The 72,089-nt window shown below is 31.5% G+C and overlaps 1 protein-coding gene across 1 annotated transcript; it reads right to left on the reverse strand.

Annotated features, from left to right (window-relative positions):
* Positions 1-26,503: 26,503 nt before the first annotated feature.
* Positions 26,504-52,161, reverse strand: LOC127738144 (receptor-type tyrosine-protein phosphatase epsilon-like). Its single transcript, XM_052249287.1, has 18 exons — positions 52,110-52,161; positions 51,361-51,429; positions 50,030-50,268; positions 49,395-49,482; positions 48,178-48,245; positions 47,767-47,803; positions 46,375-46,472; positions 40,104-40,241; positions 37,753-37,898; positions 37,283-37,418; positions 35,969-36,118; positions 34,882-34,981; positions 31,811-31,884; positions 31,266-31,391; positions 29,418-29,528; positions 28,542-28,690; positions 27,252-27,387; positions 26,504-26,509 (listed from the first exon to the last, which is right to left on the reverse strand). Exons 1-18 carry the CDS (start codon positions 52,159-52,161, stop codon positions 26,504-26,506), a joined length of 1,923 nt encoding a protein of 640 aa, XP_052105247.1.
* Between the last annotated feature and the right edge of the window lie 19,928 nt (positions 52,162-72,089).

Consider the following 72,089-nt stretch of genomic DNA (forward strand, 5'->3'; position numbering starts at 1 on the left):
TAAACTTCTTACGTTATATTCAGAATATATTAGTACATTTTGCAGTACAATTAACAAATAGGAACAGTCACCCCTTCCTTTATAGACATCGACACATAAAATTTATATGTGTACCAGTGAATTGATTTGGAAAGGTAAAGTTTGCGTATGCATGTGTATAAAAAACCATCTAAAAAGTCTAATGATGAACGATAATAATATAATTTATAAGGTACTAGTTGAGGATTTTACAATGACTTTGACTTTTCCCTTGATCACATCGAAAATTTCGTCATCTTTATGATGCTGATTATTATTTTAATTTTTTGCAAAATCTTAACAGAACACCAAATGTCCCCAGCATAGAAAACACCGCTTACTTTTTCAAGAACCAGAGTTCTCACCGGAATTAGACTTGATGATAAGACAACGTTTTTGGTCCCTTTAATTCGAAAATAAAAAGGCATTATAAATCTACAAATAGCATCGTTCTGATATTCATAAGATATTAGTCTGTTAGACGTTAGTACTTATTTTTTTAGAATTTTGTTTTACATATTGGCAATGGAGCTTAAATTGTCTCATGTCCAGTGCAAAACAGCAAAAAAAAAAAAAATAATTTTGAGATCTTGTCATTAATAGTTAGATATGAGCAACAGTTTTACCCCCAAAACAGATATTTTTTTGTGGAAAATGCATTTTTAAAAATATGTCAATGTGTGTGAATTAACTTTTTTGTGTAAAGCTCTGGCTAAAAATATACAATTTTGACCAAAGACTATAAATGAAATGGTCTTTTTAGGTCAAGTACCTCAATTTCGACATCTTGATGACGTCATAATGACATCACATGTGACCTTTCTGTAAAAATGTTTTCAAATTAAATCAACTGATTCATTTACAAATACAATTAACCTGATTTAAAAGGCTTAAATACGTTTTAAATTTTGTAATGTCAGGCGTCAAAAATGGCTCTTGTCATATCTCATCTTTTGTTGGGTTTATTATGATTTATTTAGTATCTGAAAACTGTTTTTTGATGGAGAGGAGGATAGGAAAGTTTGTGAGCTTATATCTTTTTATTTTACATTTATCTACCCTATTTCGAATCATGTTTGTCTACCGATCCTGTTTACTTCCTGAACATTTTTTTGGCAAATGCCAGGAACTCTTTATTAATTTTGCCATTTGATTAGGGACTTTCCTTTTTGAATTTTCCTCGGAATTCAGTATTTTTGTGATTTTACTTTTTAATGTATAAAAATAAGTCCTTTTCAAAGTCTTGTATTGTTTTATTTTTTACGTTTGTTTTTATTTATATTTCAATATCGTTATTCGTGTTATTCGTTTATTAATTATTCGTTGTTAGATTGGTCTTTAATTGAACATTTGATTTAAACTTCCTTGTAAGCAACAATCCTGGGAAAACCTGATAAGAAACATGAGCTTTGTGAAATCTTACAAATTCAAAGATATATACTTGGTGCATGATAACGTACACAATCTTCATTTCTGTGTCCGATATTGTTGGGGATGTCTGCATACTTACATAGATGTCGAAGAATTTTGAATAATTGTCGGAAATTAATACACAATATGTTTTAAAAGGAATCAATACAGTTCATTTGAAAAAGTTCAAAGAGACACTAAATGATGATGTAATCAGTTAAAGGTAAAGTACTATACCAAAAGAGAGGGATAAAAAAGAAAACCGAATGGACTAAAAGCTATAAACCATTGTATTTTAAAGAGAATCACTTGAAAATGGTTTTTAATAGTTTACGATTTTCCTTTCTTCCTTTAAACAAATTATCAAACAAAATAGAAAACAGGGATTCGAAATTAGAATATCTAAACTACAATCTTTAGATCCAAATTCTAAATTTTATTAGTCAGAAAACACAGTACGGGAGAAAATAACTTACGTCGATGAAATGTCTTATATGAATTTGCAATACATGATATGACACCAAAAAGGTAAAAAGGAACGAAGAGGCTTTGTTAACTGTATCAGCTTGCAATTGTCCTTTTGAATTCAAGGATATATTTAAAGATTTATCTTATTTGTCCTTCTACCTACACCCCCACATAACAAAAATAATGATTCTAAAACTCCAGGTCATTGAAGCTTAAAATACTTCATTTCCTAAAATCTTTTACTTCAAATTCGCAATTGCGACTTAATCTTATCATTAATTATTTCAGATAAGTGCTTTTAAATCACTCACCAACTATGCCAATTTCACAAATTTCCATTCCCAAAAATGCACTATTAAAAGCAGGCACATACGTCAAGTATCTGAAAACAGCATGAACGCCAATCGCCGTTGGTAATGATTCTCCTTGATAGAGAACAATGGCTTTATCCGGAAATACGCTTGAGTTCGATGCATATATAGTATGAACGCCTTCTATTGTAGAATTCACTGAAATAAATAATATGACATGTTGAAGTATTGACCTTTCTCAACAGAGGCAAACTCTGTATAAAGAGCACTCCAATTGTGCTTTTGAATAATAAAAAGTACCGGTAACGTGTTGCAGTATTATTAATAACTATTCAATTTTATCCTCTTTTAAAAAATATTATGTTATATAGATACAATGGATAAGCGTTGATTCTTGAAAAAGAAACCATGAGCCCGGAGGTTTTTTGTCGGAGTCGGAAATTTTTTTTCTCGCAAATCGTGAATAATTTTATTTAGTTTTTCAACGCTATCAATCAAATTATTTTTTCCTTGAAGGATTTTTTTATTCAAAATTTTTTTCGCAATTGGAATTTCCTAAAATGTGTTTTTTAATATCTTGAAACAACTTGTAGTGAACACTATTAGTAATTTCTTATGTTCATGCTATTTAAAAAATAATCAATTTCTATTGTAATGAATAACAATGGACTTTGTTTTCGGGATGTAGAAGCAGGGGTTTCCGGAAACCCCGCTCGACACACCCTGTGGTCAAAATCCATTGTTATTCGTAACAATAGATCTATTCAATTTACACTTGTTTCAGAAATAGAAACTATGAAGTGTAACAATAGAACTGGGGTGTAATAGTAAGGGATTCTCCTATTATTTGTGTCAACAAAGAGTTTCTATAAATGAGTTACAACTGCCCCGAAACACATTTATCAGATTTAAAGCATTTTTCACACAGTGATTGAAACTGACTAAAAGTTGAATTGGGAAACAAACAAAAAACTCAAAATTAGTTGAAGTTTACTGGTGCAGTAAAATTGGTACCGTGAATGTTATTATGAAAATATTAATAACTTCAAATTACTAAAAAAATAAACAATATCAAAGCAATGCAAAAAAAAAGGAAACAAAAAGCTGTAAGATAAAAATAACCTAAGTCTTTCGCTTTCCAAAACTTTGATTACTGGATCAGCGGTTGGAAAGAATAGTTATTTCCAATATTCCGATAAAATAAAAAAAAAAACAGGAATTTAATTTAAGTTTTGAGCATATTAAAAACTTTTAAAGGCATTTTTTTGAACGTTTCCCTGACATAATGAAATAGTATTTGATGTAAAAAAGCCGGACCAAAATATTGGCTGTGAAATCAAATTGAGTTGTAACTCAAATGTATTAATTGATTTAAACTGTAAATAAAAAAAGAATAATTCCTCACTAAAATATAACATGATTTACATTCATACTCACAATCAGGAAACATATACACTTCCTACCTATTCTTTGTACTGTTGTGTCACGTAATATCTATAACGCATTTTTTTTTAAATATTTCCCAAATGATAAGAAAGTCCTTACATCACTAAAACTCATCCATAAATGACATGCCGAAAAAGGAAGTCATGCATCAATTATTAACATTGCACTGACAATGAAACTAATTCTTGAATACAACCAATCAAGAGATCATTTGAGCCTTGAGCAATTTACAATATTCTAAGTTTGTAAGAGAATGATAATCCCTTACTTCATGATAAGTACTCGCTAACGCTCATACTTAATCATGAAGAAAGGGATTATCATTCTCTTACATATACTAAAAAGCCTTTTCTTAATTAGAAGGTATTGTCAGTGAGTTTAAATAACCATGTTATCGTGTCCAACGATGCATTAATAAATCTAAGATCACAATTAATTGGTAAAAAGAATACGAATATAACACAACACGTCTGCCTTTAAAGATCTTTATATTATCAGACATCTGAATATTATCTGTTTTCACAAAATAAGACATATTCGAACTTATTTTTAATAAAATTGCGAATGGAAATGGGGAATGTGTCCAAGAGACAACAACCCGAATAAAGAGCACCAAACATTTCTACCAAGAAGCCTAATTCTAGGCACATTATGATTTTCTCGAAAAGGAATTTGCGAATAAACATTTGTAAAATTATGTAGTAAAACAGATGAAATCATACTAAATTTCATAAAACAAAAATGGACAAATAGAATGTAAACATTTTTGTTTCAAATATGTGAAATAGCCAATAATAATTCAAAAATAAACGGTAAAACTCGCTATTATTACAAAAATATCTACAATAACATACAAAACAAGAAAAAAAAACCCAGGAAAACTAAAGAATAGGGACAACAAAGATAATACAGGGATTCGAACCAAAACCGACAAGTCCCAACCTCTAACCCATTGATCTTAACCATCCTAACCTCGCGGCTAGCAACTTATACTATACGATTGCCTATTATGTATATATAAAGATAGAAGTCCAGTGTGTCCGTTGTACCGATGTGTATCCTATGTTCATTTGTATATATAAAATAGACATCTAAATTACAACCCATTGGTAGCCGAGAGGATTCGTGGATGTGTTGATGTCAGTCACACATAACAGATTTCGAGTAAGGGTTCGATTCCCAGTGAAGGCATATAGAAATTACAAAAATCAAAGGTAAGTTTTTAAATTAATTTCATAAGTGAACAGAAATCAGTAAATTATCCAATTCAAACTTAATGAAATTAGGCACACAAAGGAAACAATTGAATATAATTTGGTGAGTCCATTTCAGCGACAGATCTAGGAAGCGTTGATTCTAGAAAAAGAATCCACGGTAAATGAACAGGCTGACGTCACGACAATGGTTTAACATCTAATATATTACAGAAGAAGAAGAAAATGGGCAATACTTTTCTTAAATATTTCAGTTGTCTCCATTTTTAATGGGATTATATTTCTCAACCTTTTTTTCCCTGTTTTATTTCCTGGATATGTCATAATGTCTCCTTTCATTTGACCATTATTCTGTTTATGTTGTCTCAGTTTTGCATCAAGAACTGGAGGAAGAGTTGAAAATTTGGTGATGACCTAACGTAATCTGATTCAGTACTGGCATGGAAACACGGATATTGTTTTTATTAATAATCGCTGCGATAAAACTTTTGAATTCAATTAAGTAATGTATCTGTCTTATGCATAGTTCAAATTCCTTGTCTGTCTGATGCAAAGGTCTCAAATTCCTTGTTTAAGTTTGGCTTTACTGAAGGTATTTAGATTTATTTAATGAAATCTTAATCGCTGCAATTTCGTTTTTTTGAAATATTTTTTTCTCGAGCATCTATGAAGATACATTGATTGTCAAAATGTGCACGTGGTGCATTAAAATTGGTACCGTTAATGCTATTCATAACAACATTTCTTTCAGTCAAATTTAGATAGTATACTGTATTCGTTTCTTTGTTTAGAAAATGAACAAACTCCCTGTCATGGACAATATTAAGGGCTTATTCACGACAAGGCTACATAGATCATATTTGAACCTTCTTCTTAATGATAATGCACAAGTAGGAGTGTTGGTACTAATTTCAACGACGAAAATAAAACAATATATAAGATGTTTACTTCTAAAACAAATAAACATCTTACGAGGTGTTGGTGCAATAACTTTTTTAATACTATCGCTTACTCGAAATGCTATTTAAATTATAAGCAAGATCAAAATCATCAACAGGCGGAAAACAGACAACACAATATAAGAAGAAACATTGCGTAGAAACCTACTTCAAGCATAACTAAATATATTCGATATAGAACGGTCAACAAAAAATCACGTTGAAGTCCATAAAAGTTCAAAAAGATAATAAAAGACTTTAAGATCTCATGGTTGAATAGCTTTCTTGTAAGTTGCCACCCTCTCATATAAATTCTAATTGAAAACAGGTATGCCAACGTGAAATATGTATATGCCATATGTAGGTGATGTTCGATTGTGTTATATCGAAATTATTGTTTTCAACGTGTAATTTTAGTCAACAATTTTGCAGTAAAGTTGAGTTCCAAACAAACGATTTCTAAGTGCAATTCAATGTATGAAGCAGACCTAAATATATCTTATAGCTTTAATGAGTTTCATACGGGTAAAAGGTCCAAAGTGAATAATCAAATACTATTTCCTTTATCAAGGATTTTACGTCAATAATTTAATCTACATACAAAATGCTAACGACTTTGTTTAGGGTTTTTTTTTCTGTCTAACAACCGAATACTTTTCATAAAGTAGAATGTTGTTTGCTCTAGAATTGAAGAGATAAATTATTCATTAACATTGATAAATCTTCAAGTACCAATTTGAAATTAGATGTCTAATAATTTCATATAAGACTTACATCTTTCACAAGTTTGTGTTCACTACCGATTCATCAAATTATGATTTTATAGAAGCGTCTAATTATTATTTTTTAATAATAAATTGGCTGTAGACTGACATACCTTTTTCTGTAATATATATATATCTATATCTGAGGACATGTACACTTACATACTGTCGTCTGTATAATTCTTTGTATCTAAAAAGCTGTCAACATAGTTACCTTTGCCTGCAATATATGTTTCTATCGGAGAGCGATACATACGTTTGCCTGAATAATACATTTCTATCTAACAGACTGTTAACTAGCATACATTTGTCTGCATGATACATTTCTAGCTAAGAGCCTGCCAACTAGCTTCCTTTGTCTGCAAGAGATATTTATGACTTAGAGCCTGCTAACTATCATACCTTTGACTGTCAGATAAATTTCTGTCACAATTCTTATTTCCTTCATGTCAACTTGAAACCGGACGTTAGTTCCCTGTGTTTTGGAACACGATGTTTTATCGCCATCATTTGCCAGATTAGCAGGTTGACTACCACTAGGATTTTGTGAGACTGAAGCGTCAGTTGCTATGTTATCTGTAATAGAGATACCATAATTTTAGTTTTTTTCCTCATTTTTACCTATATAGAAGACATAACGATGTGTGCATAGCAGAGGAGGTTCTAGCATCATATTTTTGCCGTATAAAATAGAATTAGCCATATCTATTTGATTTCCAAAATTAAGTTTAACATGTTTAAACAAGATCACTTATTAACATGTGATTGCTTGTTTTTTTAAGGAACAATTATTATCAAAATATCAACAGCGTTTGAAATTTTATCTAATTTAGACCACAACATTATAATGATTCAATTCATGTGTGTGTGTATCTTGTATGCTTTATTCAGTGAACTATGAAATCTATTTAAAAACAGATTTACGAACGAGCTTTTCAGAGTACATAATGTACATTCCATCAATACATGTATTAACGAGAACGGTGATTTCAATTTTCAAAATAATTACTAGTATTTAATACTTACACATGTTACAAAAACGTCCAGTTCGTCTTTCCTTGCAACCATTGGTGCAAACTGCAGGGTTTTTATCGCAAATATCGTTCAAACAGTGTTCAGCGTTACATCCCCATACACAAAAACCGTTTCCAGGGTAGCATTGTTGACCTATGCAATTTTCTGTGCAAGCATGTTCGCAGTTTCTTCCCCAAAATTTTTTCTGACAACCTGGCAAATATAAACGTTGAGAACGAGAGCTATTACGTGAAGGAAGTAGTGACTTGAAATCGTTTTAAGGTATACAAAACAGAAAAAAAGTCCTCTATTACGGTGTACCAAAAATAGTATGTTAACAAATTGCATTATCATTCTTCAAATATGCATGATCAAATTAATTTTTCTGTTGTTTCTTTTTCTAACTGTAGTTTTTTTCCATGTGTCGTTTTCGATTGAATTAAATTCCAAACAAACTTACAACTTACTTTTTACAAACGCATATTACAGATTGAGACGAAGTGAGGCGTGTGATTGATCATACTTGATATATTGGAAAATATTTCCAATCGACAAAATGTTTTCTACATTTATATAACATAAGTCATGAACACTTATAATATAAAACCGTCTTCATGACATTTGATTTTTAATATCGCTGTCTAAAATGTTGAAAACCAACGTCTTATAATGAACAAGTCGATTTGTATTGACATTTGTCATGTACAGAGTAACGAAGGTCTACTCAGTAATTGATTTATTCACGAGCAAAATGGTTTTTAATTTCAAACAAAGAATGTATGAAAAAAATGAAAACAACACGTTAAATAAGTTCATTCGTCCGAAGCGCTTTTCTGGCTTTACCTTCATCAGGAACGCTCAAAGCAAAATATTTGAAAGCAAAGATTGTATAAGAACTGAAACAGTCGAAGAGCTAAGTGACACATACAAGATACCTAAAATAATAGACAAATCTATCACAGGTCAACTTTGCCTGAGGGAGTTGAAACCTTCGTTTCTTTATAATTTCAAAATTTATAAACGGACAATTTCAGAAAAGTTTGTTATAAATCATGTTAGTACCATAGTACTGACTACTAAGCTAATGATACCCTCGGGGACTGATAGTCCACCAGCAGAGGTATCGACCCAGTGATGTAAAAAATCGAAAACAACACGCTTAATAATTTCATGCGTCCGAAGCGCTTTTCTGGATCTACCTTTATCAGGAACGCTCAATGCCAAACATTTGAAATCCGAAGGATGTATAAGTACCGAAACAGTTGAAAGCTATATAACAAAAATACCTAAAACAAATAGCCAAATTCATCTAAGGTCAACTTTGCCTGAGGGAGTTGAAACGTTAGTTTCTTTATAATTTCAAAATTTATAAACGGACAATTTTAGAAAAGTTTGTTATAAATCATGTCAGTAAAAAATGAAAACAACACGTTAAATAATTTCATGCGTACGAAGCGCTTTTCTGGATTTTCCTTCATCAGGAACGTTCAAAGCCGAATATTTCAAAGCAGAGAATGTATAAGAACCGAAACAGTTAAAGAGCTAAATGACACATTAAAAATACCTAAAAATAGCCATCTAAGGTTAACTTTGCCTGAGGGAGTTGAAACCTTAGTTTCTTTATAATTAAAAAATTTATAAACAGACAAGTTTAGAAACATGAGAAAGGTTTGTTATAAATCATGTCATGTCATGAAAGAGAGGCGAAAGATAAAAGGGACATTCAATCTCATAAGTCGAAAATAAGCTGACATCGCTATGGCTAAAAAGAAAAATCCAAACAGACAAACAACAGTTAACAAAACACAGAAAACTAAAGACTGACCAACACGAACCTAACCAAAAACTGGGGGTGATCTTAGGTGCTCCGGAAGAGTAAGCAGACCCTGCTCCACATGTGGCACCCGTCATGCTACGCAAGGAAGTAAAACCAAGAGATAAGTCTAATTTTGTAGGTAACAATCGGGGAAAAGGAGACGGGATTGTAGTTACGACAATTGAAACATATCCGTCGTCATCGATGAAACTGATAACGGCCAAACAACTCGTGATGGTGTCCGTAAAATTAACGAAGAGATGATTTCAACTTCACCACTTGGAACTCTTGGTTTGATAGCTTCGTTGTGAATTGCAACCCGCTATCAAGAAAATCATGATAGGAAGTACAAGTTGATGGAAAACGTCTCTCGTCAAGTTTGATGTAACTGCGCGGTAAGTAAACATATTATCTTTTACAACAGACAATCACAGCTGATCGGCATCAAGGTTTATCATGTTTGCCATGTTCTTGCAACTATACAGCATGACCAGTTTAATAACCCTACATAAAGCCGACGAGGAAAGGCATTACTCGACTGACTAAAGCTATATTTATATAAAGCCTAGTTGACCGAATGGTTAAGAGCACTGAACATATTGCAAGTGGTGGTGCCATGATGTCACAGAAGGTAGTGAACTATAAGCTCCAGATGGTATCATCAGCTCAGTAGTCAGTGCTTCATTACTTACATGATTTATAATATTCCTTAGTTTCTGAAATTGTCTGTTGATAAATTTAGAAATCATCATAAGACTAAGGTTCAAATTCTCTTAGGCAAAGATGACTAAAGATGGGTTTAGGTGTTATTTTTAAGTTCCTGTTTGTCATATAGCTATTCCCGTGTTTCGCTAATGATAAAGCTTTTACATTTTTGGCTCTGAGTAGTTTTCTGATGAAAGTAAATCCAGAAAAGCGCTTCGAACGCATAAAATTTATAAAGTGTTAATTTGATTGTAGCATATATAATTATAGATGAGAGCTGTAAATATAGTAATTTTCAAAAACTAGTTTGATGAAAAGTTCATCTTTTTACGAATCAAATGATTCATGGCCAAAAACTCTAAAGAAATATTGTTTTTAATTCAATAGATTATGACTGAAAAATCATATAAAGTGATAATTTACTCGGATCTAACGGCACTCGTGTATCGTAAGTTATAATCAACGGTTACCAGTACCAGAAGCTTTGTGTTAATTTAAAAACTACCATAGACAGTAATACACAACTTACCATTAATGGCAACGTAACATAATTCAATAACATTTCCAAAGTCTCCATTTCCCACTTTATCATCATAATATATAATGTACTGTCCAATTTGATTGCAAGGAATGGTCTCCGTGACCTCCGGAAATCCTTCTTTAGAATCTTTGAAACAGAGATAGTCAGACGGGGGAATTTTTGAGGTATTAGAAATATACAATTTAAACCCATCCATCCGCTGGTTAACTGCAATATAATTTGAAATTCTGAAAATATCGATTTAACGTTAAATATTAAATATTTGAAAAAAATGATGCATGAATTTAACTAAAAATATATTTCAGTGGCGCAGTATGTAGTAAACGTGTCCAAATACATTTTTATCATATTTTCCTATATTTAATATTTCCTGTTTTCTCTTACCAGTTTAACGAAAATGAAAACGAAAAAAAAAACAACATTTTCCATGGATTTGATGCAAGAGCCAATTTGCCTGATTCTATTTCCTTCTTGTGCCAGTTTTGATACTATGCCACAATTTCACAGCATGAGGAGCATTACCATCATTGCCTTTCCTCTATTTGTCTTTGTTATTGTGCAGAATGTTTCTTTGTTTGCATGAGTAAAGTTTTATCCTGTCAAGTACTACATAAAAAATTTCACATCACATTTCATTGCATAAAAGATAATAACCATCATCGGAAGTAAACCAATTAAATTGTTGATTTGGTGGTATTACACCATGACACCCTGACATGTTCACCTCATTTAAATTGGTCAAATTGTTTGTAATCATCGAAAACATGAATCTGTTAACCAAAAAAAAACAAAAAAAATACTATATACCATGTTTACTACGTTTATTACATAAAAGTATGTTAATGTTGGTCAAGAATGCCATTCAATGCAAATTTTCTAAAATGAAGGTAGAAAAGTACTTTTACAGCCCATTATCATACCGTTTGACATCTAAAACGCATAAGAGACTATGTTCATCTGAATAAAGAATTAGTCCATATAACTAAAATCAAGACAGTAAGAACGACTTTTATGTATTTCGACATCTAAACTTTATGATCAATTTAAGGACAAAAATGAATGCTGATACTTTTTTAAAAGCAGCAATTAAGAATGAAATAATTTCGAAAACCTTGGTCAATGTACATACGTACACTTTTCTCTGTAGTATATTTTTATATCTGTGATGAATGCAGGCCCAAAAGAAATATTAAACATCCACCAAGCTGGGCTTTTATAAGGATCTGTATGTGTACATTTGTCATAACCCCATTCGTTTGATATAGGTGGTAATATGGCATTGCGTGGTCCACCTTCACCAGACTGGGAGCTTTGTGTTGCTCTACCAAATGGTGTGAGGTTTTCTGAAATAGAAATATTCTGCATTACTTGAAATAAGTTTTTGAAATTGCTTTTAAAAGCACTGAATGCAGCGAAATGAAACAATTGTCATAATTCTGACCAAATTAGCTCAATATATATACATTTACAAGTTGCTCATTAAATCGTATACAAGACTAGAACTTGATATGCATATGAACCGTGCTTTGTAACAGAGTGGCACAGTGAGTAGGATTTTGAACGTAATAGTCCGAACGAAGACATATTATATACCAGTCACAAAAATAATGAAACCGGACCAATAGGCTTAATAATTTCTCATAAATCTCGCATGATTCTCGATAATGATTTTAACAGCTAATAATGAAAGAAAAGCACTTGGTATGGCTTGAACTTCGAGTATATTGAGAGCAGGAACATCGACATTGGTAGAATATTCTGTTGGCATGATCATGCATTACATCGTATGCCTTTTTGTTGTTCTTAGTAGAAGGTTGCTGCTAACAAGTTAGCTATTTAACCAATGGCTCCAAGAGATAAAGTTTAACAGACATCATCACGCGTCGGTTGATTGTTATGACTTAACTGTGCCACGAATGACTACGGATATGTTTCAATTGCCGGAAACACAATTTTGTCCTCTTTTGGTTGTGACATCACCACATTATATGCTTATCATCGGATTTGTTCTTGCTTAAACAACACCCCGGGTTCCACATGTGGAGCATAAACAGCTTACATTTCCGGATCACCTGAGTTTTGGCGGGGTTCATGTTGCTCAGTATTTAGTTTCTTTGTAATATTGTGTGGATTTGTACGTTTGTGTTCGTCTTGCTCTGTTGGTTTTTGCCATGGCTTTTCCAGTTTTTCGTCGACTTATGAGTTTTGAATTTCCTTTGATAACTTCCGCCACTTATTTTCGTATCAAACGATCCACAAATGCGTTGTTAATTTTAAAGTGTTTTGTTTTAATTTGGAGAAATGTTTGTGAAGAAAATGAATATGGATTTTTCTTTACCAATAAAAAAAAATCGGTAGAAGAGAAACAGTTTGGTTCTGTGTGGTATTTGTATTTTAATTTTGAGAAAAGAAATATCCAGATTTTCCTTGACAATCATCATCAAAGACACCAGGATTATACTTGGTACGCCAGACATGCGTTTCGTCTACAAATGACTCATCAGTGGCCTTCCAATAAAAAGTAAATGAATAAAAAGGCCAAAGTAAAGTACGCAGTTAATAATGAACATTGAGGACGCTTCTCGTTTTTAACTTTTACTAGACTTACATTAAAAAACAGGTATGTATGTGAACTACGTGATTACAGGAACGACTTATTAAATATCGCGTAAATATCACGTTAAGATACGTTACGGTATCACTTACAATATAAAATTATAGAGTTTTTTTTAAAAACCTTTTCCTGAACTAATTTTAAATAATAATTTTTTTTCATTTTTTCCTTTCACTGAATAAAATAATAAAAGGATATGACTGGAAATTCAAAAGATAAGTTTGTCCTGTGACATGATATTGAGCCTATCCGAGTGAACTTTGATCATAATATTCCTCTTACAAAGAATAACTTTTTCAGGGATGTACATGTAAGTCTTATTGTTATAGTTTTAACGCGTGTAATAGATCTCATACATTTCTGCAATTTTCTGAAGAAGTGAAACGTGACATTTCAAACACAGTTTTACGCAAACGACTGTTTCTATGTATAGTTATCTCGTGTAACGGTTGGACATGTGATTTTTCATATTATCCCCATATAATCTAAGTGTTGTCTTTTAATCTATGTAAAGTTTTCCTATACATATTAAGTATTTTGTTTGTATATCATATTGATTTATCAAAATACTCGATTCGAAATTATGTAATATCTTTTTTTTCTAATCCATGTCTACAAACGACACTGTGATAACGAATCCATATTGTTTGGCAGTTTGAAAGTGTACGTATGTATTCACTGCATTATATGATATGCCATGAATGAAGAACAATTACGAACTGATTTTACTATAAATATATTTTTGGAGAAAAATGAACTGATTTCTTTTTTTTTCTCTCTTTTCTCTCTTGGTATACCATATGGAAGCTGTATGTTACAAGCATCGGTGTCACAGTGATGCATTTAAGCTGTAAATCCCAAATTTAAACCTTTTCCACATTTTACACTTTTCAATCGGATGGCGCACTTGAGTCGGAAATTGAACGAATAAAAAATCATCTTCATGTTTCCTGAGAACTGACCATAGAGAAAGCATGTTGATTGGAATTTATTTATACGCATGGAATAAAACGGTAAAAATTGGCAAAATGTATAAAACTTTTTGATGCATTCAAGAAACGGTTGTTGAAAGACTAAAAGAAAAGAGAATGTTTTTATATCATGGTCGAAAAACGTCTTGACAACACCTGTTTTTGTATAACATCAGAAAAGTAAAACTACAGGTTTTATTTAGCATATTGGTTTTTGTTTGACTTGGTAATTACAGTATTTCACTGTAACCAAGGTTATAGTAAGTTTTATATTCAATATCTTCTGCAATGTCCAGAATGTTTACCCATGATGCTCAACAAATAATGTTTTAATGACAAACATATTAAAGTTCGAATTCATAATAAACGTTCATAATTATTAATGTAACAGTGATAAGGAAAGTTGTTTATATGCACTTAATTGGTTTAAAACATTTTTATTAACCAACTTACTAAAATATGTATAGAAATGCCCATGCTTTATAAAAGGAAAATTTCGACAACTGGTCATTATGAACGGAGAAATTGCTACAGCCATGCATTACGAAATCTCAGTCATGCATTACGAAATCACACCCGTGCATTACGAAATCACAGCCATGCATTATGAACAGATGAAACGGGACATCGATTAAATCAAAATGTCGTTTATTTCTTCAAATAAGTGACAACTTTTTTCAAATTAATAATTTCTTAATATCATAAAAAAAAAGTTTAAATGATGTTCAGTATTTTGTAACGACTTGAAACGGAAATATTACACAGCCTTTTTCGAGTACGACTTTCGACTATTATCACTGTTTCATTTCCGTTAATCAATTATCAGAACGCAGACTACTTAGAGTAAGTCCCTTGTAACACGCCCTTGGTATTAATAATGGCCTCGGACAGTTGAAATGGCCCTCGGCGCTGCCTCGGGGCCATTACAACCATCCTTGGCCATTATCAATATCTCGGGCATGTTACAGGGCCAATATGAAAAAGTCCATATATTAATAGTATTTTACGTCTATATGACTTCAATATGCTTTAGAGACACTCTTCATAATATTCTCAGGAATATCATGGTAGGAGAAGGAGTTCACCAAATTGTAAGGCAAGGAGAAAGAGATAAAAGACCATATAAAGAATAAGGTAATGAATAGCTCTTTTTTTCTTAAACAAAAATCATTTCCTTGGAAAGGATATCGGACTTTTTTTCTTCTTGCTTGCACGTTTTGCCACTGGTTTTTTGTATGATTAATGCATTGCACAGATGATAGCTAATGGTCTATTCTTAACAGTGGAGTTATATCATGTATAAAGAATTATCGGACAAATGAATTATAACATAAATTCAACACGACTCATATATACCAGAACACCAACTTACTCTGTGCGGTAACTGACAACACAACAATTGTCTGGATAAGTATATCGGATAACATATTACAACACCCAGAAACCTTAGTACAGTCAGAACTTGTAATCTGCCAAAATATGAAAACAAAACATGATAAATAAATATATGCGTCAATATATTATTTGAGGATAAAATTGGCAAGAAACTAGAATAAAATGCGTTCTATTGCATGGTTGTCAAGAACAGCAGATGGATGCCTTTGATCTGTCATTGTATTGGGTCCGTGAGCAACCGGTAGCTATATAGAATTCGAAGTTAAAAAGGAGAAATTCGATAAGGCCCAAAAATGGCCGATTTCTAACATAGTTTTAGTCATTATAACAATGTCTCATTGTTATAACGACAAGGTAGGACAGACATAAGTCATATCAAAAAATTAAAAATCAACGTATCAACTGTCTTTTAATACATGCGCTTTATCTGTCTCTGTCTTTAATATACTTGAAATACAGAAGATTTTGGCCCCTCTCACTTAAAATCGGTGATTATCTCCGGGCAATCCGGCTTCCTCCACCAATAGAAACTGACCGCTAACAGTGCTGACAGTGGCGTTAAACATCAATCAATAAAACAATATGACAGTTGTAATTATAATCTTACGAGACAACGAAAAGAATAACTAATCGTAGAAACAGTATTTTACAACATATTCAATGCAAACATTACATGTTGATACATCTACATGGAACGTATTTCATTTTAGAATAATGAACCTAAAGTTTGTGGCAATGGGGTGAATCAAACGACATCAAATTCTTTTTAACCTTTGTCGTCTTGTTTTTTGTTTGGAATGCAAATTTCTTCTTATGGAGTCTTTTAAGAATTAAAAAATCTGTTTTGATTTCATCTTATCATTCAAATATTAGAAATTTAGAGATTATATGTATACTGATTTGGTAAACGTGTTGCTCAATCATTACCTTTCTATAAAGGACTAGTATTTTGTTAAGATTGTTTTTTCTCGTTTTTTTTTGGGGTGTTTTTTTTATGGAATTGTCGGTTTTCTGCGACATATGACTTTTCATGTCCATTAGTGTCATATGTCAATTAAAAGTTCTGTCGGTAAACATGATAACGGATATGTTAGATAAGACCACAATGGGACCCCTTTTTCTAGTTTGAATTTCAAAGTCAGCAATAATCACAGTGTACCGTAGTCAAAACAAAGACTTTGCTTGATTAGGGACTTTCCTTTTTGAATTTTCCTCGGAGTTCAGTATTTTTGTGACTTTACTTTTTGCATCAAAATTAAATTCAATTTCAATTTTCAATCAAATGTAGGAAATTTCAATTCGTTTAAACACCTATCTGACTGGAGTATTTGGTTTTTATAACCCTATGCTCTTAGTTTCCTAATCATAAATGTGGTTCAAATCAAAAATATTTTTTTGCTTTCCCACCGTTCCTAGTTTTGGCCTACTCGGGGTTGAAGTGACAACGTTAAAGAAGAATATTTCGATAAACTTCGTTATATTTCAATTTTTCACATGTGTATGCATCACTTTGAAACACTTCCGACCTTGAAAGAATGGAACTGATATTGGTCCAAAAAAGGACATGTATCAAACCTTGTCCTTCCCAGTATATACACTATGTACATGTACTGAAACTAATGTTGTAACTCGGCATCCCTATGACAAAGTGGAATTATGACGTTTTCAGTTGTTCCTATAGTTCCTTTTGAGTCTTACAATTTTTTTTGGGGTGTTCTAAACTATTCGTCTCGATCGTATTTCATTAGGAATATCTCATTAAAACGTGTCAGGCACAACAAAATCTGTATTTTGTTTCGTGGCCAACACAAATAGCAATATACATTTGTAGCTTCCTGTTTTAAGTTGGAAGAGACTTCAATGAGTTTCAAATCAATTGATTTTCGACGAGAATGTTAAAATAAAATGGGCAATTAATGAACGAGACAACCAAAATACTTCGTGTAGCCATACAGATAAAGAAGCAGGGAGAAACAGGATTCAAAAGCCTTCTATTTATTCGATATGTATAAAAACTACTAGTTTCAACAAACGAAACTCAAGCAATGATTATGTTACATTAAAGAAATTTAAAATGGCACACGAAATGCTACATTAATTTAAATCAAAATTTAAAACATTACTTCAGAATGCCGCTGTATCAATTTGATATTAATAAAAACATACCTTTTATTAGAATAGTGTTGTCTCATGATCGATAATCCATACGACTAAACGTTTTTATTAGAATTCAAGGGGGGTACTCAAGGGTTTTAAAAGAATTACTTTTGAGATATGTTTTAAGCTTCACAAAACTTTCCTTACATCTGTAGTGCTTTCTGTTTTCTTCATTCATCAGCTGATGGAATCAGTAAATGAGATTAGCTTGTTCAAATGATCCGGTTGTTATTCTATTTTAGTATCGGAACAAGTAGACTTTCTGAACTACCTATGACGGAAGCTATGTATGTAAATATATTGTAAGAGTATTGAATTTGAAAGGTTGTCTTTGATAAATTATGAAAGATACCTTTACCCAAATATCAACCATAATCATTCATAATTTGTTGGATTTAAGTACAATTTCCGTTCATTGCAAAATGCCAAAATGTTTATATAATATTTAATAAAATATTCAAATAATTAAATGATTTTAGAAACCTAAAACGTACACTTTTAAAACGCAAATGTGAAAATCATTTATATCTGATAATGAGCGAAATAAAAATAACCATATCGTTGATTCGTCTTTTCAAATTTATTCTCTGTTTAAAGTGTAAAAAGAAATCAATTCGAAACCAATAATCTCTCCACCCATGTCACGCATGCTGCATGTAAGCTCCACGCAGGCTTGTTCTTATGTTGTGCTGTTACACCACTCTACCAGGTTAGGGGGAGGGTTGAGCGCTGACATACATTCTTTATGTGCCTGTCCCAAGTCAGGAGCCTGTAGTTAAGTGGTTTTTAGTTCTTTCGTGTATGTCACGATATTTGTTTTTTGTTAATTGTTTTGTTAAAAATTTAAAACATTACTTCAGAATGCCGCTGTATCAATTTGATATTAATAAAAACATACCTTTCATTAGAATAGTGCTGTCTCATGATCGATAATCCATACGACTAAACGTTTTGAAAAGAATTCAAGGGGGTACTCAAGGGTTTTAAAAGAATTACTTTTGAGATATGTTTTAAGCTTCACAAAACTTTCCTTACATCTGTAGTGCTTTCTGTTTTCTTCATTCATCAGCTGAAGGAATCAGTAAACGAGATTAGCGTGTTCCAATGATCTGGTTGTTATTCTATTTTAGTATCGGAACAAGTAGACTTTCTGAACTACCTATGACGGAAGCTATGTATGTAAATATATTGTAAGAGTATTGAATTTGAAAGGTTGTCTTTGATAAATTATGAAAGATACCTTTACCCAAATATCAACCATAATCATTCATAATTTGTTGGATTTAAGTACAATTTCCGTTCATTGCAAAATGCCAAAATGTTTATATAATATTTAATAAAATATTCAAATAATTAAATGATTTTAGAAACCTAAAACGTACACTTTTAAAACGCAAATGTGAAAATCATTTATATCTGATAATGAGCGAAATAAAAATAACCATATCGTTGATTCGTCTTTTCAAATTTATTCCCTGTTTAAAGTGTAAAAAGAAATCAATTCGTAACCAATAATCTCTCCACCCATGTCACGCATGCTGCATGTAAGCTCCACGCAGGCTTGTTCTTATGTTGTGCTGTTACACCACTCTACCAGGTTAGGGGGAGGGTTGAGCGCTGACATACATTCTTTATGTGCCTGTCCCAAGTCAGGAGCCTGTAGTTAAGTGGTTTTTCGTTCTTTCGTGTATGTCATGATATTTGTTTTTCGTTAATTGTTTTGTTATAAATTTGAATTGTTTCATATTTTTCATGTCGGGGCCTTTTATACCCGACTATAAGGTATGGTTTTTTTTCTCATTGTTGAAGGCCGTATTGTTGCCTAAAATTGCTTACATCCAATTCATTTGAACTTTGGTTGATAGTTGTCTCATTGGCAATCATACTAAATCTCCCTATCTTAATATTGATATGAATTTTATATTTTTATATTTATAGAATTCCGTATGAAAGGAGTGAACTTGACTCTAATGGTTATGTTGCTGTCTCAAATAAACATGATATACATAGAATTCGTATTGTGTGATTTAGATTTGTAACATTTTTGTCATGCTATATTATATATATTCAAATATATAATTGGTTTTGAAAACCTAAAAAAAACGCTTTTATTACACAATAGTGAAAAAAATCATTAATACCTCAAAATGACAGAAAGAAACAAACATTACCTATTGATTTATCAGATCTCTCCATTTTTTCGTTTCTTAACCATGCGTATTGAAAACTTAAAGTCTTTTAATCTCAGATCCATGACCTTTGACCTTGAAATTGAGATCAAAGGTCAATTTGACGTTCTTGATTTGACCTTTGCTATATATCCATACTGGTACATGATAAAGCCATAAGGTCTTTTGCATTAGCTTGGACGACATTTCAACTTTAAAGGGGTCACCAAAAGTCACCTTGTAATAAGGACGGTACCATCTTTGCATAAATTTTACGTAAGAAACCATATATTTTTTGAACCCGAGTTAAAAAAAACTATCATTCGAAGCCGGAAGTGAAATTGTGTTCTCCGTAATAGCAAATTATCTGCTTTATTTCAAGCAAAGTATATATAGAAATTTATTTTTTAAATCAGTGAAAATGACGTAGAAGTTAATTATCAACTATATGTCATCGTAAGGCCTTCAACAATGAGCAAAACTCATACCGCATAGTAAGCTATAAAAGACCCCAAAATGAGAAATGTAAAACAATTCAAACGTGAAAACTTACGGAATGATTAATGGTTAAAACAATAAACGAAAAACAAATATGATATACGGCAACAAAAGACAACACTGAATTACAGGTAGTATTTTTAAATCTTAATTACCAACATATAAGATGTAGAGGTCTTCAATTGTTCTCAAAACAATGGGGTTTTAATCTTGTTGTCTTCCGCCACTTTTGTTTTTGAAATGTCGCTTTTGTTTCGCAACAAGTCGATAAGATATTTTGTATGTGATATTGAGCAGTTATTAGGCCTTTGACACTCACCCTTTTTAGCTCACCTTTCTAAAGGAAATGTGAGCTTTTGCCGTCACTTGGCGTCCGTCGTCGTTCGTCCGGTGTAAACTATTTCAAACATCTTCTCCTCTGAAACTACTGAACCAATTCCAACCAAACTTAAGCTGAAAAATCCTTAGGGTATCTTGAATAAAGTGTTTTATTTTCTGTTTCGTAAAAAAACATGGCCGCCATGGCTAAAAATAGAACATAGGGGTGAAATTCAGTTTTTGGCTTATATCTAAAAAACCAAAGCAGTTAGAGCAAATCTGACAAGGGGTTAAATTGATCATTAGGTCAAGTTCTACAGCCCTGAAATTTTCAGATGAATCTAACAACCCATTGTTTGGTTGCTGCCACTAAATTGGTAATTTTAAGGAAATTTTGCAGTTTTTGGTTATTATCTTGAATATTATTATAGATAAAGATAAACTGTAAACAGCAAAAATGTTCAGCAAAGTAAGATCTACAAATAAATCTATTATGACCAAAATTGTCAATTGACCCCTCAAGGAGTTATTGCCCTTAAAGGACAATTTTACACAATTTGCTTATCATGTTTTCTAACTTTAAAAAATCTTCTCCTCTGAAACTACTGAACCAAATTAAAACAAACTTAAGCTGAATGATTCTTAGGTTATCTAGAATAAAGTTTTGTTTTCTGTTTCCTCAGAAAGCCTCTCGTTTTTAAAACTTTTTCTATTCGGAATTTGTCATCCCTGTATAATGTTTTATTGCTATCGCTTCTTATGAGAAACTGTAAAAGATATCGCTCAAATGTTCATTGCTTCCCATTATATCAGTCCCAGAGGGTATCATCAGCTCAGAAGTCGGTACTTCGGTACTGACATGATTTATAACAAACATTTCTAAAGTTGTCCGTTTATAAATTAAGGTTTCAACTCAATCAGGCAAAGTTGACCTTAAATGGATTTAACTAATTTTTAGGTCCTTTTTGATCATATAGCTCTTCTACTGTTTCGGTTCTTATAAATCCTTGACTTTCAAATATCCGGTTTGAGTTTTCCTGATGAAGGGTAAATCCAGATAAGCGCTTTAGATGCAATTTATAACGTGTTGTTTTCATTTTTGTAATATTGTAATATTATACAATATGTTATTCCCTAAAAACGAATAAAATCAAAGGTACATAGAGAAGACTACATGTATGTCCAGATAGCAGCAAGGTCGTCCAAATATGCACATATGAATGAATGAAAAAATATGAATAAATCAAGAGGGGCCAATCATAGACTACATGCTGAAACCCCGGGTATGGTTTACATGCTATTTATTTATGATGGCAAAACATACCACTTAAGCTATCTTAATCTTTGAGCCAGATCTTTTTTTTTGTTGGCGTATTCGTATGCGTATGAAATAAACTTGGAAGTATGTTAAGCGGCCGATATTAGAATATTAAAAAGTAGAACACTAGAAAGTAATTACTTTGAACAAGTTTTGAGGAACTACATATTATATAGTAAGCTTTATAAGGTCTCGACATGAACAAAATGTAAACAATTGAAACGTACGAAAAAACCGACGGTCTGATTTACGAACAAAACAATAAGCAAAAACATATATGACGGACAGCAAAAAACGGCAACCACTGATTAAAAGTCTCCTGATTTTGGATAGGATCATTGAGAACTTGGCAGGGTTAAACATATTTGTGCTCTCTGAGATAACAATTATTTTTTTCAATTTCTTTGCATAAATAGTATTCGAATGCATAAATAGTATTCGAAATTATTCTCAAAATGATTGGTATTGAGATATATGGTACAGCAAAGTGCCTTTATTTGCCTTGCCTTTGTAAACACGAGTACACAATGTTGTTCTATACTACTTTTGAATCTTTATAGGTATATATTTTGATTTTGTTTTGAAAATCCAGGGAAGGACCTTGGAAGCTTTGTTTGTTTGTTTTTGAAATCATGATAATTTGTGATTGTCTAATCATAATAGATGAAGATATACAGAAATTTAAAAAAATTACTTATTTGCACGTATACTTTATTTTGCCCCCTGTAAGACTTTTCTAACAGACTTTTTGGTGTTTATTGACACGGTTCTGTAGTTTTTTTTGTATTTATATAAGAGAAGATAATAGTTTTACATATTCGCGATGATTTGAATCGCTCTCAAACATTATTTAGTTCACAGTAATAATGATTCATTGCTTGTGTTCCATGATTAAAACTAATATACAGACCTTCAAAAGTAAAAAGTACTGTCTTCTACACACCCGTCACCCTTCTCATCTTCTACTGAGGCATATGTTTTGACTGCAAGTATTTTATCTTCGAAAATATTCATGACTGTTTATTTATTTTACGTGTACAATAAAAACAAATCCGTTGGTAAAGAGTATTCCAAATACAGTCACTGTCTCATACCAATTAAGAAGATGAAAGTAAACAATGCAAAAAGGGGAGGGGTTGGAGGCTACAATACTTTTATGGAAGTTGTGAGCAGTTGAGAAATCCAGTTCCCTTAGAACAGTACCAACATAAATAAATACCAAATCATTTGTTTTAGACATAAACACACAACATATTATTGTCATACACATATGTACATTCACGGTCCTAAAATATGTCGATACCTTAATGTAAACATTGCACAAGGTCATGTTTTTCTCTTACTGTTGATGACGTCTCTACACTAAATCCATTGGATGTTGGATGTAAACTGATTGATACTGTAGTATTCGATACATGATTTATATATTTGTTGTTATTAGCTTTGAACTAGCGTTCAGTGCACTGTAACTGCGAGTACTCTCAGATCTGTACTATGTATTTTGTGTGCTTTTTATCGATCTGATGAATTAAGCCCTTTGCAACTGATTTTTATACTTTGTTCCAATGTTGTACTGTTACACCGCTGTCCCAGGGTAAGGGGAGGGTTTGCCGTCAGTAAACATGTTTAACCCCGCCTAATTCTGTATGTGCATGTATCAAGTCAGGATCCTGTGGTTGTAGTTTGTTTCTGTACATCATATTTGTTTTCTCTTTTTTTTTGTACATAAACCAGGCCGTTAGTTTTCTCGTTTGCATTGTATTACTTTTGTCATTTCGGGCCTATTGCAGCTACTATGCGGTATTAGTTTTGGTCATTGTTGAAGGTCATAAGATGAACTATAGTTGTTAGCTTCTACGTCGTTTGGTCTCTGGTGGAGAGTTGTCTCATTGGCAACCATACAACATCTTCTTATTTTTATATTTTAGCTATTATGAGTACGCTATTGCACGGAGATATAGATTTGAATATCTGACGCATTTACAACTGTAAATTTAATGGCATATGTGAAAAATTCGACATCTGATTAGTTGAATATACTCATATTGATTCATCAATAACCTTGTCATAGATTTTGAAACATTTGAAATAAAAAAAAAACAGGATGTATGTGAATAATGTTATCAGTTTATCTGTTTTATATTTCATGTCCGAAGTGTATCAAGTAATTTCTAATTTTGGTCTCGAGGTTTAAGTGTATGCGTTTTCTGAAATCGTGTACAATTCATAAACCTACCATTCATAGTAAATATTTCCAGCTCAGAAAAAATTTAATATTTATTTCAAATAAACAAGATTATATTTCGAAATGTCGAAGGTAATATAACCCACCAGATTTAAAAATCATATAAACAAAGAGTCTGATAGTAATATGCTACAAATTTACACATCAAATTGGGTGCATAAGGTTATTTTTACCAAGCTGTTTAAGACATGTTTACAAAAATGATATCAACCTATGACTTATAATCATAACGTACAAATTAATAAGTTAGATCTTTTTTAGCTAAAGGATGAGCCAATATTTTTTTTAAGACAGTAATGATTACTTCCAGAATCTATCAAAATCTGTTTGAATTTATTTTCGTATATTCTAAGTGTATATTTATAATTTTTTTTTTAATTCTGAAAATTTTATATATAATCATTTTTAAATGTAGAGAAATATATTATGGACAAATATCAGAACTTATTATATATAATTGATCCTTATGCAGCCATTATATCTGTATCTACAACAAATTATAGATTTAATTTAAGTGAATACCAAATCGTAAACTTTAAATTTCTAGGCAAAAAGCAGAAACTAAAACGAAAATACAAAGCTTTTAAAGATTGAAATAGCCGATTATCCTTCTAACATAATCATTACATTTACGAGATACACATGAGTACTAAAAATAAATTCTACTCATATAATAAAAATATGGAAAAGAATACAACTGCACCATGAGGGCAAACACATATAAACATGTAACATTGATGTCATAAATAATTACATTGCATGTATGTTTCATTACGATACTTTATTTTGATTGGCTAACAGCAATCTCGCGTCATTCTGAAATTAACCTTCATTTCAAAATGAAATGTAACATTCATGATGACACGAGCTTCCACAATAAAGTGCACAGGTAAATAAAAGAAAAAACTTGATGGAAATCGTGCTTCCATGATCTTACCAAAAACATGTAATTATAAGTTTTGCATGCTATTTTAATAGGGTTGTAAAAGCGTTAACCGTGCGCACATTTTCATACAAAATGTACTTCGGTCAACGCTTTTACAACCCAATAAATTTACAAAAAGAAGCATTCAATTCTTAAATAAAATATGATATAAATAGGAAGATACTTTTTCATTCATTTTCGTTGTTCATAGCTGTGTTGGATGAAAAGTAACACAATTGTTTTTATCTTCAAATAATTTATTTTAGATACCGGTTTTATTTTCCTCTGTCTGCGAACTCTTAACTCTATTGTGAGTCAATTAAGATAATAAGGCATGTATGTGTTTCCATTTTGATAGTATTTATATTTTGCATTGAAGTTCTCTGTTACTTCCTAAAAATTTGAAAATGTGTCCGATTTCACAAAAGTCATGACTACCTAATATCTAATATCTTATATTCATACAATATGTACAGCAATAACTTTATTCAAATTGTTCTATGGTATAGGCATTAAAACGTTAACATAACTGAAATAAATTATGCATCATTATGTATTTGCATACATTGATTCTCCTTCAAGTAGTTCTTTGATACACTTGTAGCAAAATTCATACTGATCCTGTAAACGAAAGATTAAAGAAGTGAAATTACACGTTATAACAACCATGACAACGTTTAACCAAAAGCAAAGATAACAACTTAGAAACTTTAGGAACAAATTTGATAAAGTTTTATTATCGTTATTTTTTTCTTTCTAAATTCGATGTTCCTCAAATGTGTCTTTTAAAAAAATGCTATAATTTTATAAAAATAATTTTTTTTATTACATGTACATGCTTAAATCTGTAATGTATCTCGCTTTCCACTCTCGCTTTGGAGGTTAATTAATTTATATTATTTCAGACGCACGGGTCATGTGTACTGGAATACTACATACATGTAGCTATATAGCTAACAATTAGAAAGTTGTCATTGCCAACACGTGCTCCTCAAACTACACATGAGCTAAATACCTAGAAACCAAAATTGTAAGAAATAATTTCTCCAAAGCCCTAACATACAGAAAAAAAATCTTTTTAAGGCATCCACTTTTATCAAATTGAGGAATGTAGGAAAACATGGTCAATGATAATGTTATCAATTAATACAAAAATATATATCAATGAAACCAGCTATTTCCAAATGTAGCAGTGAAGATCTTGAGCTTATAACTGTTGGCTTTAAAATCTGGAGATGCATTTCCTACTCTACACCTTCAATATGAAGAGTTTTATTCCATGCAAACATCAAACTGGTTTTTTCAAAAATTTCCTTTTTAAGTAACAGTGATCTTCAACTCTGACCATTGACTCCAAAATCAATATGCGTCTTCCCCTTCCCGATATCGTTATAAATTTCATTCAAGGTAGGTAATGGAAACTCAAGTTTCGACACAGAAAATATTTATAATGAAAATCCTATTTGTATGAGCATTGCATTTATATCCCAAAATAAATAGGCGTCTCCTCCTTGCTATATTTTATATCTGCATTAGTTCGATTTCAATTTTGAACGGGAAACACCCAGAAACCCATAAATATCTTTTTTTAACTTGAGAGACATGACCTTATTTTTTTACCTATTGATCACATGATATCAATAGGCTTCTATCCCTTTCTTTGTCTTCAATCTTTTTCAGTTGCATGTTAAATAAGGAAGGAAATCTCAAGTTACATTTTCGTAACCCATTTGTTTTGTACACACGGACTGTCAGGATGACCAACGTATGGACGAACAAATAACGTGATGACTATATCTCCTAAACTTATTTTGGAGAGCATACGAATAAATTTGACTTAAGAAAGGTGAGGGCAACATAAACATTTAAACTGGACTTTTTATTTTCAATGTATTGCCGTGTAATTATGTTTTCAATGAACCCAGTTATTTAGACTAGTAAAAGTCAATGGTAGGCGCATTAAGCGTCGCATTATACTGTGTCGAGCATAGACTTACACAGTTCTTCAAGAATTCTGGACGTCTAGTTTGAATATTCCTTACTACTTGAAAGACATCAACCTCTTCATCTATTTTCATTTTGTCCAAAATAAGATAAAGTGCAACAAACAACCCACTTTTGGAACAACCATCTCTAAAAAGTTACAGATAATATAATCAATGATTTGGTAAAAAAAGGATTCACTGCATTAAGAGTATAAACCTATGCTTGTTTTCGCTGTTTGTGTTTTTATCCCCATGGGAACAAATCTGATATCACGGACGTCTATAGATATAAGAAGATGTGGTATGAGTTCCAATGAGACAACTCTCCGTCCAAGTCAAAATTTATAAAAGTAAACCATTATATGTCAAAGTACGTTCTTCAACACGGAGCCTTGGCTCACACCTAAAAGCAAGCTATAAAGGGCCCAAACCATTACTAGTGTAAAACCATTCAAACGGAAAAACCAACGGTCTAATCTATATAAAAAACGAGAAACGAGAAACACTTATGAACCACATCAACAAACGACAACTACTAACATCAGATTCCTGACTTAGGACAGGTGTAAATACCAATTTGATAAATGTTGTGTTATATTTGTCTTCATGTTTAAATTATTCGAAGTGTGTACGTAATGTATGAAATAGTATTGACTGTTCAATAATTAAGCAACAGAAGGCAATGGAATCATCGAAACCACAAAATAATGCAAAAATACAAAATATAATATTGACAATTGTATAATATAGTTACTGCAATATGAACTATCTATTTTCAACAGAGGTGTTTTTCTAGCTTTTAAAAAATATACACCGAGGGTATGATTAAGAACGACTGCAATTATCTTTTACACGTTCAAAGTTTGCCACCGCATAATGGGGAATTGTTATAAAGTTTTCGTGACCTAGCTTATTAGAGACATTCGAAATTGTACTAAATTCCACTTATGACATTATAACCGGTTCCGTCTCTTTGACACTTTGTACCTTGGTATCGTTTCACATATGATGCACGTATAGCAGATGTCTACTGCATCGGCGCACTTGGTCTCTTTTTATTTGGAGTTCATGTTTAGTTTTCTTTGTATTTAGATTTAAAGAGTTTGTACAATACTTTCATTTTTTATAAAATATCATTGTGGATAAACTCATCATAGATATCAGGAATCACATATTGTACGCAAGACACGCGTTTCGTTAACAAAAGACTAATCAGTGACGCTCAAATAAAAAAAGTTAAGAGGTCAAATATAAAATATAGTTTTGGAGTTGAGTATATTCTGATATCTTGAATTTGGGTACCTGCATACGACCGTAATTGGACATTTCTGTGAGTTCCAACAATTAACAACACTTTTCAATAGATCCACCATCAGCTTTGTTGAAGCTAGTGTGGCACCTTCCCAGTCACTTGTCGTAAAAACATTTATTTTTCGTTTATCCGGTTGTTTCTTGAAGAAGAAAAAAGTAGGACAAAGTTATGAAAGTAAAAGTCTTGAAAAAGTGTTATAACATTATACGAAATTCAAAAAGGTATGTACTCCTCTCTAGTAAGGTAAAAAGAAGAACGAATAAAATCAAGACAAAACATTTTTTTATCTGTTACGATTGTGACTTGATCGAAACACCCTATTTCGCTTCGTTCATAGTTTCTTCCATTCACTAATTTGTTTTTATTTTTTTTTTATTTTCAAAATTGATGTGCCAATTTTGAAAAATCGGTAAATTTAATCAAAAGTAGTTGAATGATATTCAAATCTCATATATAGAGTAAGAAGACACATCAGGGTGACAAAAAAAAAAATACGGAGTGAACTATTATAAATCATGAAATGGTTTGATTCCGATTTGACTTGGATCATTACATAGATTAGAAAGCATTCAAGGATAAAAGGGTTTGGGTTTGATATAGTTCAGGTAACAATGAAATTATAACAAACAGTATAAGAACTTGAAAAAAAAAGAACTAGCTAACACCCACGTGATTTGGTCTCTGATGTATGGTTGTCTCATTGTTAATCATACCACATATCCGTATTCTGATACCAAACGAGAATTCTGATACAACGGCCCTCTTTAAGCTCATACTACAATTCCTTATTTAAATACATTTCAAGTTGAACAGTCACTCAAATAAAAGTGTTTAAATTTCGAAGCTACACAATCTTTATCGTTTACCTTATAACTTAATGCTATCTCCAGCTCATCCACATTATGCTTTTCTTCTTGCAGTATGCTAAAATCATCGACCACTAGCATTTCCGATCTCCCTAACCATAACTTTGCGTTCTAATATAAATAAAAGTACAAAAGTAAGATTCCAAATATCATTCCAATCAATGTCATACAATGTATATGAATATGTTGATACCAATGGCATACAAATATAAAGTTCCGATAAAACTGTGAAACACATTCGGAATTGCTGTATTCAAAGTGACACTACATAATAAGCATATCTTATTATCATTCCCTATGCTACTTTTTATGTATTGAATGAAAAAAATGAAATCACGATACTAAGAAGGCTACCATAAGCGCATTAGTCTTATAAAAACCGACAAACCATGGCCAGTAAAAAATCGTTGATTAGTTATAGACGATGATAAAAAAGTACCACATAGTCAGGTCATCAGTGTTATAGATGTTCTAAAGTAAATTTGAACAAATTATCAGAAAAAGATTATAGTATAGCATCCTTTATTTTGAGTTAAATAATGTGTAAAATGTGTTATAATTATCTAGTGCTCATTAAAAAGAACTATTTAGTGGATGGACATCATAAAATTAATATATCTGAAAAACTCATTTGATATTGCAAAAATATATTTACTGCATAGAATACGCTTCAGTATATCGTTCGAATTTTTCAGAATCTATATAATATTGATAAAGCTGGTAGATTACATCTCTACACAATGTTCTTAGACTTTCATTATGATGTAAGACGAATGGTATTAATATCAGAAAAGGAGTATGTGACATTGTTTATGGCGATGTTTGTGTAATTATGGTATCCAAGGTAAAGAAGATAAGTTGACATCCATTTCTATTTTAAATCATATCAAAATTAAAGAAAAGTGCAAAATATGATCGTGTAAAATATCGTTCTTGAATGGCAGTGTGGATTCGGCTTTGAGCGTTCCTGATGAAGGTCAATCCCGAAACGCGCTTCGGACGCATGCAATTTGTAACGTGATGTTTTCGTTTTTTAATAGAGATTAAATCATGTATTGTTGATTCCAATTAGTTTTCAAAACCTTCAAAATGATCGTAACTTTGCATATGTCTAATACTACCATACTGTCAAAAGGCGCTTTCGTTATTTCGTAAATGCATATAAGCATTTCAAATAACCCCCTCCCCAAGAAAATAAAAAAATGTAATTAATGTTATTTTTAAAATGTGCAATCCACTTAATTTTGACTTTGGTGAATAGTTATAGGCAATCATACCACATCTCCATATTTTTATAAAGTCAATACAAAATTGTTTGATATCGATCAGTGAACATGCATGTTTCAGGAATAAGCTCAGAATTCGTAAAAAGTGCAGTATATAATCAAAAACAAAAAATAACAATCAAGGTAATATGCCCAAGAGAGATGTAGTATTACACCATGTAAGATAGCATGTTTATATCTCATATCAATTTATAACAAGATTAAAAGGACATTGCAGACATAGCTATGTTATTTTCCAAATGATGTAGGACAACTGAAAATAATAACCATGATCCGAATTTTTTAAAAAAATGCACAAATAAATTAACGTGTCAGGTGTTAACAAATTTAAAAACAAAGGATATGAAAATGACACAACGAAAGGAGACGAAGTTATACAATGTCTATGTGATTTGTGGCAAGGACATTAATAATATGGAATTTATTTTACCGTTATATTTATCAAATCTTGCTTAAATCTAAGACATGTATATGCACCTAACTTAAAAAATAGACAGAATATTTTCAAAAGAAAGTCTGACAAATCAAATGTTCACCGACTAGAAATGTACGACAAACTCACTTTGTTAACTTGGTCCAATAACACAATGATTCTGGAATTATGGTCATATATCATTGTCCAGAAATCAACAACAGTGTCTTTCATAGGACATTGTGTTACGAAGAATCGACTTTCCTCTCTATATCCCTGAAAATGAATAAAATCATATGAATTTAAGCGAACAGTTGTAAAAAATGGATACTGTTTCGCTTTAATAACAAGGAGAAAATGTGTGCATGGGCAAACAGAAGTACAATGTAATAAAGGTAAAACAAAGTAAAGCAACATCGCTACTGTTTTATTCGTTTAAGAAGGCTTATGTTTTAACAGACACGCAGGTCAACATTAACATTGGGCATGAACATGATTAACAATGAAAAGACCCATCATATATTTTAGTCAAAAGATCTTGTTAATCCTAATGGAATCGTCAATACTACAAAACAATCCTTTTGTAGTCATTAAAACTTGATGGTATTTTAATTAGTTTTGCATTCAAGGTGTCAGCATTTTCCTCTTTTCAATACCTCTTTACTTTCGAATAAACGGATAAAAACTACACTTACAGGTATAATCACTGCGTTTATGTAATCAGTTCTTGTTTTTCCATATGACATAAGGTATGGTCGAAATTTGTCATCTGCAACACAATGTAATGTATTATTGTTGAGAAAGGAATTATTGATTAATGAACATCTGATAATTACTTAAATGTCCAATGTCAAATAGTAGACACGCTAACATGGATCATCCAAAGACCTCTTGCAATTGCAAAAAGCCGACTCAAAAGACCACCGATGCTATCAAAAGCGGTTATTACAATATAGTTAGATGTATTAATTACTCAGAAACAACGAAGACAGCAAAAATAGAATAAAATCCAACTAGAACATTTCGAAAACTTACGTTAATCTTTAATTATTTCAAAGGAACCTGGATCACTCAATGACGAAGCCAACAGGGCAAAAATCGTTTTTTTGGTATTTGACCTCGCCTTAGCCTGTGAAATTACAAGTTTTCCCACACCTTCTTAATTTTGATGTTGTATTTCATTATTCTATGTTAAAGGGCAAAACAGTCATAACATGCTGATAATCATATTTTGGTTTCCTTAATTAGTATATTTAATCATATGCATTCGTTCTTCAAATTCTCTAGTTCCGTTCGTCTTCATCTTACATCTTTTTTTATTATTCTATATCAAATGCAAAAGAAGGGATTTGGTGTCTTAGTTCATTCTTTTGTTCTTGTAAACGACTTCGTTCAGATTTATGTTATTTTTCTGTTATATGAAAAAATGCTTTTTGTTTAATATTTTGTTTTTCATATAAAAATTCGAATGTCAAAATCAAGAACACCACAAAACGCAGATAGACACAGCATTTTAAGGGCGGATAATGAAACTGGCAGTGGAAAATGCAATGAATGCTCTTGACATGATCATTTATATTAAAACAATTTATGCAACACAATATGAACTTGTCTTTATAAACTTGTCACGGTTTGAGAACTATTGATTTAGGTAGAGATTCGCATTTACACGTGAAGTATTTGCATTACCATAATTAACAAAATTTAGTTAACAATTTCATGTATAGATTTAGCTATTTTCTAAATATATGACAAGGACGTGCATAATAGTATACACGACCATTGTTAATGAACAGTGGCAAATCACGAACGAAGGTATAATAATCGAAAGAGCGAAACATCCTAATAAATTCAAACGCAAATAACTATTATCTATAACTACTTATTGCATACTTTTGTGATATTTTAAGAATAAGATAAACTTTTTCTTTAACTTTGTTTACAGTTTTGTTTATTTCCTCTGTAAAAAAAAAATAATTGCTAGGACTACCATTTGAAATGTAAGACGTGAAAATCTTGCATTTTACAAAATTACAAATTATAGAATTATAGAAATATATCGAAGTTCTTGCTGTATAGGATCAGTATCGGATCGCATACGACAATGACTGAGATGTTTAGATAAGAGGTGCGACGAAAGCCTATTAACTGTTCTATATCTTGTAATAAATATCTTGTTAAAATCTTGAAAACCGAAAAAAGCTCAAAATGGGAATCAAGACGATGACAACATCAGTTCATAAACTTCTAAGCTAACTATACGATATTGGTTTTGCTCCTTGTTTAAAATCGTACGATGATCCATAGTTCCCTACACCAAAGTCATTTGGATGATAGTTGCCTCAAGAGCAATCTTACAAAATAATCTTATTTTCATATTAGAAAGGTTGTTATTTGTACTGAAACGATATTCAAGGGTTTGTGATTCCTATGATGATTTCCAAGATAGACGGTTGCTACTTAAACATTAAAACTTAAAAGAAATTTATTTAATCAAAGGTTGTCTTTTTTTTTAGCTATGGCGTTGTCAGTTTATTTTCGACTTATGAGTTTGGATGTCCCTTTGGTATCCTTCGCCTCTTTTTTTCCAAGTAGCATAGATTTGGTCATCAATTCAAAAGTTTTACAGAGGCATTCATGAATTATTAGCTGTTACGAAATATCTGTGTCACACGAAAATGTTTCACCAGTCGTAATTACAATTAAGTCCCCTTTTCCTCAATTGTGACATCACCGAATGCGAGTTATTTCCCATTTTGTACTTGTTATGAATCGATGGATGCCAATAGTGGAGCAGGACCTTCGCAAGCACCTGAATGCACCCCAGTTTTTAGTTGGGTTTGTGTTTCGTAATCTTTAGCGATCTTTTGTTGACTGTCAAGTATTTTGTAGCCTGTTGTTTGCTTTTTCGTTGTTTTTCTTTTTGGCCACGGTGTAGTCCGTTTTCAAATATATAAAATCGTCATATTTGATTTAGATCTTTAGTCATTCATTAGGAAAGTTAATTTTGTTTATATATTGTTATAATATTTTCCTGATCATAAGTTGATAGATTTATTTGTACTGTTCCTTTACTGATTTTATATGAATAAATTCTATATTTTTGACGACATTTTGCACCAGAATTGAAAATGAATAGTTTTGGTATCTAAATAACGTCAAGTTTGCTGATTGGTTTCGATTTTTGGTCATAGGGAAAGGTGCAATATGTGTACTCCAGTGAAAATCTTGATTTATGTGCAGAAAGCGATAGTTCTTGTTTATCAGAATTTTGAAGATTCGATTAGTATTTTACGGCAATCAATTAAACAACATGTTTTATTTTCAACCCACCATTTTTTCTGTACCAAGTCAGGATAATGGTTATTGTTATCTTATAGTTCGTTTCTGTGTGTGTTCCATTTTAGTGTTTCTGTTGTGTTGTTTTTCTCCTCTTATAGTTGATGTGTTTCCCTCAGTTTTAGTTTGTAACCCGGATTTGTTTTTTCTCAACCGATTTATGAATTTTGAACAGCGGTATACTACTGTTGCCTTTATTTAGTAGTAGAAGTTTTTAATATTTATATTGCCATATGGTAAAGTAAGAAGCAAGACATACGAAAATTGCATAACAAAGTCATTGAAAGATAAGTACACCAGTACGTTGTAATGCTGCAACGATAATAATAACCCATGACATTGAACATAATTTTGTCAAAAGCTGGCCAATTTAATGCATATATAGTTAACAAGTATTAATAGATAAAACAAAATGACATGTACTTACGTGGAAGAATGCTCTTTAACGAATTTTTGGATATATTTTCTTTCAAGTTTCCAGCGATACAATTCGATGCAGTATACAATGGCCTCATATTGTCTAGTGTCTAATTTAAAATTAAATTATATTGAATAGCCCATTGAAATAAACCATCAATGAAATTACAGTTCTTGACTGGTTGTTGTTTGCTAAACGTGTTTCTTTAACAGAAGAATATTTGCTAAAGAGTGCTTAGTTAAACTTGATTGCACATGACAACAAAGACTTGGGTTTTTGACGTAATAGCAGCAACTGCCCGTAAACATTGATTGAAATTTTTATTTTGTTGAATATTTTTCTACAAAAATTCATTCTATCAATATATTCATCATCACAGAAGAGACATGTATTGTCGAAATGCGAATCTGGTATAGTACAATTGATGTTATAAAACAACGTGGTCGATACCTTTGCTGGTGAACTGTTAGTCTCATACAAAGCTCTGATCAAGGCCCGGATTTGGCTATACGTTATGTCCGTTTTGAGTAAATCAGCTCTCCAAGTTTTAAATCATTTTAGCTTTTCAATTTTTGCGCCCTCGAGCATCACTGAAGAGCCATGTATTTTTGAAATGTGCATCTGGTGAAGTAAAATTTATACCATTTTTTGATGACTAGTAATGACATTTTTTTTTTTATTTAATGCTCTGCTGTTTATGAAAATAGTAATTTTATGGAATCAAAAAGGTATTAGCTGTCACAATATTAATGTACCTGGCTATTCACATTCGATTTCTTTCTGTTCCATTGTTTTTTTTTGTTAAACTTATTGACATTAATTAAAGAAAGTATTGGACAGATTATATCACATTCCATTGAACTTGCTTGGCTTACGGTACTGCTATGTATCCTTTGTTAAAAGTCTAACGTTGACTTGCAGATGGTTATACATTTCATTTTTTCACAGCCATCCATAAACTCCTGAATTTAATATTTAGAACTACTTTTACGAAAGTATACGGTCTTTTCAGGTATCTATAATTCTGAATGTAACCACTCGGAAACGGATATCATACACGGGTTATAATGAATAAAGTATTGGTTTAACGTCTTACCTGAAATTCTCGTTTGTACACCTTTTGGTTTTTTGGTAATGTCCTACATTCCTGATCATCAATATATTTACAGAAATCTTTCTTTCGAATAGTCGTTTCTGGTATTGTAAATAGTTCTAGCAGTGCTTCAAATACAGTCTCATATTGTTCCTGCATAATTGTTATTACAAGGAATACAAATATTGTACGGAACTGATAACCCTTCCCCTAATAAAAGTATAAACATCAAAAATCTTGTGAAAAAGGCCGATTCAGAATAGCTTAAAGACTGATATTTATATATACGTTGATTAAAAGTCATTCATTAAAATCATGATAACCTGTTTTTAGATACCATACTTTGATAACATAACAAAACCATAAACATTTGAAAAGAAAATGAAGATAAAATATCAATATTCATATACTGGAGCTACCTACATTTTTAAAATTCTATGATCAGTTAGTGATAACACATAATGATAAGTTAGGTTGGATTAACTTCCAACGACACACCAGACCCTCAGCTTACAATTCAAGCTTGATAGTGTTCAAACCATGTTAACTGGATTTGTTCAAGTGGAATCTTGTTGCAAGTGTATATTTCAATTGCATAGCGAAAACAATCTTGTATTTTGTTTTAACTATTTCTTCTAAGATAATTATAAGTAACAAAATATGATAACTGGTATAAAATATAGCCTTTCTTTTTATTGTCAGGATAAAAAACGTTCTGTGCGTACCTGTCTTACACATATTGTCTTTCTATAAATTTGAAGCCCCAACAGATAAGAAATCCAAGAAACTTGAAATTAAAAAGGGTTCAAATAAAAAGGGAATACAATGTTTTAGGTCACGTTTATCTTATTTTAGTTTTTAAATCGCCTTTAGTATAATTACAAGGTTATATAACAGCTGTTTAAAAACAACTGACTCATTCAGATCATGCCAGTATCATGGCACTGACTACATGGCATATTGTACCATCTGAGACTGATAAACCCCCGTCTAAATTAATCTGCAAAAGGACTTCTGATACTTTGTATGCATCCTCTGGTACAAATGTTTGGCTTGTAAATAGATTTACTGTTGATCTACAAAAACTTTTAGTCTTTAATGTTCATGTTGAAAATTAAACCAGAATAGCGATTCAAAAGCAGCAAATGTGTAAGTTTAAAATTAAGATTTGAAACAAAATTATCATTTGTTCAGGTTTTGATTATCAAAGCCAGATAAGGATAAGGACTTTGCGAAAGGTGTATATTTATATACAATCGATTGTTTATTTTTGGCATGAACACTCAAAATCGGTATCGCTAAAAATATTTTACATACAGGTGTTTGAATCATATTCATTCTGTCTTTCCTCATCATCTGAACATACTCCATAATATCCACATAGCCGACCTTCTTTCCGTGCTCATATAATGCATCTGTAGCAATAAATGTTCCTGTCCTTCCAACACCAGCGCTAAAAATCATGAATAGAATGACATTATCGATATGAAATTAGTACTAGTGAAAAGGGAATCTGTTGAAATAGTTTTAGAAAAATAATTTGTTTTTATGTTACCACTACAAAGATATCAAGCTCATGCATGGAAAGAGTGTCATGACTGGTCCTGACAAATGACACAAAAAATAAAATACTCAAATTGATGTTTAAGATATTTTAAAAGGATTTTGATAATCGTTTTATTAAATAATAAATATCTATTGTTTCGATATGGTATTCATGTTATTGAATTGTTCTAAAAGCGGAACCACAAAAATTAAAACATAATCTCCTAATGTCACATTCCCACCTGCAATGTACATCCATTGGTCCATTTTGATCACAATGTTCACTTTTGACTTTCCTGTAAAAGTGGACCAGTTTTATGCTGTCAGGGACACCGTGGTCTGGCCATTGGATGAAATGAAACTGGTGAACTTTTCTTTCTTTCTGTTTCTAAAAAAAGGCTGATATTGTGAAAAAGAATATACCAAGGGAGACATATACATAAAAAACATATTAAGAAAGCAAGAAAACACCAGAATCAAAAGAAATAAACGGAAAATTAAAAATTGAACAACATGAACCAGAGCAAATAGGATGTTGGGACTTGGCGTGGGTATTTAACTTAAGTGAGTGTGATAGGTATATGAATAACAGCAAAGGAATAATATTTTCGAGCGAACGTTGTAATAACCATAATAGTACCAATGTTGTTGCACCAGATGCGCATTTCGAAAATAAATGTTTCTTAAGTGATGATCAATTACAAAATATTTTGAAAGTTAAATACCAAATAAAAACGTTGAGGAGCAGATAATGTGATGATAACTTATAACAATGCTTATACTTGTACTTGATACACCTAAATTGTTCAATAATTCTTTTTTATCAATAAGATTTTAATCAGAAATCAAGTAAACATACAATTACACAAACTCAGTTATCTTTCAAGTGGTTAATGGTAAAGATAAAATAAAAACTGAGAAGGCCCAATTGGGTCTTCTTTGCTAAGATGCAATTTTAAACTATTGGTTCTAAGCAGCCCCTAGTGCTTACATGGCATTATACATAAAACTGATACCATGCACAAAAATATTGTGTTAAATGGAAACTGTGTGTTCCACTATCTTACTTTGCTGATTAGTTTTGCTGTACAGGGTTTTTCTATCCATTACAGTTTCAAGATGATACGCAAAAACAAATTGTTTAAAAATTGTGATTTTGGGGCAAAAACCAATGTGAGGAGTCGATTGACTGTATCAATCGTTTCACTTAATTGTATAACGTCTGTTTCTGACCATTTGTTTTTCTCAAAGTTTCCGTCTATCTATGTTTGTTTTCAAGACATTATGTAAAACAAAAATAACAGTCATCAAACTTCATTAAAAAGTAAATTTCCTATAAAGAGCGACGACTCCGGAAATGTAGATTTATTTGTAGATCTCAATTGCTGATAACAATTTCGACACAAAAGCAAAAATGTGTAAAGCTCTTCAAAGATACCAGGCTTATAATGTTACGCCATACATGTTTCGACTACATGAGTTTCATCGATGGGTACTCGATTAAAAAAGGTGGAAAGCGTAAGTTAATTACGAAGTCCGAGTTAAATAACATAGAAAATCTTCAATGACGGGTACTTATTCTTATAAGGAGTTTACAAACTAATTCACATAATTGACACATGATCTTTTTTTTAATATCAATAGTAACTTATTTATCTTGTTTTACTCATGTTATTAAGGATTGACTCAGAAAGAGCAAGACTAAAAGTAAAAATTAGAACATTTTTATCTTTCGGGTGTCTTGTAATTTGGTAGGCATTTTATATCTATAAACGGATGTTTACAAATATTCTATTTTAACACGTATTTTTATCAAAATCAACTACCTACATTGCCATTAAATATTATGATATTTATTCACAAAATACACCTCGTGAATTTGATCAGCAATAAAAGAACCTATTTGCAATACATTTAATTGTAGGACAACAGTGGACCAAAATCGTACAATTTATTTTGTTACTTGGCGCAATTAAAACTCAGGTACTAGTTTGCAGGGAACTGAATGATCTTATATATCTAGTATGATTGCCAATGATAAAATTGAGAATGGAAATGGGGAATGTGTCAAAGAGGGGACAATCCGACCAAAGAGCAAAAAACAGCCCAAGGCCACCAATGGGTCTTCAACACACTATCAACCAGAGTTCAAATTACGATGATATATGTTCATTTTAAATTAAAGGCGTCATTAATAGAGGACGGACTGATGTTTGAACCTTCATTCGTCGATAAACAACTAAACAAAAATAAAATGTTAAAAATTCAGAAAAAAAAGTTGAAAACATGGACGTGTGAATAAAAAGCTAGACATGCCATACAATGAACACAGAAAACAATTAGAGGCAGATTCTAGGTATGAATTCACTTGAAATGAATGCACATGTGCTTCGGTTGAATATGTTTATAAAATATTTAAGTTAACTTAAGTCATTGCAATTAAAAATATCAAAATATGTTTCAACTGCATTTAATTTAAACTCGTTAAATCTCTGTAAATAATGGAGTAATAGTAGAATTATTTCTGATGATCGGTTGAGTCTGAGTTTCTAATTCATTTTACTAAATTCAATTAAGAAGTTGGGATAATTACCGTATCTGTATTGTTGGAGATCATTATCAGTCTGTATACACAAAGGGTATGCTCTTTTTCTTTTGTCATTGTGAGACGATAATTGTCTACAACCATTGGTTCATTAACTGCATCAGGCCAATATTGTACACATTTATCCTGTACAAAATTATAAACATTTGGTTTGCATAAGAAGTGAGACATTTAAAGATGTATCGTACCCGTATCCGTATCTGATACGTTGACGTATCTGAACGTAACTATGGGTTATTGTTTAATCGATTATTTAGTACATGTTTAAATAGTAATCGAGAATAGGGAAAAGAGAGGGAAAAAATAGGGAAAGGGCGATGGAAATGTTTGGTTTCTTTCATTTTTAATATCTGAATTGTTTTTTTTAATAATGTTGGATAATTGTTTAATTGATGTATTATGTGTGTTTACATACTTGCTTCTTGTATGTACAAATCCTGACTTAATTTCATTTATTGCCCTAAAAGTGATGTTTCTACGATATATATTTACAGTACCTATAATACAATTATGAAAACATTATATGGACGACAACATGGACAACAGAAGCTAACATTTACACACATTTAACAATCACGTGATTTTCGTGTCAATTTATATACTTGTTTATGTTTTAACACTCGATATTTAAATCATTAGAACTACCCAGGCGTGAAGTTGAATTATAAAACAAATAAAGTTAACGTTAACAATATTTATACACGTACTTTAAATTGGCTAATAAATGGGGATTGTTTAAAAATTCTGTATACAGGTACTTGGTTGTCTTTGTCTACATATATGCTGTTTAAACTTAATATATTGGCCAGTAGGGTCGAAATTATGAACACCATGGCAAGTTGAAGTTGAATACATTCTTTTCTTTGTATGAAATATATTCCAAGTATAAAATTGTATTAGTTGATATTAAAAATATCAGAAATAAGATCATCTTTTCTTTTTTAAAAGAATACTCAAATATTTTCATAAAATAAGCTGTTGAATTCTTTTTAGTTTACAAATAAAACAATTTCCTTATATTTTGTAAATTAAATATGATTTACAAATTAAAAAAATGGAAAATTAATACCCAAATTGCTATGCCAATGATGAACATTGAATTTCATTTATTTTCCATCAGCGCCGCATTTTCAATATACAAATCATGGATCAAAAAGTAATAATGATCTTCTAGCGCACAAATACGCACACAAACACACAATCTTCCCCATTTCGTCTCTATTGTGTCTATACAAGAAACCAACAATTTTAAACATTTTAAGCAGTCTAATTACATGTTCAACATAAACTCTATATTTTCTTATATTCTTGTTAATTTTCCTCCGGACATTTCTCTCCTGTCTAGGTAGTCTGCGCAATTGAGCCGAGATGAATGGTGTAACAACTAGATGTTCGGATGGGTATATATAATCCCCTAATAAAATGCAGTTTCGTTGAAAGTCTAATGTGCGTCCGTCTCCGATTGGGGTCTGCATGTTAAAAGTATTGGCATCATTATTATGGCCCCGAAAACCTGACTCAACATGAACGATTTTCTTTTTATTGTCAATGACAACTTGTGTGTGTACACAATGGTAATGACAATGGTGGCTTTGATATTGGCGCTGAATTTCGGGTGACGGCATTCGAATTTCGTGGGATGTGGCGTCTATGCAACCAACGGCTTCTGGTAATTTTCTCCAATTACGTCGTTTAGAAATCCATTTCTGCGGGTAGGCCACTGTACATTATCACACAATATTTCATACAAGACTTGCCAAACATGGGTAACCGTTCTTGACACTTGTCTACGGTGAGTATCGAACAGTAATGAAAGGATGTTATATGTAGGATAACATTTAAGCCAGATTAATGTCAACAGCAGCATATTGCATTGTATCGTAACACCCTTGGACATCGTATATGTAAACGGAATTTTCCAAATAAATCCAAGAACGTTTCTGGGTTTTAACCAGTTGCATCATAGAACTGCAGCAGTCGGTCTGATATTAGAGCAAAAAGACCTCGGCCGGGGTAATCTCCTTGATCGTCGTAAAAAATAAGATATTCCTCGAGATCATAAAATGAGGAGGGGGTTGTCTGGACTTTAAAGTAATGTCAACAGTCGATGATACAGCCTTCTAGTGTGATCTCTTAATGATGCCCGTGTTTCAAACACGACAAATAATAGTAACAATAGAATTTCTCTTGAAATCTATAAACAAAAGAAAGTTTAAAATTCCTTTTTCTTTTTGTTAAGACTTTTAAATTTTATTATTTTTAGATTACATTGAAAAGTACATTTACATGCAATTTTATTAAATAAACCCGAAATAAGAAGAATAACAATTAAGAAAGAATAGCTTGGAATTATGATGTCGTATTATAACATTTACGGTAAATTAATTTGCTACACGAGGACGAACAATCGAGGTGGACTGAAAGCAAAATATTGGAAATTACAGCAATGGCAGCAAAAGGTAAGGATTTTGAATGTACATTTATTCATACCACATCTTCTTATTTATATTAAACAATTGCATTATATTATTTATCATACTATAAAATAGCACAATAATAATGGAAAATGTATTCCACAACGATATAAATGATACTGAGATATTATTATACATGTATAAAACAGACCTTTCATAATAGTTTTTTCAAATATCTAAAATTTATTGTAGACACATTATTAAATTTGGGATTTACAACATAATATTACTATTCTACCTATAAGTGCATTATTGTCTATCCTCTGTTACAACTTTGATTATGTAAGGGTCTGTTCGTTTACTTTTGTTATTAAGGTTCCGCTAAATACAAAATCTAGGATATTAAATTTTCAATATTATGATAAGTTTTGCCATTTATATACCTCAAACAAGTTAAGCCCTTTCTGGTCTGTATATTTAACGGATGCATATTTTTTTCCGTGAAGGATTATCTAGAAATGCAATTGTAAATGTGGGTATAGTTTTGTCCTATATTTTGACTTTAGTGGAACCGTAATTAGTCAAATAAACAAGGCCAAACTACCTTGTATGTACAGGTTAAAATTCAAATTTATAAATCGTATTTGTATGGATGCCCAAGTAGTAATACAATAACCATACAGCATTTTAAACGTTAAAAAAAGTAAAACTGCAAATGTTTTCATAAATTACATAACATACTTTGTTACAACCTGATTTGTTTTAAAGATTTTTTTTATATTAAACATGTTTGTTAAAAGAATATTTTTATAATATTAAAATGATATTTTTGTCAAATATTAAAAGAAATATCTTTATAATATTAAATGAATATTTTTTTAATAAAAACAACCCATTAAAATCGGTAGCTTAAATTTTCCATCTTTTATCATTCAATTTGTATAATTCTTGTGTATTTAGATAAAAGAGAACACCTAAGTTTTACTAAAGAAGAATGCCAGCTGATGCTGAGATCGTACATTGTACACCCAGGGGACTATCAGTCTATTGTAGAGGAGATAAAGGTTAACATAAACCATTTGACTCCCCAAGTCAATGCCTTTTATGAAGGCAATGACTTCAAAAAAATAAAACAGAGATTGAGGGAAAAAATTCAGAGACTGGTGTCAAATATAAAGCAACAAAAAGATCCGGAAATTAGGTAAGAGTTATTTGATGCTATGTGGGCAGCATGAACACCTGTTGGTTCTTTATAATCGTCTGTTTTTTATACATTTTTTCTTGACCAAAAACATATTCAATTTGTGTCAAAAAAGATTATTCTGTTATGTTACATCTTAATATTTTTTCATCAAGAAATATATATTTAATAGAAATTTGAAATAACATATAAGCAACATACCCAAATGTGAAATCAATCGATTGAGGTAGTAATTTCTTTTGATATTTTCAATTTTGTTTATAATTTTGAAACGTCAATTAATGCATTTATATAAGAAAACGACAGTAGTACCAGACTCTAAACTGCTGTAAATTTTAAAATATAAAATCTTTGTATGATAATGATCACATTATAAATGATTTTAGATTGCAAGCAGCAAAACGAACAATATTGTCTTATATTTATGAACAGTGCATATATAGCATTACTAATGATCAAAACATTTATGTTTTTAGAGAGGAGCAAGAGGTTATATGTTCCATGGAAAACAGGACAGTACAATCAACTTATACTGCCTGTTCCAGCCAATCTGACCCCTTAAGATGAAGCTGTAGAAGAAAAGTTCAGCAGTTGTTCAACCTAATCAATCATCAGGGGATGATACTTCGAGTGATGATCTTCCTGATCTAGCCTTGTCCCCGGTGAGGCCTTGCACGTCACCAAAGCCAAGACCTTCTACTTCGTCATCTTTAGTTGATGTCGAGGATGAGGAGGATGTTAGGCTTCACTGGGCGAGGAAAGTAGCCAAAAAGTGTGAACAAAAGAAGCATAAGAAAAAAGACAAAGAAAACAAAAAAACAAGAAAGGGGAAATCAACAAGAGAACTGGTCAAGGAAAATGAAGAGATGAAGAACGAAGTCCTGAAATACTTAGTTAAAAACAAACAGAAAATCTTACAGGAGTCTTCGTCCTATATCTCTGAATCATCCACATCAGACGAGTCGGATTGATTACTGATACCAATAATAATAAATTTATAAATTAACAGGCAATACTTTTTTTTTCAAATATTAAAAATGAAAGAGACCAAAAATTTTCATCACCTTTTCCCTATTTTTTCCCTCTCTTTTCCCTTTTCTCGATTTTTTATACCACGATATTTGACTCAATCATTAACTATATCTGTATTATTATTCAAATCACGCCTGAGAAGTAAAAAAAAATCAATTAAACAATAACCCATAGATACGGTCAGATACGTCAACGTATCAGATACGGATACGATACGTCTGTAAATGTCCCACTCTATATATATATAATAAGAGCATTTGCATTATTCACGTATCTGGATGCGTGCCCGGATCGACGTATACTTATCGGGCAGATTTGTATAAAATAATTATTTAGCCACGAACTCAATTCAAACTAAACAGCGGTAAAATATGCATCAAATGTTGGAACTTTGTACAGACATCATAGGGATACTTTAAGTAGGGTTGTTTGTTTGTGTGCAGCTCTTGCAGCCCGAAGTACCAATTTGTTTTTTTAATCTAACATTGGGTTTGTTAGTATTATATGTATGCGACTTTTTTAATATACGATTAATTCTTGTTATTGTATGTTATGCATTATAAAATATCTTCATCGGGACCAATTTGACTTAATTTATCCTTTCCTCGTATACGTGTTATACGATACGTCGATACAGTTACGCCAGCAAATACGTGAATAATGCAAGTGCGCTAATACAATGTACAACTGTTCAGAAAAAAAAAAATATTTCGTATATCCTAAAATACTTTTCATTACCATTTCTAACATGCAAAGTTACATTTTGTTTTCTTTTTTCATATCAATAGCGAAACATAAGATGTAGTTTCAGAAGACAAGTTGTGTTGTTACTAACAAAGTATTCAAATCAATATCAATGATAATTGTATTATCCTATTTTCAGTAATAATTCGGGGTTTCTTTTTATGTTTTAAGAACAAAATATCAAAAAATTAACAACCCCGTAAATATTCACAACCATATCAACCGCTTGTAAATCCTATGTCCTAAATATATTTTGACGCGTTTGAATATGATGGTAAATTAAGACCAGTGGCAAATATCACATGCACCACAAGGACGAGCATATGTTTATGTAATATAAAAATTAACTCTACTTTGTATAATAATTACATTCTAAGCCGGATGTTTGCACAAGCTAGTCAACAAGGTAACAGTTCGAAGGATCTTGTTTCATCCTACTCAGACACATTTTATTTTTCGAACCAACCAGTCTTTAGTCTAACTCTTATATGTCAAAAGCTTGGCAAATAAGCAGACCACATCAATTTTCAAGTCTCTTGTTTGTCTAGGTCGTGAATTGAGCCAACGACTTCCCGCACTCTATGCGAGTGTGCTACCCCAAGACAACCAAGGCGGTATGTTCTGTAGAGCAATGAACGATAGAATAACTTTTCAAATCGCAACATATTCCACAAACAACAACTAACATCGCTAACAGCTTACGTCCTTTGGTCTCTGACAATCATACCAAATCCTCTTACATTCTTAATATTGCACACCACCTCTAAAGCCGAGTTCTCGAACTGGTTGTTATAAAAATGCTTAAAATATTCAAATGATATAATTATAATTAAATTATTTAATCTTATGTGATAATGTAATTTGATACCCTTTTCCCCTCTTTCAGCTGTGTAACCATTACAATTTTACCAACATGTTCTTGCCATATCATATGCCAGAAATCTCTGACGGTATTTTTCTTAGGACCTTCAATTAGATAACGAATTATAGAAATAAAAATCGATTAAAATTAAAGTATGGAAATATATTTCGGCGAAATACCATCGCAATTTTATTATATAATGTGTTTTTGAATTTTAAAACCTTACATTTTTTCTAGTTCCTTTTTATGATTTTCTTATTAGAATTTAAAGCAACTTGTTGCATAATTTCAATACAAATAACAACTTTGAATATTGTTTGCCCTCTTAATATTTCATCTATTCCATTTATATTCTTGTACGTGTCTACAATAAAACAAATCTATTCTATTTTTCGAAATTAAACTATGATAAAACAAACGTCACAAAAATACATCACTTTTTGTGGCGTTGATACATTCGTGTGACGCGCAGTTATACTTCGTTTGTGGTGTACTGGTGTACTGTCGTAAATTCATGGGAGGTGTCCGTTGTTATTCTGTGGTTTACATGTTGTAATGTACTATTATATTATTTATTTATGTATTTCTCTATCCTGGGTGTTCTTGCGTTTATTTGCACTGTATTCCTATCACCTAATGTTGTCATTGTAGCGGTATTTTTAATATTGCCACATAAGCGGGAGGTTTGGCTAGCCATAAAACCAGGTTCAACCCACCATTTGTTCTTAAAATGTCCTGTACCTAGTCAGGAATATGGCAATTGTTATCAAATGGTCTGTTTCCATGTACATGATGTATGTTGGCGTTTGTTTTTGTTGCAGTTCAGTGTTTCTGTTGTTCCGTTGTTTTCCTCTTATAGTTGTTGTGTTTCCTGCGGTTTTAGTTTGTAACCCGGATTTGTTTTCGCTTAATCGATTTATGACTATTTAACAGCGGTATACTACTGTTGCCTTTATTTATATTCATTTTATTTATAACTTCATTTTTAGAAAATAAATGATTATTACTCTTTCAAGACGAAGATATATATTTGGATTTGGAATGTTTTTTTTTCGCACGTAAACATATTTTAACAATAAATATAAGATGTTTGAGACAGCAATTGACAAACATACACAAAACAAAAACGTCTAGAGGTCATCAACATCATTGACAAAGTTAATTGTATTCCAAACTTTAAAAAGACATTAATGTATATCCCTAAAAATATCAGACGCACTGATTGATAAATAAGAATACAATCTTAACCTTTATAATGTGTATAAAGCAAAATTCCAAAATGAGTTGGACATTACAATAACATGTTTTGTTTCTAAACATTATTACCGTTACAACTTTGTGTAAAATACCAGTTTTTAAAGACAATTTATCATTCATTTAAACTAAACCTTTACAAACCTTGGGCTGCTATGTATGCCTTTTCTTTGTCATAATTCTGAAATACAACAAAAGATTGGTGTTTTTACAAAGCTAAAGAATCCATAGTAATATGTTATATTGGTATCAATATGTCAAGTCCATCTACTTTTTAAAAAAATAGATATAAAATAAAATCTGTGATCATTAATCGAAATATGCAAATAGTTTAAGGATTGAGAACTAAATAATTGTTGACAATATTATCAACTGACGCAACTGTCCGAAAAACGCTTACGTGTCAATAACATTCCATGAATGATATTGCTTTTCTTTATTTATTGTAAAAGATATCAGGTCTTATATTTACGTTTAAAAATATTTGTATATGTTAGTTTAAGGTATATGCCGATATACAATTTATAACAAAAATATTACAATTTAAAATCTTACGTCAATGTAACTAGCATTGATATAATCAGTCCTTGCGTTTCCCTTCAGTACGATACGTGAATGATCATCTACAACAACAAAAAAATACAATAAATAGATCTTGCATTCTCCAAATAAATATTAACATACTAAGTTGAACAAAACAGGTAACAGAAAAAGTATGCTTGTATCAATTTCATCGTTATCAATTGGGATGAATTAGATTGTTATCGTCTTTAAAACTAATTTACAGTTTATCATGTATTCTTATTTAAAAGTAATGTTAAAGTCATATAAAATGAGTATCTGGCGATTATTATGTTAAGAAAATATTGAACCAAAATGCATGCATAAATACTTAACTAAGTCCTCTGTGTACGTTTTTTTTTAAATTTTTATATTATTTCGCGTCCGTAACGTATAATCGACAAAAAAAAATTCATTCATTGATTATTGAGCAAAAAATTTTGCATCTAATTAATTTTCTGGTTTTTGTGCCGAAGTGTACCGATTGTGACCTTGGTAAACAATAAAACAGAATCATGGAGCACGTGAAATATAATTGAGATAATAGAACTATGTTTTCATTTTGTTTTCATTTTGTTCATGCTTTTCAGTTAACTAAACTTTGCCATAACAATTGTTAAATTATTTAATGTATTATTTTTCTTTCAGAATCGATCGATAATATCTTCTTTCCATTTTTGTTTACCTTATCTTTCATTGCGGCTTGTCCCTTTGCACCATCGGTGTGGTTGCCGAATTTGTAACGAGACATGTCATGGTTATGGTCATCCCATACGGAAAAGCTGACGGCGAATTAAAGACAATAATTCAAAAGTAGTAGTTTTTGAAGATTTGGAGGAAATATAGGCTTTTCTTTTAAAAGAAAGTATATGTACACGTGTTTTATAGTAAAACTTAGCCAATCAAGTCTATAAAACATCTTCAACTTTTTGTTGGATTTGAGGTATCATACGACTCAATCATTAATTTTGAAATCATGTTACATTTGTGAAGGTTGTTGGACATAACAGATTAGAAAATGGAAACACAAATTAAAAATTGTAATACTTTAAAATTTGACAGACGTATATCACTTCTGCTTTTTTGACGAAATTTTTATAGCGAACAAATTAAATTAGATATTATCTGGTAAAAACTAGAGTGCCTGAATATTTCGTTTATGTCAATTGCAAATTTTTCGGACCTTATTACTTTGAGTAATTTTAACATACAAGGCCATGTTGTGAGGAAACGATTTTTAACTTTATTTTCTTCTTTTGAGCCTTCAACGTGTGCATGGACAAGACCTTTTGGTAAAATCTAAAAAAAAAGACATATTATAATGATTAATGGTTAAATTTTAAAATTAAATAAAAAAAGTTAAAGCAATAAGGAGGTTTAAAAATTACTACTTGAATGTCGTATTCAAAAATAGGTGGAGAAGATATTAAGGTTCAATAAACAATCAAAAGTCAAAAACTGACAAAACAAAACACAGAAAAAGAACAACAAAAAAGCTACAGTGTATAAATATCATTCAATAAAACGTAAGTTTGAGTAAGAAGCACCCCTCAAAAAAATGTTGGTGTTTACTTGGGAACTTATGTGGGGATAAATAAACACCAACATGCGTCAATTTACTCCCATGTAAAAGATAAATAAAGTAGTATCTGATATTATAAAAACACATCATTGATCAGTCATAAGATGCTTGACAAAGAAAAGACATGTTAGAAATGCCAAAACTGATATGAAACCAATAACTTTTATTATTTGCATCAACATTTAGCTGCTACAAAATGTAACACCAATGAAAATATGAAGAAAGAATATGTTATCATTTCAAATATAATATTGGACGTCTAACCTCGTATTCATTCTTGAAACCTTCATCTTTCAGTTTTTCATTAATAACATCCTTCAAATTTCGAATAGGTATCTTGTAGACGGATTGTTCAGTCGGTAAATTTTTGTATACAGCGTCATCGCTTTCAGATTGTAGTTCTGTTTCTTCTGTGTCCTTAAGATACACAGATACCTCTCCTAGATCCGAGGTAATGGCTGCATTTATATATTCGTTTCCATGATTCGTTTCTCTTTTACTATCTATAAATAACCTTCTAACATTTACACGACCCTACTTATGCAAATGTATCAGTAGTTATGAACATTTTCTCTAGAATATTGAATCATTAAAAAAAATAAAGAGAAGGAATGAAGATAAAATATTCATAAGACAACCCGAATATAATCAAAAATGGAAATAAAGTTGTGATTCAAATTAAAAATACTGGCAGTTTTCAATAATTACTGTAAAATGTACATAGATATTTAAATGCACAGGCATCCCTAAGATCTTTGATAATTTCCCATACTGCTCGTTTTTGGACATTAATCTTCATCTATTTTACGAAAAGCCAATATAAAAAAGATAAAAATAAACGAAATTAAAAATTTTCGTGTGTATGTAGAAACAATCAATTTAAGTTAAACAATAATTTTCATGCGATGTCAGGCAAGTTATATACCCATTCAGTTTAGGATACTGATGAATATTCAATGCCCGGTGAAATGATAAAAAAATAAGATACCGTCAAACAGGAAGTGAATATCCGGCTGATTCAAAAATCGCACGCTCGGTACAACAAAACATTAAACAAGGTTTAATCCACAATTTTCTACATAATAAAAAATGCCTTTACCAAGTCAGGAATATGACAGTTGTATTCCTTTCGTTGGAAGTGTTTGAGATTTTAATTTAGCCATTTGTTAAGGGACTTTCCGTTTTGAACTTTCTTTGGAGTTCGGTACGTTTGTTATTTTACTTTTTATAAAACTACAAACCAAATATAAAATTTTGTCCTTTATACAGAATCTGATCAATCCGTAACGAAAAAATTCCTTGGCCAGTTGGTAATAAAAAATCAAGTAACATTAAATGATGCCTGGCAGAACTAAAAATGGCTTTCAAGGTACAAATTAAATTCCAGACCAAAAATATAATTGTTCCTGAATTCAGAACAATATACAACAAAAATAATGAATGGACGAATAGATGAGATGATTGCAGCTACTATATACCAGCCACTCATTGTGTGGGAATATGATAAATTATAGATCTCTTTGTAGTTTGCATTGCGAAGAACATGAAGAAAGAAAATGATCTAGTAATAAATATCTGTTATTACTCAAACTCACTAAAGGTAGTCTGTCTATCTGGTTTTGATTTTTTTTGAATATTTATCTTGTGTTGATTTTGAGTTGCGTCTGAAAATACAAACCAACACATTACAACATGTTTAAGAACAACTGTTTTTTTTTTATAATTTCATATTGTAGTAATCCTGAAAATAACCAAGTGTTGTTTCGTTATTTTTATGTTTCATTAATAGTTAAGCGAAAAGACATTTGAATTTAATTTCATTTGAGAGCACCTCATCCATCGGTTCATCATACTTTTGCTGTATCTTACAATAATTTTCATTATTCAACTGCTAGGTTATCTAGTAGATGATGATGAAGGAGTGCTGACAAATGCCAATAACTATTTGGTATTAAGGTGTTTACATGTATATTACTATCTTTTTCATATGGTTTCATTCTGATTCCTTCATGAAAGACGTTTTTTTCACATTTCTTTTAAAAACGATTTAATTTTGGGCGTTAATAAGAACAATGTTGTGATAAAAATATTTGGTGTACTGTTGAAACAGAATCGATGCTGTAAAAAGGTCAAGCCTCACAGCGAGCTTAAGTATGAAGAACAATCTTTTAAAAAATGTCTGGCAAGAGATTAACCGACCTTGATTAACATTAAAAGGTACTAATGTTTCTGAACCTAATGTGAGTATATACACTTAGTGTCCATATAGTGATTCAGGTAAACAAAATATTTGTCAATCTAAAACTTTGAAGAGATGATATAGGACCAATGGTATACCACAAACCTGACAAACAATCAGAGCTATGAATCAAGGAGATACATTCCTTAATCAACATGGTACTTTCCATAAAAACAAACTTACTTGTAAATAAAAAAGTACCGTTAATATTATAAAAATAATTGCAATGACAGCACCAAGACTTCCTCCTATCGTTGCTCCGTTAGATTCTTGCTGCGATTTAGATCTCACTGAAACAAAACAACACATTTAACAAATATGAGTTGTTAAGATGGTAGCTTGTCAAACAATTGTATTTCATATTAATTTTCTGACCCTTATCACTAATCTCCAGATACTATATAATCCATTGAATGAAGACTTATTGGGTGAAATCCTGTGTAAAATCAATTGTTACAATCAGATAATTAAAATCGTTCATTCATTTGTTCTTTCAAGAATAAAAAAAAACTGGCCTCCCCATGCTGAAAATGCACTTTTCTTACTAAAAAACGGTGTGAATTTTACAGTCAGATTATACGAAAAATTGACCGACTTGCAAAAATACATATCAATTTCCTCACCTCTGTCAATAGCATTTAATATTGAATGATTAACCTGTTCATACATTTTTTTTATTCCAAATTTACAATATAGATTATCAAAAATAGTCAAACTTATAAAAAAACATATTTTGGCCTAGTAAAATACACCAAGAAAGGTTTAAGACAAATACAATCTGATTCCTGCGAAAGGGTGAAAGGGAATAACATCTTCGGTTTTATAACGTACATTCGGGTAAAATTATCGATCCTTTAAATAAACTTATTCTAAATGGTTACCAATTCAACACTATAATTAGATCTTTGAATATTGTTTTTATTGGTATTAATATTGATTTTGTTATCAGTAAATTAAAATCAAACTAAATATTTTGTTTTATATACATATGCACATTCATAGCCCTTCAACATGTCGATACCTGTATCTTGGCATGGCAAAAAGTCATGTATTTTTTCTGTTAATGACGTCTTTACACTAAATCCATTGGATGTTGGATATGTTCTGATTGATATTTTAGTCTTTGATGCATGATTTTTTTTATTAATTGTTACTAGTACATGTACAACTAGCTGTCAGTAACTGCGAGTACTCTCAGATCTGTACTTAGTGTCTTTTTGTTGTGGGAATGTATAAGTACCCGGCCACGTCCACTCTGCGTTTTTGTTAGATTATTTCTGTTTTGTATCCATCTGATGAGTTAAGCCCTTTTGAACTGATTTTTATAGTTTGTTCTAATGTTGTATTGTTACACCACTGTCCCAGGTTAGGGGAAGGTTGTCGCCTTCAAACTAGTCAAGTTTAACCCCGCCACATTATGTATGTGCATGTCCCAAGTCAGGGGCCTGTAATTCAGTGGTTGTCGTTACTTGGTATATATGATATTTGTTTTTCTTTGATTATTTTGTACACAAAACAGGCAGTTATTTTTTTCTCGTTTGAATTGTTTTACATTTGTCATTTCGGGGCCTTTTATAGCTGACTTAACGGTATGGGTTTTACTCATTGTTTAAGGCCATGTGGTGATCTATTGTTGTTATTTTCTATGTCATTTGGTCTCTTGTGGAGAGTTGTCTCATTGGCAATTATACCAATCTTCTAATTTTTATATTTGTATTTTACACGAATCAAAAGAACGTGTTTATCTACAAACAGTTGGCATTTGGAATTTCAATGAGACAACTTTCCACAAAAGACCAATCGACGTGGATGTAAACATATATAGATCATTATAATTAAAGTCTGAAATGAAAAAAAAAAAAAAGTTTATCTTAGGAGATCCATAAAACACAATTACATCATATACATTGTAAAAAAAAATAACACAAACAAAATACACAGAACATAAACATAAGCAACACTAATCTCTTAAAAGGTTAGTGTCGATCTAATGAATCAAGCTATTTTGAACTGAATTTTACAGGTTTTCTTAATTTGTGCTGTTTCGTCATTGTACCAGACAAGGGGAGGATTGAAAACTTACAATTATATTTAATCCCGCCTTAATCTTTATGTCCATGTCCAAAGTCAGTAGCCTATAATTCGGTTATTGTCGTTTGTTTCTCTATGTCATATTTGTGTTTCGTTTATTCTTTTGTTATACATTAGGCCGTTAGTTTTCTCGTTTGAATCTTTTCACATTTTGTCATGCCAGGGCCTTTTATAGCTGACTACATGGTATGGGTTTTGATTATTGTTGACGGGTTTACAGTCTCCTGTAGTTGTTTACATCCTCGACATATCGACTTCGTTGGAGAAATGTCTAAAATTTGAATTGGAAGGTCTTGGTAAATATTTAAGAAGTTCAACAGTTTCTTTGTCTGTGCAACTACTTCAGGTGCTTCATTTTGCACTTCAGGGAAATTGCCTCACTACTTTTTGTTAAGAACTTAAAGTTCTTTAGGATTGCTTTTAATTTCAATAACCCTGAGGCCAGTTAGTCTAATGGCATGACGTTTTGTCACAATATCAGCATAGGGCCGGAAACTAACATACTAATGCCGATGCATTGTCGCGAATACAGTACAATAGAACAAACCTGAGACTACTGGACTAAGTTCGACAATACAGTAAATAATAAGTACAAATGAATCATTTTGACCAATAATACGAAGTCATACTTAACAGACCAACTAATTACAAAAGTATGATTCCTCTGAAATGCAAGAACTTCTGGAGAAAGACAAGGATATTGACTCTTTAAATATATTGAAGGAGTCAACGTACATAATTACCAACAGGAGAAAATGTTGCACGTCTTAGTAATGCCACCACAAACTGTTTGCTTAACGGGAACAATATAACTACGAATGATTCTGTACTGTATCAAGGATTAATTCCAAAACAAATCAACTGATCTAAAAAAATAGCAATTGTTAGTTCAAGATTGTTGTAGGTCTGAAATATTGATAAAATGCCACAATTCGATAGTGTAAGATCATTTTTGTATCAACAAGACCATAATGAAGATCGAAGAATATTTTTATTGGAACAGAATGAAGGAGTATATAAAGCAGCATATCAGACAATGCCCTTCATGCTGTAAGCTGCGGAAAACAAAGAAGATCTACAGAACTATTATGTTGAATTTCCTATGAACAGAGTAGCATTGGATGCTATGAGACCATTTTAAAGTTCAAATCTAAAATGAGATTTATTTAAGTGATCGGTGATCACTTTACCAAAGGAATGGATGTCCATCACTCGTTATAATTAACGAGTTGATTTCTAGATTTGGAATTTCGACGGAAATCTATACCGATAAAAAATATGACAACAACACTTTAAAAATTGAATGCGTCTTAAACGCTTTTCTGGATTTACCTTCATCATGAAAGCTCAAAGCCGAATAGTTGAAAGCCAAAGACGTAAAAGAATCGAACCACTTAAGGAGCTATATGACCAAAAAGGACATGAAAATGAGAACCAAATCCATCTATGGTATCTTTCCTGAGGGAGTTGAAACCCTAGTTTCTTAATAATTTCTAAATTTACAATCGGAAAATTTTATAAAAGTTTGTAAAAAAATGATGTCAGTACCGAAGTCGTAACTACTGAGCTGATGATATGCTCGGGGACTGATAGTCCACTAGCAGCGTCATCGACCCAGTGCTGTGAACTATGAAAACAACACTGTATTAATGTCATGCGTCCGAAGCGCTTTTTTTGGATTTACCTTCATCAGGAACGCCCAAAGCAACTTAGGACTCATTTCCAGTGCAATTTATTTCAAGATTTACGTAGGCTTCTTAATATCCATTTAACGAGATCAACCACTTTTAATCCACCTTTGCATAATTTGATATTAATAAAATTAATCCCATATTAATGATTGCATATAGAAGTACTATTCACATTTCTCCTTAGTTTAGTCCTAATTCATTAATGTTGGGACCGGAATTGAATATAGCTTATGAAATACTTTTTCCGTTGCCTAATGACAACGCACAAACACAATCTGTAAATGATTATATAAACGATTTGTGAGTATACATATAAGATATAAACCATGTGGCTAGCGAAAATCTTAAGCAGTCCGGTGAAAGGCAGAAACAAGGCCATGGTACGATAATGATTGATAAACCATTATCAGTTGGATCTCTTGTATAGAAAAAGTAATAATTTTTCTAACAACTTGAAAGTCCATGGTGTAGTCCATTTGTTTTCTTCAAGAAATTTAGTTATTTAGTTTTAAAAAGAATAGATTCCAGAAATAGTTTTAATATTCATGTTGAAAGCCTAAGAATATAGGAATCTAGTTGTATTCCATCTTGATTGAAACAAGTAATATAACATTTTATGTCTTTGTAACTAATGTACTTCTTCAACAAGTTCGATATTAGCCACGAGTTTTGTTTTCTGTTTTTGCAGATGGAAGTTGAAAATAACCAGGCATCATTCATCTGTATACGTAGTAGATGTGTAGATGAAATTAAAGATTTAAGATATGCAATCTGGCATGTTCAGTCAAACATACAGCATAAATAACTGCCGATATTAGTGCCCTATATGTATATTTAAAAGTGACAATTGACACTGTTTAGAGAACCATATGAAGAATGTATAAACTTCATTCCAAACTATTGATGTCCAAGAAAAAGTTTTTGAAGTACCAGAAACACCAACCCAGACTGTATTGACACAACTACCCAGGCTGGCCCGGAAGAAGATTTTGAAAAGCACCTTTAAGAGAATAGAAATTGTTAAACTGAGAGAGGAATCAAACTTTTGGAAATCAAAAGTCCAAGCATTGGGAAGAAAACAAACGAAAAATAAAACAAACCATCTTCGCTACAGAAGACCTCAACAGCAACTTGGATGTGAAAATCGGAAGAAAATGATTGCAGTGAACAAGCAGTACAAGTGAAATTTGACAATATAAGATACAATTCCTTTATGTTGATGATACACTGGTCGATTGTGTTGATATTGCTACATTTTACTATATTCTATTTTCCCTTTATTTGTCTTCGTGCTAGTATGCTTCTTTCGGTCGGTCGTATGAATTTTTACATGACTCGGTATCTATGCCTCCCGACTTCGGGTTCTTGACTTTTAACTTTGGGCATTCCGGAAGCAGGTGGGTCCTGAGGTGCGATTTGTACACACACAGTTTTTACAGTGTTGTTTCTATTTTGTTTATGTTTGTAATTATATTCACTTAATTTTTACTTGATTTTTTTTGGGTACCTATATTCGGTATATTCTATGAACGACAAAATATTTTGTTGTTGACGTCATTGTCAAATTTATTAAACGTATAACAGTTGTTTATAGTTACGTTATAATGACAAAATAGGGTGAGCAACCTAAGCATAACACGTTGGTTAATGTGACAATAATCAGGATCTATCAGCCAAAACTGTGTAAACATACATTACAGACATTTATGTACAACACTTTTTACAAATGTGAAAGTACATATATAGCAATATAACGTGATATATATATCCCGTATTTTCACTTTTCCATTGTTGACGTCAACTTCCGCAAATGTGTTGTTGAAGCTGTATTTCCAAATTGTAAAATCAAATTAAGAAGACAACAGAGATATTAAGAAGTTGCAAGTACTATAATTATAATTTTAAAAAAGGTAAAAAGGATTGCATTACACTTTTGCATGTTGGATTCAGCATCAAGTTCTTAAAACACTGCTGGTGGATGTTTTTACCCCGCGAATATCACCAGCCCGATAGTCCGCACTTCAGTGTTGACATGAATTATCATTGACATGGTCATAATTATAAATTGACTGTTTACAAAACTTTTAATGTTTTTCGAAATACTTAGGATTTTCTACCCCAGGAATAGAATATTTTAGCTTTATTTGGCAAAACCATTTGGAATTTTAGGTCCTCAACTTCGTACTTTGGCCTTTTTTACTTTTATGATTCCAGCGTGACTGATGCGCCTTTTGTAGACGAAACGCACGTCTGGCGTTCAAAATTGCAATCCTTGTATCTTTGAGGAGTTTATTATACACATCGTCCTATAAATAGAGCGAAGTTTGTTTAGGTCAAATGTAGAAACGTTTGTTTGAATGTTCATGCATATGTGAATAATAAAGTATTGTATTTTTAACACGTTGTTTATATAAATTAACTATTGTGTTTAGCTGCAGTAAATGAAAGTGAGAGACAAAATATTCTTTGCTGTGAACCTCTATGTTAAACGGCTATGACCCATTTGTATTTATTAAAATTTGCATCTACCTTTCCTATATTTTGATAAATTTCTGAATTATTTCATTCAAATTAAAACCCATTTTTACATTAGCCTATGATTTAACTAAACGCCTGGATAAAAATAAAATTACTGAATGACACATTTTACATACATAATGTCAATATTTTTATGTATTATTGCCAAAAAATCTCTGAAATAGGGAAGACAAACAGTCACAGGTGTTCTACGAGTTATCTCCCCTTGTTTACGCTCTCCGTCGTGAAAACATAATGTTACCATAACTTGTCTGTCAGGGAGAAGGAGAACAAGAAATATGACTTCTCATATTTACTGGTATTTCTTGTGGAAAATAACCAGATTATGACAATGATGAAATCATGACAATCATAATACTCTTTTCACGGTGAAATAAGAACACACATATACATTTGATTGGCTGGCAAGAAGTCAAAGTGAACCAAAAAAGATTACCTATTTTCATATTGCATTGGATTTTTTTAATATTGATACTAGATGGCTGCAGTTAACATATACCAGCAACACAGAGACTAGTTTTAGCATTTATTGCAGAGAAAGCTTAAGTAAACTGAAATGTTGCATCAAGCTTGCAGCAAGACAGCAAGAGACAGAGGTGCCTCTCCGGGAGTCTGCAAGACCTACTAGTTGGAGACAACAGAGGCCACCAACATAGGAACAGGTAAGAAAACACCCTCTCTTCATACATGTACACATAGATAGATTCATGAGGACCATTGGATTTGTGTGGGGAAAAGAGGGGATGCAGGTGAGCTTGGAAGATTTTTTGAACAAATATTAATTTTCAATGTTTTCGCCATAGGCTGATTTAGAATAAATATTTCATGTAAGGTGAAATGAGCTAAAATCTGAGGCAAAGCAATTGTTTAATTATTTATTTTCTTATAAACCTTCTGCAACAAATATTTTATTTTCAACAAAATTATTGTAAAAAAAATCTTTAAAATACTACCCCTAAAACTTCTATAAGAAAAAGACTGGTATATTTTGTGGTTGTGTCTGAATTTGTTTTTATTTTTTAGAGGATGAAATTCATTTGTCTCTAATGAGCCTTCATACATATCATTTTGATGTAATTTCATTTATACAGAACGATTGAGAAGAGGCAATTAAATACTGTATAATTAACAGTAAATGTTTTCACTCTTTTCTAGGACGGTTCCTTTTTCTTAACAATATTTCTGTATATTAAAGAAATCCAACCCCTTTACATTTCTTGACAAGTATTATCTGTTGTGATTTTTTTTCTTCTAATTAATACAATCATTTCATATGCATATGAATCTGTATTTTGACGACCCTTTCCAAAAAAAATCTGTCACAATTGTTTAACACATGTTGAGTGTTTCATTTAGCAAATTAAAAAAACAAAAACAAAAACCTCAGAATATCATACAGTTTGTAATATATAACTATGGGTTAAGAAAACCAATCGTTGAAATCAATTGCCCCTTCAGACAGCGATTCACCATTGGCCTATATTCATGTTTCTCCTTTGAGTCAATATATTCTTTTATAAATACGGTTTATAGTTTTAACGTGGGCAAATTGCATTGTTCATATAAGTGCTAATATAGTCCATAGAGATATATTTGTATTATACATTTTCTGTTTTTGTTCAATTTTCAATTTATAGGTATTTACGTTCCCTCTCAGTTTTATAATACATATATCATGTGTATGAAGTATCCAGAACCAGCCTCACATCATAATGATCTGTAAAAATTTGCTCATATGAAGATAAGTATGAATATGAACTTATATTTGTTTCCCTGTTTCTCCTACTTTGTGTTATTTTTTTAGAAACATCAACTGATTAAGGGAGAAAACTTAATTTATCCGGATATGATTTCATACCCGTCAATTTTGCCAGCCCATTAAAAAAATATAGGCAAAAAACACACTTAAAAAAAGCAGACAAATTATAAATGCGCACAGGACATAAACTCATATTTCATAAGAGTTATATAACAGTGGCAGGAAACAGGTACAAATTAATTTTGACAAAAAGGAGATTTTCAGGCAAAAAATGTTGTTATTTTTCTTCTTTAAAGAAATGACATACCAAAAAATGAAGAAATTAATCATGTTAATAGTGCTGGCTTTACAGACCAGAATATAACCTTCATAATATATTTTGACAACCAATAAACATTGTTGTTACATATGAATTGCTTAAGAATTTTAAAAATCAATACAAACCCATAAAAATACAATAATAAGAGAAGGTACTCGGATACGTAGGAAGGGTAAGCTTGTGGTACTCCACTAGTAGTAACCCTTGTATTGTTCTAAAAAAGCAGTGTCAGTAACATTTCTACTCTGTTTAAGGCAATATATGTCTCAGGTCATTTTTGAGGGGAAAAAATTGTATTGAGCTAGAACACTATTCTTTTAGCATTTTGTCAATATTTTCCCAGTCACGAAAATATGGAAGATACAAATGCCATTTAGTAAGAAGAAATCTTCTTACCAGGCTCTGTTAATTACACTTATAACAAAGAAAAATAAGATGAAGGATTTAATAAAACAGCAGAAACTGAATATTTTCCAAGAGCAAATGTAATAGCCGACACTGATGATAACTCAGATGATAGAACATTATTTGCTTGTTCTGAGTGAAATTGCATAAAGGTTTACACAAAACCTCACGTCTTAGAATATTATATATTCATAGGCAAGCATGTGTATATGCCAACAAAAAAATATAGTTATTAGAAAGTGAAACTTCTCTTGGCTGCGACAAGATTGTGTAGCTGATTTTCATGAGCACATATGTTTTGCTACAATCAGTCTTGACAACTAATTTCAATATTGCAGAAGGGTGGTCTTTTATAGTTTCTATAAGCCATTGAAACGTTTTAGTAGTAGGGCTAAGGAATTTTTACATGATATATACCTAGAATGCAGTGCTATAGAAAAAGACCATTCTTTTTTTTATCAATTTGAAACTATTAAGGAACGATGATAGAACAAAGAAATTGGAATCTGATGAGTGGTTATCACATCTCAAGTTTGGAGTGTATTTGTCCAAATTTGTCAAACTTGGATATAAGGATCCGACCAAGTCGTCTCTAGTTAGAATTGAGAATTTGAATTTAGTTGAAGATCATGATTTGCAAAACACCTTGGAAGAATGTCAAGTGATGACATACCGGTACATGCTGTTTCTGCAGACTTGGCAACATATATTATTAAACAGATGAGATAGCATAGACATGTCAACTTAACATTCATTTTTGTTTCAGAACCAGTACAGTGTAAATGCAAAACAATCCCACCATTATTGTGTTAGGGTTTTACTTTCCAGTTTAATTGCCTTGATATATGTATTTTGAATTATATGACATGAAAATGATTGAAACATGTTATGTTATGTACATAAAATTCGGACAGTTAAAGTCTAAATGAAGTTAACTAGTGCTAAGGTGTCATTTTGAACCGGTAGTAAGGTGTGAGCTTTTTGTATATGTTGAAAGCACCACTCTAACTTTTAAATAAAAAACAGCAGCACAAGCTCTGTTAATTTGCTGGGATTTTATCAAGTACATATGACGATTTTGTGTCATGAATCAATACAACATATCCCTCCTTTTTAATTTAAATATAGTAATTGGTGAGTTGATAAATTTTGAGTATCCACAACAGTGAACAAACCATAATCAGACAGCGTTCTTCCTTCAGCGAACTATTAAACACGTCGGAATGGCTAGTTTGACCTGTAACTATTGACTGTTCTGAATCTATTTGATCCTTTTGTAAACAGACTCATTATACTTATGCTAGTGATTGCTGGGGGATATTTAATATTTAGAATGTCTGTCTGTCTGTCTATCTGTCTGTCACAGTCCGTCCGTCTGTTTGTTTGTAATATATCTACAATCCTTAAGTCCTCTCAAAGTACAGAATGGATGTGAGGGTTGTGAAATTGTGCACCATATGTTTGTTTTATCTATTTGGTAAAACTTTGGACCAAAAAGGAGAAAATCAGTAGTGGTTTAGTGTAATTATCTGCGGTCCACAACTCCTCCGCAACCACTAAAGAGTTTATTGTGAAAACTGTATGAGATACTAACAAAATATTTTAGTTGTGGATCATATATTTATTTTTTTTTTCTGTGTTGGGTCCCAGAGGGAGATTATTGATGGTTCAAATAGGAGATATATCATTAATATAGAATAAAACCTGCTAAACCGTAATTTCTTCCATACTTATAATACTTCATTAAGTACTATGATCATTTGCCGAAATTGGATTTTTTATTTTTTGTAGATATATGATTAGGGTTTAAGATATAAAAAAAACAAATGACATTCAAATATTTTTGCCACTTTACTTTTAAAACTTTTGAAAATAAGCAAATTTCACCATTTTAGCAGTTTCGTAATACATTAGTTTTTAGACAAGAATGAACAAATATTAGAAATAAATTTAACCTCAGGTATTAACATATTCTGACAGTTCAAGGACAGTATTACGACATATTCTTACCAATAAAACAGTTAAATGTTGTTAAACACTAGTATTTGTAAGCTTTAAACTGCTGAAATTGGCTAATTTTCAGCTTTATTTTTTACCATAAATGGCTAGATAGATGGCGCTCCATATAGAGAGAGTAGTTGCCATGAAGGTATCATGTATGCAAAATTTCAGGTCAATATGATAACATTGAATTTGGAGCCTATTGCATGGTTTTCTGGCTGAATGGCTCTTAATAGGTCCATGTTATCTACTAATATAAAGATAGTACAGGCAAGTGCATGGGGTACATATTCATACCATAAGTACTCTCAAAGTCTACAGAAAGGGAATCTAACAACTTAACCATTTAATAATTTACTTGCTTTATGGCTATGTGTTTAATGTTGAGTTATATATTGGCCTTATTTTATATTTATCATTCTCTTCATTATACAGAATAAACATAAAGCAACCAACCTTCTGTACAATTGAATCCATTCCATCCACTTTTACATCCACTAATGCATTCTCCATTGGTATGATAACATGATGCAGTTATACAGTTAACTGAACAAAGCTCATGACACTCACTTCCATAAAAACCAAAATCACAAGCTGTAAAGCAATGGATTGCAGAATGGATTTAAACCAAAGTAATGATAAGACCTGCGAGGGTTGTGAAATTGTGCACCATATGTTTGTTTAACTATTGGGGATAACTTTGGACCAAAAGGAGAAAATTAGAAGTGGTGTGGTATAACTACCTTCAGTCCCCTACTCCTCCACAACCACTAAAGGGTTTAATGTGAAAGTTGTATGAGATACTTAAATATTTTAGTGGTGCATCAATTTTTTTTTTTATTTGCTGGGTGGGGTCCTTAAAGGTCCAAATAGGACAAACATCATTAATATAGAATAAAACCAGCCAAACCACATTTCCTTCCAATCTAATAATATTTCATTGAGTACTATGACCATTTGCCGAAATTGGATTTTTTATATTTTGTAAATATATGATTAGGGTTTAAGAAAAAAACAAATGGCATTTAAATATTTTATGCCACTTTAGAAAATATAAACATTTGAGAATTAGCCAATTTCACCATTTTAGCAGTTTCGTAATACTTTGAATATTAAGACCGAAATAAACAAATAGAGGAAAAAAATTTAACCTCCGGTATTAATATAATTTGACAGTTCAGGTACAGTATTACAACATATTTTTACCAATAAAACAGTTACATGTTGATAAACACTGGTATTTGTCAGCTTAAAACTGCTGAAAGTGGCTTTATTTTGACAATAAATGGCTAGATATAGACGGCACTCCATATAGAGACTACCATTGAATATTGAAAAAAATATTTTGCACAGAGAGTAGTTGCCATGAAGGTATCGTGTATGCAACATTTCAGGTCAATATGATAACATTGCAATTGGAGCCTATTACATAGTTTTCTGGCAGACTGGCTCTTAATAGGTCCAGGGTTTACTAATATAAAGATATTACAGGCAATTGCAAGGGGTACACCTTATAATATATTTATCATTCTCTTCATTATACAGAAATACACATAAAGCAACCAACCTTGTGTACAATTGAATCCATTCGATCCTTTTTTACATCCGCCAATGCAGTCTCCATTAGTATGATAACATGATGCATTTATACAGTTTACTGAACATGGCTCATGACATTCACTTCCATAAAAACCAAAATCACACGCTGTAAAGCAATGGATTACAGAATGGATTTAAACCAAACTAATGATATGGATTGTGAGGGTTGTGAAATTGTGCACCATATGTTTGTTTTATCTATTGCGGAAAACTTTGAACCAAAAAAGAGAAAATCAGTAGTGGTGTTGTGTAACTACCTGCGGTCCACAACTCATCCGCAACCACTAAAGGGTTTAATGTGAAAGTTGTATGAGATACTAATTAAATATTTTAGACGTAATGAGTGATGTCCCTTTTTTGCTAAGGCTTAGCGAGATACCACTCCAGAAAAAAAAAAATTTCATAAGGTTAAACTTCATGATGGAACCTGAGATTGAAGCATTATGTAAACAAATATCAAACGATCGTTTTAAACGTCTTCTAGAAGATATACAAGGTATGCAAGAAGAGTGGTTAGACCCCGAGGATGAGATTTCAAATCAAAACAAAACAAATATGGCATCATATTCCGAGGTAGTGTCAATTACAAACACCAACACAAATCAAACCAAAACAGTTGGGGCTGATAATGTTACAGGTGAATCAAATGATCCCAGTGACTATATAAAACCTATATTTCTGACAGATACCGATGTATTTAATTCTGTTAAACCACCGAGACCCCTATGGCTTACGAACGTAGAAATATACAACGCCATTGATACAAAAATTCCAGCTGAACGGATAAAAGGTATTTAGAGAATCCGTGATATGTGGCGCATTTACATGGATACTGAGAAAGACAAACTGTCTCTGTTAGTGACAGGAATGAACTTGTGTGGCAGGCAAGTTCCCCTGCACTCTCAAAATCCCCGAAATCCTGGCAATTTACAACCAGATACCATCAGAATTACAGTGAAAAATGTGCTGATTTCTGCTGATGATGGGCAAATACATAGAGCCCTTACATTACAGGGCTGTGACATACAGGGTCTCTATAGAAAACGCTTACGGGTTAAAGGCAAAGTCACTAACTGCCAAACAGGATACAGAATATTAGTACGTAAGCTGGTAAACAAACCCATAGCCAAAAATGTACAAATAGGCAAATACATGGCCATAGTTATGCATAGTGGGCAACCTGAATTTGAAAACAAAAGCTCTAACAGTGATGGCAATATAAAACCTTGCTATAAATGCTTACAGGTTGGTCATTTCGATGATGGATTGTCCATATGCATTTCAAGTAGTTGGCAATAAAAAAAACAAAAATGAAAAAAAGCTTTCAGCTCTATGAAAGAGTCTTCTTCAATGTGTTGATGTTGTTGATTGTGAAGTTGACGATTGGTCATAAATGCAACTCATGTACATGTTTTTATAAATGCAAACTCGAAACCTTCATTTTAAAGGCTTTGATAAGTTATAATAAAAGATATGTAAAGTGTGAGATTTGTACGCCAAAAAGAAGTATTATATTGCTAACTATTTTAAGTTTCAATTTACTATCAAAAATGTTAAATTCTGAATCATGCTTGTGGAAAGTAAGAATTTTAATAACAAATTATTTTGATATCTGGAAAAAGTTACGAATGATATTTCTTTGTTTGTTCTTTATAATTGATATTTTTACATTGATCAAACAAAAGCACTTTTTCAATCGATCAATGTATTATATTTGGATTAGTGAAGACCAGCTATCTCATGAAATGTGTGGATGCATAATGTGCTTTATAACTTTTACATTATTATCAAAGATTGTGTTTACTATAGGTCAATCGCTGAACAAATTCAAGCAGCGAATATTTATTGATATATTTAGCATATTACTACTATGTTGGTTTTTACCTGTGCTATATTTAGCGCAAGTATACAAATGCTGAGTGCTTTTTACTGTTTGAAATGTATAAATACTTACATTACTGTCAGCGTATTCATCAATACTGTATTTGTAGTTTAGCAAAATCTATTTTTGAAACATATTTGAATATAGTACATGCTCGAGTACATGTAATAAATCCACGAAAAGCACTATCGGATATTCCTCTACCCTTCCTACTAAATACATCTCAAATATCTATTTCTTCCAAAGAAGTTACTTCTTTAGTAAATATAGCCAACAAAACAGCTATAGAAGCCTTGAAAAACGGTGAAGTTTACATACATTATTATCTTGAATGTGTTTACATTCTCCATTTCACTTACTGTAAACCAACTTATTTTCGCGGATACTTTATTTCGCGTTTATCCCTTTCTAGACCACTTCGCGGCGATTTAATTTCGCGATTTTCAAATTTACTTGATGTATTTTAATCAGGGTGGATCCTTTTTTTTCATATTCGCGACGATTTATATTCGCGTTATTTTTCTACTCGCGAAAGTCGCGAAAATAAATCGTTCGCGAAAATTAGTTGGTTTACAGTATTTAGATAAAATTATAAACACACATTATGTGAATAAGACACGTATATCAGAAACATATATCCACCGAATACACATTGTAAGACTGTTACAATTTACACGTGGTGGCTATTGATTAATTCAGTGTCAATTTTATTGTCTATCGATTTTAACATAACAAGGTCAAATCAGGCCAGTACTTAAATGCCGTATTCACAGGTAGCGTGTTTTATTTGTTACCTGTAATTATATGTAACCTGATGAATTGTACTTTTTATGTTAGTAGAAATATAGTGATGTATATTGTCGATTTCTGTATGATTGTTATAAAAATGTGTTTTAATTGTACTGTTTGTAGGCATGTACAGTTATGTGAGGAGCTATTACAAAAATATGAAATTATACTTTGAAATGGCATCTCAATTTTTGATAAACTTAAGTAGTTTAAATGTAAATGGTACTACAAATAAAGCTAAAAGAGACAGAGTAATTGAATGGATTAAATCTCAAAACTGTTCTGTTTGTTTTTTTACAAGAAACTCATTTTGATGAAAACATAATAACAGAAAAAAGAAATAATTCAGAGTTTGATATATTTCGCAGTCACGGAACGGCCTCTAGTAGGGGTGTGGCTATTCTCATTAAAAAGTCACTGAATTATAAGTTGATAAATAAACATAACGATGTAGATGTACGATTAGTTCTTCTTTATGTAGAAATTGATGAAAGCGTTTTTACACTAATGTGTATATATGCACCTAATTGCAAAAGTAATAGAAATATATTTTCCAAAAAAGTAAATAATATATTAAAAGAACAAGGGATAGGAATTACAATAATGGGGGAGATTTTAATGATACGATGAAAGCGATAGACAGAAAAACTACTCGTTCAGAGGTAAAAAATATCCAATCAGTAAATAGTTTAAAAACTTTAATAAAAATAAATAACTTAACAGACATTTGGAGATATTCAAATAAAAATAAGCAACAATATACTTGGCGAAGAAAAGATAAATCAGAGGCAAGTAGGATTGATATGATTCTGATAGGCTCAGACTTCATACCACTAGTAGAATGTTGCAAAATTAAACCTGCAGCTATTGGTTCTACGGATCATCAAAGTGTTTTTATGAAATTTAGAACTGGTGCATCAGAAAAGGGAAGGGGGTACTGGAAAATAAATAATTCTATATTAGAAGATAATGACTACACACAATTAGTTAATAAAAAAATGGATAGCTGCTTTATGAATTATCGTAATTTACAAAACCTTGGTTTAGCATGTGGTATATTTAAAATAAAGGTAAGGGAGGCAACTATAGCTTATTGTAAAACTAAAGCAAAATTTACAAGAGAAAACTTACGAACTCTTGAAAAAAAAATAGAAATAAAATTGTAAATTAGAGATGAGCAAGAATCTGAGAATAACATTTTAGATAAAGATATTGAAGAACTTGAAAATAATATTACCAAAATTTACGAACAAAAGGCTAAAGGGGCTCAGATGAGATCACGAAAGAAATGGGTTGAATTTGGGGAAAAAAAACTCGTACTTTTTAGGTTTAGAAGAACAGAGACAGGTATAAAAGTCAGTCAATAAATTAAAAGGAGAAAATGATGAGATTTTAACGGATCAAAGTGATATACTATGTAGTATTAAAGTGTACTATAAAAAGTTATACTCGATGCAAAGCCCTGATAAACATCAAGTGATAAATATATATTTGAGACAAAACTAGAGAAAGAAATGGATGAAAATGATAAATCAGTCTGCGATGGGGGTATTACAGTAGAAGAATGCTCAGATGCTATTTATAAAATGAAACTTAATAAATCTCCTGGATTAGATGGATTAACAGTCGAATTTTATAGAAAATTTTGGGATAAATTAAAGTACATAGTAGTAAACATTCTTAATATTGGATATAAAGATCAAACACTTACATATTCACAGCGTACAAGTGTATTAACGCTATTATTTAAAAAAGGTGATCCATTGTCACTAAATAATTACCGTCCTATTTCACTTTTAAATATTGACATGAAGCTTCTATCGTACGCTCTAGCACAACGATTGAAAAAGATCCTACCAAAATTTATTAAAGAAGACCAGACTGGATATGTAAAGAAAAGATTTATTGGTTTTAATCTTAGACAGATACAAGATATTATTGATTTCACTGATTTATACAAAATTGAAGGGGCTATAGTCTTTGTTGATTTTTCTAAAGCGTTTGACTCTTTAGAAAGGAATTTCATGTTTTCAATTTTAAAACATTTTGAATTTAATGATTCTTTTATAAGATGGGTTAAGCTTTATATAGCGATATTCAAACATGTGTTATGAATAGTGGTTGGATATCTGATGTCTTTAAAAACACCAGGGGTATACGTCAAGGATGTCCTTTATCGGCGTTATTATTTGTCTTATCGGTGGAAATCATGGCGTCAAGATTAAGAAGCAATACCGATTTTAAAGGTATCAAAATCAAATTGGATTGCAAAAATCATAGCATAAAAATTTGCAACTAGCAGACGATACTACTTTATTTTGTTGTTCTAAATATGACGTTCAGTTAGCTATGAACGAAATTGAAATATTTGGTTCTTATTCAGGATTGAAATTTAACAGAAATAAAACAGAGGGGTTATGGGTAGGAAAGCTTAAATCATGTAAAGACACAATTGAGGGTATCAACTGGAGCAATGGACCAGTTAAAACTCTTGGCATATACTTTGGGCATTGTAGAGAGGAATGTGAAAAACTAAATTTTGTTTTACAAATACAATTTTTTATATTTTGTAGATATATGATTAGGATCTATGAAAAAATCCAAATGGCATTCACATATTTTTGCCACTTTAGAAAATATAAACTTTATAAAATTAGCAAATTTCACTATTTTAGCAATTTCGTAATACTTTGAATATTTAGACAAGAATGAACAAATATAGAAAAAGGATGTAACCTCAGGTATTAATATATTTTGACAGTTAAAGTACAGTATTACAACATATTCTTACCAATAAAACAGTTACATGTTGATAAACACTGCTATTTGTCAGCTTTAAACTGCTGCAATCGGCTAATTTTCAGCTTTATTTTGACAATAAATGGCGAGATAGGTCCGTGTATATTTGCGTCCATTCCTTTTTCATTTTGAAATATCAAAAACAACAAACAAAAAACGAGAGTGTTTTCGTTTTTCGTTTTTGATTTCTCTACTACTAAAACGTAAAACGAAAGTGTTTTCATTTTTTGTTTTTGATTTCTCTAAAACCAAAATGAAAATAAAATCGTTTTTGATTTCACTAGAGATGAATTTTGAATGTAATTTTAGTTATTTTTCTTTTTATAATGTACAATGTTTGCCTTTCTTGTTTCACAGTAATTGATAGTAAATAATGCCAATGTAAACACCCCGGTGTTCGTTCAAGATAATATAGACAAAATAGACCGCCTGACTTATGAATTGAACTACGGTGATAAATGAATCAAAGCCTTTCAAATTATCTTGTTTATATCTTTAATAAAATAAAAATATTATATTTAAATATTAAACGAATCATAAATTTAAATTGTACAATATAGTATTATATAAGTATGGTACAAATAGATAGATTGATTACAACATCACATTAACAAGGGATGTTACTACTTTAAAACTGATAAGAAAACTAGCCCAGTCGTTAAAGTATACATGCACAGCGGTTATCAGATCTATAGTATTTAATCGAAGTTAATGTTGACGGATGCAAAAGTCTTTATCAATCTGAACAATAAGGGTGCGTTATCTTTACTTTTAAGTTTAGAAAGGTTGATCTAAGATGATAAGACAGGGCCGTAACTAGCCTCTATTTCAAGTGAAGCAAAATATATTTTGGGCGAGGAGTCTACGGCTCAAGGCCCCCAAAAGATCTGGAAAAAATGACGCAATCTGAACGTTTCTTTCGGACCCTTTTTTAATCTAAAACGCAAGTTTTGTTTTATTTATTTTTTCGACAATATATCAAAATATATAGATTCAGTGCTAGACTTTTAGTATTTAGGGACAACATCAAAAGACATATGTAGGATAAAGCAAAACATTGTAATCCACATAGTCAGGTGTGTGGTTGTTGGTTAAAGGGTATGAATGGTTCGTTGCCGCGTCGAAGACCCTCCGGCTACTTTCAAGATGAGGAACAGGAATAAAAGCCCTGTTCATTGATATTTTTCATTTTTTTTATGTATTGTGTGCGATGTTGTACCATGCACATTTACTCCACATCTCTGTATTTTCTATTTTAGGGCCTAAACAAGGCTCAATGCAAGTTAAGCCCTTCAATTTAAATTTTAAGGTCATATGTTTCACTATTGTTTCGGGTAAGTGTGAATTTGGTACCTATTAAAACGTTTAAACCCGCTGCATTTGTTTGCACCTATCCTAAATCAGGAACCTGATGTTCAGTAGTTGTCGTTTGTTGATGTGGTTCATAAGTGTTCTCGGTTCTCGTTTAGTATATAGATTAGACCGTTGGTTTTTCCGTTTGAATGGTTTTGCACTGGTCATTTTTCGGCCCTTTGTAGTTTGCTGTTCGGTGTGAGCCAAAACTCCATGTTGAAGACCTTACTTTGACCTTTAATGGTTTTTCTTTTACAAATTGTGACTTGGATGGAGAGTTGTCTCGTTGGCACTCATACCACATCTTCTTATATCTATATATGGTTTTTTAAAATAAAATTGATGTCGGGAGATTGGAATTTCTAGCTTTAGTTTAACCCATGCCAGCTTTTTGTTTGTATTTACAGAGAAGAGAGCCAGTTTTGTATTCTTTAATATTTTGTAACAGTTTAATTTTCCATGAAAAAGGGACAGTTTTTTCTATGTCCGGTAGCATCGTATCATATCTAGACATCGGTAGGCATATGAAATTGCAAAACCACACATGACCGTTCATTAGTCTTCGTAGATCTATTCCAAGTCTTAATAAGTCTACACAAAGCAGAAAATGAACTTTTACAACAAGGAATATTACACAACTGAAGCCATAGTAATAAAGATCGATTGACTGATTGGTGTTCCTTTAACGTCGTCGCAGAACAAAAAAATATTATCTGATATTCATTCTCAACATCTTCAATCTCTAATGTTCCCAAGAAAGCAACCATTTGATTCTCTGGGGTGGGGCAGGGATTTGTACCCGAAGTTTATTCTTTTTTTTAACCCAGACCATAAAACATGCCTTTATCCACGGCCACTC

Source organism: Mytilus californianus, unplaced genomic scaffold (assembly GCF_021869535.1).
Source record: "Mytilus californianus isolate M0D057914Y unplaced genomic scaffold, xbMytCali1.0.p SCAF_1, whole genome shotgun sequence".
NCBI lineage: Eukaryota > Metazoa > Mollusca > Bivalvia > Mytilida > Mytilidae > Mytilus > Mytilus californianus.

What these genes read in the sequence shown, in the direction of transcription:
- LOC127738144 (XM_052249287.1), bottom strand. Translation starts at nt 52,161, where the DNA reads ATGTTGATTAAGGAATGTATCTCCTTGATTCATAGCTCTGATTGTTTG. An exon ending in AGATAGACAGACTACCTTTA is followed by an intron (nt 50,269 to 51,360) that starts GTGAGTTTGAGT and finishes GGTTATTTATAG; the next exon opens with ATAGTAAAAGAGAAACGAAT. An exon ending in TCAATGCTAGTTACATTGAC is followed by an intron (nt 47,804 to 48,177) that starts GTAAGATTTTAA and finishes GTTGTATTTCAG; the next exon opens with AATTATGACAAAGAAAAGGC.